Source organism: Ipomoea nil, unplaced genomic scaffold (assembly GCF_001879475.1).
Source record: "Ipomoea nil cultivar Tokyo-kokei standard unplaced genomic scaffold, Asagao_1.1 scaffold0715, whole genome shotgun sequence".
NCBI lineage: Eukaryota > Viridiplantae > Streptophyta > Magnoliopsida > Solanales > Convolvulaceae > Ipomoea > Ipomoea nil.
This window is the reverse complement of record NW_017617143.1, coordinates 716,170-788,258: the sequence shown is the minus strand read 5'-3', so window position 1 is coordinate 788,258 and position 72,089 is coordinate 716,170. Positions and strand designations below refer to the sequence as shown.

Genomic DNA, 72,089 nt, shown 5'->3' with positions numbered 1-72,089 from the left:
CAAGTTACCAACCCAACCTTTAAACCACTTAAACCAATTGTGTTTCTTGAACTTTATCCGTTTAAATTCCATTTAACCTATCATTTTCACTTTACCTAAAAGTCCACAAATTTAAAACCTTCTTTCTCCCAATTTGTCCCAAATTCCCCAAACACTTCATTATTTTTCCCTTCCACCCGTGAGCCACCGAGAAACCCCCTACCCACCGGTTCCTTCCTCCCGTCGCAGTCGGAACGCCGCCGCCACCACCTCTCGCCCGACGCTATCGCCGCCGCTGCTTCGCCATTGCCGGACGCTTGCCGTGCTGCCCAGCCGAGAACGAAGCCGAGGGAGAGGGAGAGAAAGAGAGAGAAGAAGAAGATAGGAAGAAGAAAAGAGTTTTGGTTCTACTTTAAGTCTTTGTGTCATCTCAGAATCATGCCCAGAAGGTCTAATTTGATGAGGAGAGTGGAATGGGTGGATGCCCACTACCTTGTGTTGGAAGGTAAAGCATTTGATCCTGATTCTTTTTCAAGTTCTTTGTTGGAAATGTTGAATTATCAAGGACTGTTAGATGGGTTTCTCGCCATCAGGGTCGAGACTTACCCAAGTTTGGTGAAAGAGTTCTACCGTCACATGACTGTGACTAAGGATGGTGGAAAGTTGGAGGTTACCTCTAAAGTGAGAGGTGTGAAGGTTGTGTTGACTGAGAAAAGGTTGGCTCAGCTTTTGAGTCTGACCACTACGGGAGTCTTGCAGTACAGTGGTGATCCTGGATTGGGACGGATAACATGGGTTATCGAGACTACTTGAGTTATCTCTTAGTTATGCTTGTTTTTGATTGTTTGCTGCCTAACAACAACAAGAGTCGTTTGTTGGGAAAGTTGGAGTGCACGTTTGCCTTTTGCTTGAAAAATATGGTGAAGTTCAACTTGCCTGCCTTAATGTTGCATCATATGGTCTTTTGCCGAGTTCATAACCGCAAGAGTCTACCGTATGGTATGGTTTTGAGCTGGATCTTCGCTAAAAAAGGAGTAAGTGTTGAAGGTTGTGTACCTAAGCCAGTGGGTAAAATGGTGTTGGATGCCACAAACCTCCGGAGTTGCAACCTGTTTCAGATTGATGACGGAGAGTATGTCACACTTGAAGAAGTCGCTAGAAAAGCCCCCGCTGAGAGAAGCGCGTTGGTTGCTGAGCTCGAGATCCCCGTTAGGAAGTTGAATCTCGCAGTTCAGAGCTTGGGAGGAGATGCGGGAAATGAAGGTGAAGAGGACCAAGAAGAGGAAATAGGTGTAGAAGAAGCTGAAGAGAGCAACTCTAATAGTGAAGAAAACCTAAGAAGGAAGGAAGCTAGAACCAAGAGGGAGCATGACGCCATGACACACGAGGAGCGTGTGGTCACCCTTCTTCGTCAACAAAACCGGATGATAGAGGAAGGCTTTGCTTACATGAAGACGCAGTTCGTCGCGGTCAACCAGAAGTTGGATCAGCTAGAGGCCGGTTCTAGCCGAGGTAGAGCCGATGAAGATTCAGACGTAGATGCCGAGGATTCAGAGGATGATTCCTTCTAGGCCGGAGTTTGGGGTAAGCTCGTTTCTTCCCTCGTTTGCTGTTACCGTTGAGTTGTTGCCACTTGTTGGTTGTGTTTTGTTGTTTGCCTCGTGTTATCTTTCTTGCTTGTTAGTTGTTGTTGGAGTAGTTAGTATTGTTGGGTTGTTTTACTAGAATCTAGTTGTTTGGAACTCTAGTGTTGTTTAGAAGGTTTTTGGTTGTCGTGTTTTGGCCTTAGTGTTTGTTGTGCTCAAGGAACTTCTTTGGTGATTTCTTTAAATCTTGCGATGCTTCAACTTCTTGGCAATTTTGCACCTTTTTGAATTCTTGAAGTTTTGGTCAAAAACTGCTCTTGTTTTCCTTTGTCACATTGTTGATTCATGTTGCCGTTTTGTTTGAACTCGTCGTACCCAAGCTTCGGGGACGAAGCTTATTGTAAGGGGGAGAGGATGTGACACCCCGTAAATCCAAACTCTAGTTAAGGATTAATTAGATAATTAATCCTAGTTTTATTGGTAATTTATTCCCAAAAATCCTGAAAGTTCAATAGTCGGAGGACTAGATTTTGACTAGTCAATCCAAGTCAAAGGGTTGTACCTTATGCCTCTTGAGTTGTTCCCTTGTCTCCTTATTCTTCCAACTTTAGTAAGGGCAAAGGAGTCTTTCTACCTAAAGTTTGTGCTCCAAGCTAACCTAGCATCATCCTTTCATTTCATCCACCAACACTCTAAACACAAAACCTCTACCTTCTCTCTAAGAATTTGGTAGCTTCTTCTCCAAGCCAAATTTTGGGCATCCTAATTCCTACAAGTTGGCTTCCAAGATTCATACTTTCCTAACCTTGAGCATAGGGGATGGTAAAATCCTTGATCTCTTGGTGTTTTTAGTATCTTTTTAGATGTCTTTTTCTAAAAATAGAATCTTTGTTGTCTTTTGGTGTGTGGTGTTGAAGAAGAGCTTTAGGAGAAGCTTTAAAGGGTGAGAAAAGTGAAGTGTTAGGCTACAAAGGTAACCCATGCTTTACAAAACCTATTTTCTTACTTATATGATGATTTCTTGGCTTCTACTTGTGATTCTTGTGTTGAAATATGAGATTTGATGCATTATCTTGTGGTGATGCATGTTTAGAGCTTGTTATTAGGGTTCTTGTATGCCATTGCTTGGCTATTTCTTGGGTTCAAGTCATATTTTTGTATTGTGTGAGATTTTGGGTGTTTTGGACTTGAATTTGGACTTGTTGTTGAAAATCCTTGAAGGGATTCTTTGAGGTACAGGTTGTACCCGCGGGCGGAACGGCAGGCAGAGCTCCACCCGCCGTGTAACACCCCGTGTTACGGCCTCTAACCCGGACTAATTGTTTAATTGTTTACCATAAATAATAATTAGAAAAGGGATCTGATTGGGTGAGGATCCCCTTAATTAATTGAGGGGGGCCCACTATGGATCATGGACCCTTATCCTTAAACCAAACCCTTAGTCCTATAAGGAATAGAATAAGTGAATCCTTACTATTCAGACCCTAGTTAGGACTCCTAAATATATATAAGGACTTAGGAGGCACCTAGAAATCCCACCACTATTGATTCTACCACACAAGATACTCTCAGGATTTCCCCTGTCACCAAACGTAAGAGAACCCACAGAGAGAAGATCTTAGAGAAAGAACCTTAGTAGCGAAGGATATTGATTAAGGCTAAGAGGTAACCCATGTCTCAACAAAACCTATTTTCCTCGCTATATCTTATTCATTGGCTCCTTTGATATATGATTCTGTGCTCGAGTCGTGATAAAGCTTTGCCTAAGGTTTATGTTGTGTTTATGAGATAATCTTGATGTTTATGTGTTAATCTTGATACTTATGTGATAATCTTGATGTTCTTGATTCTACGATAAATTATATAAACGATCTTGTGTTTCAATTATGTCTAGAGCCCTAGGGTAATAAACGTGGATTTCGTACTATGTGGTTTTGGTATGTTTGGGTGGGATTTTGCATGTTCGGGTGTTGAGTCTGGTATGTTTAGGAGTCGTGTTAAGATGTATTTGGTGTGGTTCTTGGTTTAAATCCGTTACTTGAATACGTGATGTCGTCGTTTGTGTTTGAACGTGTCTGGACATGGTTTCGGGTTCTACGAAGGATCCCGGGACCAAAATATTACATAGGAGTCAGTGGAGGGTAGGTGGGGGCAGGGGTGCCCGCCACCTACCCGCTGCCCCGTGCCCAACTCCCAGCGGGCAGCCGGCGGGCAAACAGCTGCCCGCCGGGCACCCGCTGGAATCTTGGTACAAGTCGTGATGTTTTCCCCCGTTCGATGTTTCCGCGTGTCCCGTTGTGTCCCGTTTGTCGTATGTGAGTCTAGTTTGATGTTTCGTGTGCCGTTCTTAGGATAAAAGAGTCTGGTGTATTTCATGCTAGTTGAATTGGTATCCCGTTGGCCTAGGAGGAAGGTGCATGATCCCTTAGGAGTATCACGAGTGGTTTAATATGGTTTGTTACGTATGAGTTATATTAGGATAAGTGTTCCCGATGATTCTCCCTCGTTATGTGTTAATGTGGGTTGCATGTTGTTTGGCTTCTATGTTATTTGTGCATGATACCCCAATTGGTTGCGATCAATTGGCTATAATGACTATCTGATGGGTTGAGAACCATCAGGTATTAACCCGACCGGTTGCGATCGGTTGGCTATAAAGGCAGTTGGATTGGTTGAGAACAATCGGCTGTTATATATATATGGCAGCGGCCCATAATCTGGTTGCGATCAGATACACATGATAATAAGGCTGCGGTCCACCGTTTGGTTGTGATCAAACGTTTATGATATAAATGAGTTGCGGTTCATTGATTAGTTGCGATCAATCTCCTTGTGTTGCGGTACAAGTAAAGTACTGCGGGGCCATGTCAGAGCTATATGCACTGGCCTTCATGTATGGGCATGTGAAGGGTCCTGCGGCACCACTATATGTGCATACATGTCTTATTGTTGATTGTGATAGTAATTGGATATTGATATGACTGACGTTGGATAGTCTTGTGACCTTAGGATGCGTACTAGAATCTTTATGTGTATGAGTAATTATATTGAATGTACCTGTCATTGCTTGATTGAGTCGGTCCTCGGTTTTAAATCAGAGTTTCATAAGTATATATGTATTCCGGCTTCAAAATGATTTTACTTATATCTATCTATATTGTACTTAACGCGTTGGAGTGGGTTACCAGCATTATTTGCTGAACGGATATATTTGGCTTTCAGGCACAGATGAGTAGCTCCGGAGCACGCTAGTCAGACCCAAGAACCTAGCTAGATAGTTCTGTTATCGGCCTGCGTGCCTTGAAGTTGTAATAGATATTGATTTGAGGATTTCTTATGCTTGGATAGTTTAGCCTGTACATCTGAGTTCTCCAGCTCAGATGTGGAATAGCACCCTGACAATTATGTTTAGTTTATGCTCTGTTTTGGATTTGATAATAGAATTGCCTTTATTTCATAAGCTTTAAAACTTTTAAAAATTAGGGTTGTTACACGCCGCCCCACCTGCGGGGTACATGTGGAGAGTGGGTTCGTACCGTGGGCGGAACCACGGGTGGAGGTCCACCCGTGGCCCCACCCGCGGGGTACACTGTTGATGCCGTTCGGGGATTTGTTCCCCGTGATTCTTTTGACTCGGTATTGATGATTTGACCTCCCGGTGGTGTTTTATTGGGCTATTTGAGTGTCTTCTTGATGTTTCGTATGTCTAGAACGGTACGTTAGGAATCCATGTAGGATTTAGGGTCTTGAATCGTGCTAAGTGTCCAACTTTGTGATTCGTTGGACTATGGTGAGTCTTGTATGTTCATTGGAACTATTTTGGTTTGCCCGTTTGATAAGCATGCTAGTTTGATGTTGAAATGCTAGTGTGTGCGGTTTGTTCTTTCCTATTGAGATTGGCAACTTGTGTTGACCATCGTTGTTGTCGGATTGTAATCCTTTATTGTTGAGTATTGTTTCATATCTTTGTTGTGATCCATTGATTGATTCCTGTGATGAAAACGTATGTACTTGTGGTACCTTGACCGCACGATTATGGTTATGGGGCCTTAATCTTCAAGGTACCGATGTGGTCCTCGTGTGGCCATGAATCAAATTGGTGGTGTGACCTGAGCGTAGGCTCATATGTTGGAGGTTGTGTGTTTGAAATGAAAAGTACCCTCGTGTACTCATGAATAGGTGGTACATTGGAGGCTATGTTGGAGGGGGGACGACGGTCCCTGCCGGTATAAGGTTGGACTCTGAAGTACAGGGTGGCACTAGGAGGAATGGTTGGAACTGAAATGAGGCCATGGGTAGCCATAAAGTTGGAACAGAGCATAAGGTTGGAACTTGGAATTGTGTTCTTGTGACATGTAGTTGTCACTGTGGCATGTAGTTGCCAATGTGTGTATGTGTTCTTTGCTAATGAGCATGTCGAGATATATTCTACTTTGTGATCAGTAGAATACACCTCGAGTTGTATTTGTTATAGTTTGTAATCTTGTCTTGCTGTTGTCTTGGGATGTTGATTTCCCTTTTTCCTTTGAGAGTGTGAATGAGTCTTTGCAGTTGACTTCTCTCTATGACTTTTGAAATGATATATACTGTATTCCGTTTCGAAAATGGTTTTGACTTATACTATCTATATATGCTATTTAACGCGTATTGATGGGTTACCAGCAATGTTCGTTGACCGGGTGTCATCCCCTTCTTTATGTTGCTTTACAGGTTTTGAGTAGCTTTCGGAGAGCGCGCTAGCTGTTTGGTAGATAGTGTTGCTCCCTAAGACTGTCTCCGTTAGACCTTTGGCCTGTGAGCCATGGTTTTGTATAAGCTTGATTTGGATATATGTTTAGACTTAGCCTGTGCACCTATAGATGTATAGGTGTGACATAACATCTCCCGTACTTAATTAAGTTGCTTCCGCTTTGTCTTATCTTAATGTGTAGTCTTTATCCTTTTCTTAAACTTTAAATTAAGTTTTAAAAGTTGTGAAAATCGGGGGTGTTACAAATAATATCTCAAATAATAATATCTCAAAGTTGTGAAAATCGGGGGTGTTACAAATAATATCTCAAATAATAATATCACTAATAGAGAGTTTTGATGATGTAGTATCAAGTAATTCAAATTTGCAAACATTTACTATTTCTGGCATTAATGAATCAACACTTGGAGCACATACTATTCATTTGCCATCCAAAATTTGGGAGCTGCAACATTTAAGGCATCTCAAACTTGGGGATATGTATATGATATATCCTCCAAACATGGTTAAAGAGCATTTGCAAACATTAGTTTGTGCAATGCCAATTCATTTCAAGAAAAAAGAAGTGTATTATTGCAAGTTTCCAAGCATAAGAAAATTGGAAGTTGGGTATAAAGACGTCTTAGTGCCCGGTTGCAGCGGTGGGCGATGTCGCAGAAATCCTATCATCATTTTGGAGAATTTTGAGGATTTATTGAGGTTGGAGACTCTAACGGTTATGGTTCCAGTTGGTAGTATAACCCTTTTAGAGCGAGTTGGTTTTCCTACAAAATTGAAGAAGTTGAGGTTGAGTGGGACTAATTTTCCGATGAAGGTTTTAATGGTAATTGGGCAATTACCAAAGCTTAAGGTGCTGAAACTAGAGAATGCTTTCTATGATAGAGTGTGGGAAGTGGTTGAAGGAAGATTCCCTGAATTAAAAGAGTTGGAGGTTGAATCCAGAAGTCTTGAGCGATGGGTGGCCAATACTTGTAATCATTTCCCAAAGCTCCAATTCATATTCTTAAAACGTTGTTATTCTCTAGAAGAGATCCCTCCTGTAAGTGCAATAAAGCACTGGTTGCTGTCAATTAAGTTGGAGTAATGTCCTCCTTTTGTTGCCACTTCTGCCAAGAGGTATCAAGAAGAGATGGGGCACAACAAATTTTGGGTAACTTGCATTATTGTTGACGGCAAGAATGTGTGGGTATGTTCTATCTATTTCTCTTTCATTTGATCTTTTGTTTATTTTCTTTGCATAATCTGTTTAGTATTCCTTTCTTCTTCTTTTTTTTTTTTTCACCTGCACCAATATACACTTGACAATAAATATTAGACTATAGGCAACTATTATTTGAGACAGAGTAGGAATTTTTGTAATATTGTAAACAACAATTAGCAACTGTTGTATGATCACAACGGTTGCTAAAAGTGCAATTCTAAAAAATCATAGCCTTTTAGCTACTGTTCTAAATACAACTCTAGCGAAAAGTACTTGAAATTATATTTGAAATCTATTGTCCAAATGAAATTTTTTTAAAAAAATGCAAATGCAATTGCAGGTTTTGCAATCTCCCTCGTCTCCACAAACCCTAGCATTAGGCGACTGCGAGACTCGGCGACCATCATCGGAGAGAGAAGCTTCGACGACGAACAGGGGAGGGGACGATGAAGGGCTTGAGCATCGGCGACGAAGAAGGAGTAACAGCGACGACAAGCCTAGAGGCGTGAGCAGACCGGTGGTGACCTCCAGCAGCTACGAACAGCGTCAACAGCGAGGATAGACGCCACATCTCCGGCAGCGTTCGTGTTCCCAAGTATAGTTCGTTTTTTATTTTTTACTTTTTATAATCTTGATTGAATGTTTACAGAGAAATGGAGAATTTCCGTAGTTGGTAACTCTTTTCTGGTTAGCCCTTGATTTCCTGTTTTTCCTATTGAAGGTTGTGTTCCATTATGCCTAAAACTCTAAACTAATCGTAGAATGTGAAGTGTTTGGTTTTAGTATGTTTTTCTCATTTTTTATCCTTGCGCTGGTGTTTAGATCTGCTAATCAATTGATTTCTTCGCATGTGTAATTAATTAATTATGAATCTTTGTTGGTTTAATTCTGAATCAGTTTTTCTTTTTCAAGGGATAAGATGGAATCTATGGACATAGTTGGTAAATCGAAAGAGGATGCTTCGCTTCCCAAAGGTTTTTATTTTTCCAGTTTTGTGTCTTGAATTCTCGATTCGTTGTTGTAGTTTTTGTTGGTGCTATTGTATTTGATTCATGGTTTTGCCACAAGGATTTTTATGGTTGAATTATTCTGCAAAGATGTTTTCTTTTCCTAATTTTTCCCAGCGAAGCTTCTTTTTGTTAAACTTTGATCGAGTTAATGGATGTTTTGAAAATTCAAGTACATGCTGGCTGATTTATGTTTATTTATTTTCTAATTGTTATTATTATCGGAAGTTCAATGAAGAGGAGCAGAGTTGGTGAGATGAAAGAAGAAGCGAAAGTTTCATTAGCTCTGAGAGGAGAAGAATACAAAGCATATATGCTATCAAGCCAACATGGCAAGAAACGGTTATAACAACCCTATACAAGGCAATTACAATAACACCCTTACTTTACCAATTTAACCAAGGGTGTTTATGTCTTCTCCAATACCCCCCCACCCACCCCGTAAGCTTGGCGTATACATGTCGTGTGTACCAAGCTTAGCCATGAAACCTTGAAACAGAGAAGTAGCCAAAGGCTTTGTAAAACATCTGCAGTTTGATTTATGGAGGACACAGATAAGAGTTTTATCTTCTCACGAACCACATGGCAATCAATCTCGATGTGCTTGGTGCATTCGTGGAAGACACAATTCTCAGCAATTGCGACTGCAGATCTGCTATCACAGAATAGAGTGGCTGGTCTATCTGATATAAGCTGTAGATCATGAAGTAAATACTCAAGCCATTGAACTTCACACACAGTAGCTGCAAGTGCCCGATACTCAGCTTCTGAGCTAGAATGAGACACAGTGACTTGTTTCTTCGATCGCCATGATATGAGGGATGCGCCAAGGAAGACGCAGTAACCGGTGATGGACTTGCGTGTCTCTGTGTATGCTGCCCAGTCCGAGTCCGAGAAAGCCTTGAGATGCATTTCTGTTTGTATAGGGTAGAATAATCTCTGGCCTGGTGCACCCTTAATGTATCTTAATATACGATGAGCCGCTGCCAAGTGAGTATTTGTGGGAATATCAACGAACTGGCTTAGCTGTTGTACTGCGTATGTGATATCAAGCCTAGTAGCCGTGAGGTACAATAGTCGTCCGATTAACCTTCTGTACAATCCGGGATCACTAATAGGGCTTCCTTCATTGTGAGCGAGCTTCGAGCCTGAAATCATGGGTGTACTAACAGGTTTACACTCCAGGAATCCATCTTCCTCCAAGATTTCTAGAGAGTATTTTCGTTGACATATGGTCAGGCCTGTTTTTCCCATGTGTGCCTCGATCCCTAGGAAGTAGCTTAGTGTTCCTAGATCTTTGATCTTGAATGTGGAATCCAGAAACTGTTTTAGGCTTTGAATTGGTTCCAGTTCTGCACTAGTGACAAGTATGTCATCGACATATACCAAAAGAGCAATAAAGTTGAGACCTTCACCTTTTGTAAACAAGGACGGATCAACTTTGGATTGTTTAAAACAAATATGAATGAGGGCTGCACTGAGTTTGGCATTCCACTGACGGCTCGCCTGCTTTAATCAATATAAAGACCTCAACAATTTGCATACAAGGTTCTGTTTTTCATTCTCAAATCCTGGGGGTAGCACCATATATACCTCCTCATTTAGATCGACATGTAAGAAGGCGTTGTTAACGTATAGCTGATGAATGTGCCATGATCTGGAAATGGTTGTGCACAGAAAAGTCCTGATCGTTGTTAGCCTAGCAACTGGTGAAAATGTCTCGAGGTAATCGATACCAAGCTGCTGCATATACCCTTTTGCTACGAGTCTCGCCTTGTACCTCTCGACTGTGCCATCAGCCTTCAATTTTACTTTGTATACCCACTTGCAGCCTATGGGGACCTTTCCCGGAGGTAGTTCAGTGAGTTGCCAAGTCTTGTTCTCTTGGAGTGCAGTAATTTCCGCGAGCATAGCTTCTCTCCAGCAAGCGTGTTTAACTTCTTGTGTGTAGGTTCTCGGCTCACTCGTTGAAGAGACTGACATAGCAAAACTTTTGTGAGACGGCTCAAGATTGTCATATGACACCACTTTTGATAGATGATGTGGTGAAGTCTTATTGTGGACAACATTATCACAATAATAGTCTTGTAGTCTGCTGGATGGCTGCCTCTGTCTACTAGAACGTCGAATCTGGACAGTATGGATTGGATTAGGACCACTCATGCTATCTTCAGTAGTATCTGCATGATCATTGGTGGTGCTTCCTTCAGAAGCTGAGATAGACTCATTGTGTTCACTGTGTTTAGAAGCTGAAGGCTGCTCATTGTATTCAACTCCATTATAGGATTGTGACATGTCTGCTGCTGCAGGTTTCTCATGTGGCTGCTGGTGTACCTGAGGACTAGAGTCCACATATTCAATTGTGGAAATGTTAGGCAAGGATGGAACCATGCTCTGCATGTTAGTATCATCTGTGTGATTGATCTAAGAGATAAGAGGAAACTTGTTCTCATAGAATACCACATCCCGAGAGATGAATATGGTTCTTTCAGCTATGTCATACACAATGTGGCCTTTCACTCCTGCAGGCACACCAATAAACACACATCTTCTGCTTCGTGGAGCCATCTTATGTCATGAGTTAGTGAGAGTAGCAGCATAGCATAAACACCCTAATACTCTTAAGGTGCTGAGATTAGAAGGCTTACCATACAACTTCCAATACGGACTCGACCAATCAAGAATTGCTGATGGTAGTCTGTTGATGAGGTATACTGCATGCATGACACACTAGCCCCAAAGTTCAAGAGGAAGGCCTGCCTGGAACCTTAGAGCTCGAGCTACTGCTAGGATGTGTTGGTGTTTTCTCTCAACCATGGCATTCTGTTGAGTACTAACGCATGACCTCTGGTGGATAGTACCATTTTTGTTGAAGAATTCCTTCAAATCAAACTCTAGACCATTATCACTTCTCACAATATTTATGATTACTCCAAATTGAGTATGCACCATCTTGAAAAAATCTTTTATCAATTCCCGAGTGTATGATTTGTGTCTTATGAGCTTCAACCACGTATGTCTAGAATGATCATCCACAATGGTTAGAAAATATATTTCCCCTCTTAGTGTTTCAACATGAAAAGGGCCCCATATCTCCATATGGACTAAATTAAATCAAGTCGTAGATGTAGTGGTACTTATGGGAAAAGGGAATCTCCTGTGTTTTGCATCTTGTGCATCTCGGGAAGAGGATCAAGAACAAGAACTCCAGATTTCAAGGAGTTGTAGTCATCCTTCAAGCCCTACAAAAATCTTATTATTTGATCAATCTCTCTGTCCTTCCTGATTTCATCTACAAGGTCACATGAGCAGCGTGGTACGCATTTGCAGATCGGAAGAGGTCGAAGAGCATTCATCTCTTCCCAAAGTGTTCGACAGTTGGTGTAGTAGTTGTTGACTGTCATGCTTCCCTATTTTAAGCCGTAGATTTCATTTTGCAGAGATGAGATGCGATGTGCATCTCATTGGGAAAATATTCTTCTCAGGTCATTCCAGATTTCCTTGGCCTCTTCCATGTACATCACACTCTGCGCTATTGATGTGTTGACAGATTTCAGGATCCATGACTTGACGATGAGATTACATCTCCTCCAAGCACCGTACTGGACGTGACTATTTTCTGGTGCGATGAAGCTTCCGTTAACCAGGACCAATTTATTCTTCATTTCAAGTGCAACGCGCATGGAGATACTCCACGATCCGTAATTTCCACTACCGGTGAGAGGCGAACTGACTAGAACAGCATTGGCGTTCTCATTGACGTTCAAATATAGCGGGTTGTCTATGTCTTCAATGATGTTGTTCCTCTACGGAACCTGTACTCTCTGCGCATTGGTTATTGGTGATGCGCGAACAGGAGATCTAGTGATCGGGGATGCCGGATGAACTCCCTGACTGGACTCGCCGGAACTAGTGACTGCTGCGGCGTAACTTGCTCGCCGCTGCTCTGATACCATATCGGAAGTTCAATGAGGAGGAGCAGAGTTGGTGAGATGAAAGAAGAAGTGAAAGTTTTATTAGCTCTAAGAGGAGAAGAATACAACGCATATATGCTATCAAGCCAACGAGGAAAGAAACGGTTATAACAACCCTATACAAGACAATTACAATAAAACCCTTTCTTTACCAATTTAGCCAAGGGTGTTTATGTCTTCTCCAATAATTATTGCAAGTAAAATCAACAATAGTGTTGGATGTTGATAGAGATACTCGACATGTATATATATATACTTTTGAAAGGAAATTTAGGTATTTAAAAAATCCTAGACAAAGGCGGAGTATGAAGGGGTGAAGCTTTTCCAATTCCAGTAGTTAATACATTTTGACCCATTACTTAAAACGATAGATGGAAGAGACTTATAATTGATGAAATGAGAAAATAAAGATGAGTTACCATAGATATATTTAGAGGCACCTAAATCAATAACATATGGTTCACTAAGGCAAGATTGGGATATAAGGGCAGTATGAATTCCTCCAGTGTGGGCTACGGGGGTGACACCGAAAGCCTTGGCATTGGCTTTAAATCGAAAAAACTTTTTATATTCAGTTGCGAAAATAGTTCAAGAACTTGGTTCTCCCGGTTGAGATTGAGCGACACTAACTTAAGTAACCATTAGTTTTCCATGAAGTTTCAAACATTGATCCCATGTGTGTCCAAATTTATTGCAATAATCACAATTTTTAGTGTTTTTTGTCCACCATGATCTCTAGTTCATCCACGACCTCCTTGCGTCACTAGAGCATATTGTTTGGAAGTAGATGTGTGAACAATTGGAGTGGAGGTTACCTGCAATTGGCGTTTGAACAACTCGACAATTCATGAGACAATGTCGCTTCCAAGGATTTGAATCCGAGTACTTTCACATTTTGAACTTAATTTGGTTAGGAAAAATACTACAATGAATTTCTATCATTGGGTAAGTTTCTCTACAGGTGCTCTTCCAATAAGCATGAGTGTACCAAACTCAGTTATCAAACTTTAAGCTTTACCTATAAATTTTCCATATCAATACCATCTTTCTTCATGTTAAGTCAATTATCAACAACATTGTAGAATTGAGAGATACCATTACTGTTTAGGTATTTAGCTTGATTCCATACCTCTACACATGTCTTAAAGGGCCTAAACAGAGGCAATTCCACAATTGTGGAGAAAAAGACTAAAGGAAGCTATATTGCTGAGCATCTAACATTTCCCAAATTTCCTTTTCATTTTTCGGTATCTTATCCACTCCATTTTGTAAGTGTTTAGCAACTCCTTGGTCTATAAACCATAACGAACTCAATGACTTCAGACCAGGATTGGTAATTTTGAGATTCACATAATTTTTTAAAAGTGAATGTAAACACAAAAAAAGTAAACTTTATATATATTCCACAAAATTCCTTGTACAGTGTATGTATAATTTAATATGCAGGTACAAAATCTCTGTGTAGTCCTCTGATTCTTCACTGACGTTATCTATGGAAGTGCCTCCGGGATTCAAATAGCGTAGCCTCCGGGATTTAAGTGGCGCGTGCCTCCGGGATTTAAGTGGCGTAGCTTCCGGGATTCAATTGGCGTGACTTCCAACAATGAGCGTCAACCCTGCAAAGTTTCAAAACACATGCAATGGACTCAAGCTGCCTTAAGGTCCTCAAATGTCTTCAAAAGACTTCAAGATCTTCGAGACAATCAATTCTGCAAAGCTCCAAAGTACATGCAATGGATTCAAATTGCTTGCAAAATCAACAAAAATGCCTTCAAATCTTCAAGCGTTCTTCAATGCCTTCAAGATCTTCAAATGCTCTCAATTCCTCAAGTCTTCAAGTTGCTCAATGCCTTCAAGCTCTCAAGTCTTCAAGTTTTTCAAGCTTTCAAGTGTGTTTTGGAATGAAAACGAAGACTCTATTTATACTAGAAGCCTAACCAACATTCCTCAACAAACTCCCACTTTAATTAATTAATTAATTAATTATTCTAGAAAATGAACCTTGCCCAGAATCAAGTCTAGGTTCATTATTGTATAATCTAATTCAAATTCAAATTAAATTATAATTATCCAATTCAACTATAATAAAATTAATACTATATTTAAATTATAATTATAATTTAAATTCAAATATAAAATGGGCTTGAGCCACTTAATTAATTAATTCAATAGCCCAAATCAAATTCTAATTGGGCTAATTAAATTAAATTAATTTATATGATCCAATTAATTAAATTGACCCAACATTTAATCTCAACGTCGGTCCACCGACCATTTATCAGTCCATTTGTTGGATTCAAATTTTCTGTGTCTACAGTGAACACTGGCCGCTTCTAGCTAAACAAATTAGGCACATAAGTAGAGCTCGATACAATATGCATATTACTAAACAATACCGAGATTATTAGAACTTTTGTCGGAGGACATTGTTACCAAAATGAAAATGGATGGCACAGATATAGTCGTGGAGGTCAAACAAGGATATTTGGAGATTTTTGCTGGAGAAACTCCTAGGTCAGGTTCACTCAATATCAGAGTGTCGGCGACATGGCGACACGTGATGATGGAGCTGGCTACGGGACTTGTTGGGTCAGGTTCACTCAATAGACAGACACAACTCTGATCCTTGTGTTTCAACATTCTTCTTGTTGACACGGAAATTTGAACCCGACAAATGGGCCGGTTAAAGTGTTATTGGGCCAATATTGAGATTGATGATTGGGCAAATTTAATTAATTGGACCATAGAAATTAATTTAATTTAATGAGTCCAATTAAATTTGATTTGGGCCATTGAATTAATTAATTAATTGGTCCAAGCCCACTTCATTTTTGAATTTAAATTATAATTATAATTTAAATATAATATTAATTTTATTATATTTGAATTAAATAATTATAATTTAATTTGAATTTGAATTCGATTATACAATAATGAACCTAGACTTGATTCTGTGCAAGGTTCATTTTCTAGAATAATTAATTAATTAATTAATTAATTAATTAATTAATTAAAGGGGGAGTTTGTTGAGGAATGTTGGTTAGACTTCTAGTATAAATAGAGCCTTCATTTTCATTCCAAAACACAATCTGAGGCTTGAGAGCTTGAAGGCATTGAGCAACTTGAAGACTTGAAGAGTTGAGAGCATTTGAAGAGCTTGAAGGCATTGAAGAACGCTTGAAGATTTGAAGGCATTTTTGTTGATTTTGCAGGCAATTTGAATCCATTGCAGGTACTTTGGAGCTTTGCAGAATCGATTGTCTTGAAGATCTTGAAGTCTTTTGAAAGCGTTTGAGGACATTAAGGCAGCTTGAATCCATTGCATGTGTTTTGAAACTTTGCAGGGTTGATTACTTCTAAATTCTTGACGCTCGTTGTTGGAAGTCACGCCAATTGAATCTCGGAAGCTACGCCACTTAAATCCCGGAGGCACGCGCCACTTAAATCCCGGAGGCTACGCTATTTGAATCCCGGAGGCACTTCCATAGATAACGTCAGTGAAGAATCAGAGGACTAGACAGAGATTTTGTACCTGCATATTAAATTATACATACACTGTACAACAGATTTTGTGAATATATACAAAGTTTACTTTTTTGTGTTTACGGATTTTGGCACGCCTAGTGGGACTACTCTGCCTCTTATCTCTTCACTATTGATTCACAAGCTCTACAAGGAAGGAATCCAAATGGCATCAAGAAATCCCTCCTCCAAGATGACCTATGCTCAAGCTACCCGCTCCAAGGCATCATCCGTGGCCGGTTCCGATGATAGCCAAAATGTGGAAGGAGCAATGACTCGGAGCCGATTGAGGAACCTAGGGGTGGTACTGAATGAGACCCAGAACATGGTTCGCAACATCATCCGAAGGATTGAAAGCAACTCCACCAAGTCATGGAAAGCTGCATATGACAAGGGTTCATCTTCGACGAGGGAAACTGTTGGTGACAAGAGTCATATGGGCCCTACTACCGCAAAAGGAACTCCTAGCAGCAAGAGTATGACTCCCCCAAAAGGAACCCCTGGCAGCGGTAGCTCGTGTCCTACATCTCCGTCATCACCTCTGCAGAAAGCATCGTCGGAATTGACTCACAGCTACACAGTCATGCCTGTTATGACGACGAACGCAACTTCGGTGGAGGAACAACTAGCAAATATCACCAAAGCTCTTGAGCGGATAACTGCGTTCATGCATAACCAAGAAAGGAGAATCCATGAGCTCAACGAAAAAGTTGAAAGCGGAAGAAACGATGAAACAAGTCTAGCTTCCGAGAAGCTGCCTCAAACCCAAGAAGATGAGATTGATGTCGAGTCACTGCGTCATCAAAGTAGGCCAAGAATGGAAGAGACAATCTCTCGTCCACCACCCACTGAGAAGAGTATTCCAATTTCTGAGGGCATGATACCTGTAGACCAGTTGAATGACTACATCATGGGAGCGATCAAAGGGAAGCTTGAGGGAGGACAATCTTCATACACTTACACTAATCCCTATACTCAGAGGATTGAAGAAATGAAGATGCCGTTGGGCTATCAATGTAACACCCCAGATTTTCGATACATTTAAAACTTATAAAATAAAGGTGAAATCTTATTAAATCCCAAGACATAATACAGGAGTTCGGGGTGCTATGCCACACCTGAGTTAGAGAACTCAGGTGCACAGGCTAACTAACTAATATCCTCAAAAACGTAAATGCATAAACGTGGCACGCAGGCCAAAAGGGGAGCATCTACTTCTACGCTCCAAGCTCTAGCGTGCTCCAGTGACTTAATCTTCTGTGCCTGAAAGCCAAATATATCTGTTCAGCGAGAGATGCTGGTAACCCACTCCAACGCGTTGAAATACAATACATATAGATATATACATAGATATACGAAAAGCCATTTTGAAGCATGGAGATATATCTTAAGAGACTCTAGCTTTCAAATCAGGGAACCGACTCGACAAATAGGGGTACACCCAATCAACAGTCATAATCAAGCATATACAATTCTCACATAGGGAACAGTTATAGATAAGCACAGCCAATATTCACAATTAAGCATTACTAGCAAGAGCCCTATGGTCACGTTTCCATAACAGTCATATCATCAATTCTTCTCATCTCATCATATAGCACACTTTGTTGGCGCCACAGGACCAATCGCATGCCCATACATGAGGGTCAACACATATAGCTCTGACACGGCCCCGCAGCACCCTGCCCCGTCTCACAGCACGGAGGGGTCGATCACAATCGACCGATGAACCGCAGCTCTATATAATATTTATATACCTGACCGGTCTTTACCAGCCTGGTTAACAGTTGGGATAGTTCTCAACCCATTCAACTGCCCGTATAGTGGACCTTTGTCCTATATAATATTTATATACCTGACCGGTCTCTACCAGCCTGGTTAACAGTTGGGATGGTTCTCAACCCATTCAACTGCCCGTATAGTGGACCTTAGTCCTATATAATATTTATATACCTGACCGGTCTTTACCAGCCTGGTTAACAGCCGGTATGGTTCTCAGCCCATCCGACTGCCAGTATAGCCCGATTGATCTCAACCAAATCGGGGTAACATGCACACATAACACATAGCAAACACATGCAACCCACATTAACACATTGGGAAGGGGGAAACGTATAACGAAACCTATGCGTGGTCATCCACAACTAAGAATACTCCTAAGGGGTTCATACTTCTTATACCTAGGTCAACGAGATACCAATTCAACTAGTATGCAATATACAAGACTCATTCGACCTACGAACGATATCCGAACATCAAACTAGACATAGGCACGATAGGAGGGGTCCGTTGGGACACCACGGGGGTCGGAGGAACATCAAACGGGGAAGCCGGAATCCCGGGTTGGGATACTTTCCAGCGGGTAGCCTGTGGGTGAGGGTTCACCCGCCGGCTGCCCGCTGCCGGAGCTGCCCTTTTTGGCCGCGGGTAGGTGGCGGGTCCCCTACCCCCCACTGACTCTTTTTCACCAAAAACGCCTCGAGAACCTTTGTGGAACCCGAAACCATGCTTAGACACTTTCAAACGCAATTGACTACAACACGTAGACAATTAACGGATCGAAATCAAGAAACATACGACACATATCTTATCATGCTTTTCTAAACATAATCAACACCCAAACATACGAATTCTCACCCAATATACCAAGAACAATACCATACGAGTTCCACGATACAACCTAGGGTTCTAATTACTTTTAAATCAACAAGAACACAATTCATCTTCTAATATCAAGATTTGGTAGGAATATCACATAAACATCAAGAGCATCATATAATCATCAAGAATATCAAGAACACCACATAATCATCAAGAACCTCTTATCATCAAGATCACCCATGGAATCATAACACCAATTATCAATATCATTATAACGAATCATCAACACACAAGAATATGGGGGAAGTCCTAAGAGGGGAATCATAGCTATGAAAATGGGTTACCACTTAGCCTTTATTAATTCCTTGGCTATGGAGGGTCTTTCTTTACGCTTTCTTGTTTTCTTGATTCTTCCTAAGGGAATTCTTGGAACTCTTTGGGTGGTGAGAGATTATTGTGGTGGGGGTTCTAGGTGCCTTCTAAGTTCCCTATTTATATATCTAAAAGTCTTACTTGGGGTCTATTCCTTCTAGGACTAGGGGTTGGGTGTAGAGATGAGGGCCCACGGACTATGGTAGGCCTTTTCCTAATTAATTTCTGTAATTTAATTCTTTCTTTTGGGTAATTGATTAAATGATTAATCGGTTTTAGGGGTCGTAACACGGGGTGTTACGCTCTCCCCCCCTTAACCGGAAGCTTCGTCCCCAAAGCTTGGTCCTTGCCGAGTGACTTCCTCTTAGTTACCTGGTGGGAAAAGTTCGGGGTAGCGTTCCCTCATTGTGTCTTTGAGCTCCCACGTTGCTTCCTCGGTCCCATGGTTGGTCCAGAGGACTTTCACCATTTCTTTGGCTCGGCGACGAGTGGTTCTTGTCTTGGTGTCCAGGATCCTCACGGGTCTTTCTTCGTATACTAGTGACTCGTCGAGGTCCACGACCTCGGGTTGAAGCACGTGGCTTGGGTCGTGTACGTATTTCTTTAGCTGGGATATGTGGAATACGTTGTGTACTCGTTCTAGTTCAACGGGTAGAGCGAGGCGATAGGCTAGGTTCCCAACTCTTTCTATGATTTCATAGGGGCCGATAAATCGAGGGCTGAGCTTCCCTTTCCTTCCGAATCTCATCACCCCTTGTGTGGGCGAGATTCTCAACCAGACCTTGTCCCCGGTGTTGAACTCGGCTTGTTTCCTCTTTAGGTCGGCATAGGACTTCTGGCGGTCCTGGGCAGCCTTGATCCTTTCCCGGATGTGCTTGACCTTGGTGATGTATCTTGTAGGTGTTGGGGCCCTAGTGCTATTGGGTCGACCATGTCTTCCCAACATAAGGGGGTTCTACACTTTTGTCCGTATAGAGCTTCGTAGGGCGCCATACGAATGCTCGCGTGGTAGCTGTTGTTGTATGAGAATTCAATAAGGTCTAGGTGTTCCTCCCATGTCTCTTGAAAGTCTAACACACAGGCTCTTAGCATGTCTTCGAGAGTCTGAATGGTTCTCTCGGTTTGGCCGTTCGTGGTGGGGTGGAAGGCAGTGCTTAGTTTTAGTTGTGTTCCCAAGGCTAATTGCAGTGATTTCCAGAATTGTGAGACGAACCTGGAGTCTCTATCGGACACGATGTTTCGGGGGACTCCGTGGTACTTCACTACTCGGCTCAAGTAGGCTTGGGCTAGTTGTGTCATTGTCCACGTTTCCTTCATGGCGATGAATCGCGCCGTTTTGGTTAGTCGGTCCACTATGACCCAAATCTTATCCTTGCCGGTCTTCGTTGGGGGTAATCCTCCGACGAAGTCCGTGGATATGGAATCCCACTTTCCTTGTGGTATCTCAAGGGGTTGTACGAGTCTCTTGGGTTTGCATCGTTCGGCCTTCACCCTTTGGCAATTCAGACACTTGGCCACGAAATCCGCGATTTCCTTTTTCATTTTGGGCTACCAAAACGACCTTTTTACATCTTGGTATAGTTTGTCACCCCCTGGGTGAACTGAGTATGGGGAGTTGTGTCCTTCCTCCAAGATTTGTTGTTTCAAGTGGGGGTGCGTTGAGGGCACGCACCACCTACCTTGGTAACGGAGACTATCGTCTTCGTGTATTTTGAAGGGTCCTTCCTTCCCCTGGGTTAGGTCGAGGCGGATCTTATCTAGTTCCGGATCCTGCTGTTGTCCTATTTTGATTTCCTCGAAAAGTGTAGGTATGACTTGTGTGTTGAACAAGTGGACGTCGGGTGGATTTGATCTTGCTTTATTATTTCCAAATTCAGTCTTTGGAAGTCCCTGTACAGCTGGTCCGGTAGGATCCAGGTGGTGTTGAGGGAGTGGTTAGCCTTCCTGCTTAGGGCATCCGCCACAACGTTAGCTTTTCCCTCATGGTATTGGATGTCCAGGTCGTAGTCCTTTATGAGTTCTAACCACCTCCGTTGTCTCATGTTTATGTCTTTCTGGGTGAAGATGTATTTTAGGCTCTTATGGTCCGTGTAAATCTTGCATTGCACCCCATATAAGTAATGCCTCCAAATTTTTAGTGCGAACACGATAGCGGCTAGTTCGAGGTCGTGGGTGGGATAGTTTTCTTCGTGGGTTTTGAGCTGCCTGGATGCGTAGGCTATTACTCGACCTTTTTGCATTAGCACGCACCCCAATCCCTTTTTGGATGCATCACTGAAGACCTCGAATCCTTCCTCCCCGGAGGGGATGGCGAGTACGGGTGCCGTGGTTAGCTTATCCTTCAATTCTTGAAAGGCCGAGATGCAGTCGTTGTCCCATCGGAAGGGGGTTTCCTTTTTCATGAGTTTGTTGAGGGGTTGGGCTATCCTGGTGAAGTCGGGTACAAACCTCCTGTAGTAGCCCGCCAAGCCTAGGAAGCTTCGGACTTCTGTGAGTGAGCTCGGTGTGGTCCATTCCTTAACGGCACGGATTTTGGCGGGGTCCACCTTAATTCCTTCCTTGGCTATCACGTGGCCCAGGAAGGCCACACTGTCTTTCCAGAATTCGCATTTAGAGAACTTGGCGTATAGTTGGTGCTTTCTTAGAGTTTGCAGAGTTATGCGGAGGTGTCTTTCATGTTCTTCCTTATTTCGGTAGTAGACTAGGATGTCGTCAATGAATACAATGACGAAGTCATCCAAGTGGGGTCGGAATACTCGGTTCATGAGGTCCATGAATATGGCAGGTGCGTTGGTGAGTCCGAAGGGCATTACTGTGAATTCATAGTGGCCGTAACGTGTCCGGAAAGCTGTTTTCTGAATGTCCGGTTTGGCCACTTGTATTTGGTGATACCCGGATCTTAGATCAATTTTCGAAAATACCCCTACCCCTTTAAGTTGGTCTAACAAGTCGTCGATTCAGGGAAGGGGGTACTTATTCTTTATTGTGACTTGGTTAACTTCCCTGTAGTCGATGCACAGGCGCATGCTTCCATCCTTCTTTTTAACAAACAACACTGGCGCTCCCCATGGGGAGGTGCTAGCGGATGTAGCCCTTGTCTAGCAATTCCTGTAGTTGCATTTTCAGTTCCTTCATTTCTTTTGGTGCCAACCGGTAGGGTGGTTTAGAAATCGGGGCAGCGCCCGGTACGAGATCTACGGTGAACTCGACTTCTCTGGCTGGGGGTGCCCCGGGGATTTCGTCCGGAAAGACGTCGGTGAATTCGTTTACCACTGGAATGGTTTGTGGTTCGGGGGTTTTGGTGTTGAGGTCCTCGACCGAACATACGAAGGCCTCGCTTCCCTTGTAACACCCCAGATTTTCAAGATATTTAAAACTTATAAAATAAAGGTGAAATCTCATTAAATCCCAAAACATAATACAAGAGTGCGGGGTGCTATGCCACACCTGAGCTAGAGAACTCAGGTGCACAGGCTAACTATCTAATATCCTTAGCAATGTAAATGCATAAACATGGCACGCAGGCCGGAAGGGACACTATCTACTTCTACGCTCCAAGTTCTAGCGCGCTCCAGTTACTTATGCTTCTATGCCTGAAAGCCAAATATATCTGTTCAGCGAGAGAAGCTGGTAACCCACTCCAACGCGTTGAAATACAATACATATAGAGATATATATAGATATACGAAAACCATTTTGAAGCATGAAGATATATCCTACGAGACTCTAGCTTTTAAAACCGGGAATGACTCGACAGATAAGGCCAGACACAAGCAACAGTTATAATCAAGCGTATACAATCCACAACAGGCAAGACAGATAAAGCCGATCACGAATAATAATCATAACCCATCATACACAATCCCTAGCATAAATCCCATAGTCAAATCCCCCAGTATACTCATAAACACAACTCATCCATATCTCATCAAATAGCACACTTTGTTGGCGCCACAGGACCAATCGCATGCCCATACATGAGGGTCAGCGCATATAGCTCTGACACGGCCCCGCAGCACCCTGCCCCGTCTCACATTACGGAGGAGCCGATCGCAACCGGCTGATGGACCTTCGTCCTACATAATATTTATATACCTGACCGGTCTTTACCAGCCTGGTTAACAGTTGAGATGGTTCTCAGCCCATTCAACTGCCCGTATAGTGGACCTTTGTCCTAAATAATATTTATATACCTGACCGGTCTCTACCAGCCTGGTTAACAGCCGGTATGGTTCTCAGCCCATCCGACTGCCCGTATAGTGGAACTTAGTCCTATATAATATTTATATACCTGACCGGTCTCTACCAGCCTGGTTAACAGCCGGTATGGTTCTCAGCCCACCCGACAGCCCGTATAGCCCGATTGATCTTAACCAACTCGGGGTTACATGCACACATAACACATAGCAAGTACATGCAGCCCACATTGACACATTGGGAAGGGGGAGAAAACGTATAACAAAACCTATGCGTGATCCATCACATACTAAGAATGGTCCTAAGGGGTTCATACTTCTTCCACCTAGGTCAACGGGATACCAATTCAACTAGCATGCAATACAGTAGACTCATAAACCTACGAACGGTACCCAAAATATCAAACTAGACACATGCACGATAAACGGAGTCCGTTGGGACACCTCGGGGGTCGGGGAAACATCAAATGGGGGAGCCAAAATCCCCAATTGGGGTGCAAACCAGCGGGTAGCCGGTGGGTGAGGGATCACCCGCCGGCTGCCCGCCGGCGGTAACAAGACCGGGCAGCGGGTGCCCGGCGGGCAGCTGCCCGCCCGCCGGCTACCCGCTGCCGGCGTTGCCCAAGGAGGCCGCGGGTAGGTGGCGGGTCCCCTACCCCCACCTACCCCCCACTGACTCTTTTCATCCAAAAACGCCCCGGGAACCTTTGTGGAACCCGAAACCATGCTTGGACACTTTCAAACGCAATTGATAACACACGTAGACAATTAACGGATCAGAATCAGGAAACGATCGGCACATAACCTATCATGTTTTTCTAAACATAATAAAAACCCAATCATGCGAATTCCCACCCAATATACCAAGAATAATTCCATACGTTACAATCTAGAGCTCTAATCACTTTTATGCCAACAAGAATACGATTCGTCTTCTAATTACAAGATTCGGTACAAATAACATATAAGTATCAGGAACGCCATATAATTATCAAGAACAACATATAATTATCAAGAACTCCACGTAATCGTTAAGAACACCATAATTATCAAGAATCTCCCAATAACAAGATTATCAAGATCCCCCATGGGATCATCACATCAAACATCAATAATAATCATCACAAATCATAAACATACAATAATATGGGGAAACCCTAAGGGGGAATCATAACTATGAAAATAGGTTTTGTTGAGACATGGGTTACCTCTTAGCCTCAATTAATTCCTTGGCTATGAAGGGTCTTTCTTCAAGCTTTCTTGCTTTCTTGATTTCTTCTAGGGGGATTCTTGGAGCTCTTTGGGGAGGTGGGGCGTTATTCTTGTGGGGGGGTTTCTAGGTGCCTCTTAAGTCCCCTATTTATATATTTAGGAGTCCTAGTTAGGAACTAATATTATGGGCTTGCTAGTTCTATTTCTTTTGGGACTAAGGATTGGGTTTAGGGATAAGGGCCCGTGGACTATGGTGGGCCTTCCTAATTAATTATTGTGATTTAATTCTTTCTTTTTGGTAATTGATTAAATGATTTAATTGATCTTAGGGGTCGTAACACGGGGTGTTACACTCTCCTCCCCTTATGAGGGGCTTCGTCCCCGAAGCCCGGGGTGTTAATCCACTCTTTCACCCCCAGGCATCCCGCGTCTTGGCCTCCCGGCTGGGAATGTGGCCCCACGTTTTGCCTTAGCTGGGGTAGACTGGATTTCTGGTGGGGTTGTGATAGAAGGGTTTTAGGTCTACCTCGGTCTCCTGCTCCTGAGCTGGACGCCCCGCGAGAGCCCAAGGTGGCCTCGATGGCTGCCACCCTCTGATCTAGTGCGCGTGTCGTACGGATCAGGGACGAGAACCCTTCCTCCATGATTTGGTTTTGCCGGTTGAGCTGTGCGAGTATGCGTTCATTGATTGAGCCTTTGTTTTGCTCCCTTGGGTTCCCTCTTAATCGTGGTTGCACCGATGGGTTGGGTTCGTCTTCCTCCTCCTGGTCCTCATGTCCTTCCGAACCCCCGCAGTCTTGCATGGCTCGTTTGAGCTTTTTGTTAGAGATGTCCAACCGGTCGACCAATTCCCTTCGCTCTTCCTTGGGTTTTTTGGCAAATTTCTTCGAGGGTGAGGTAATGTCCCTCTTCGGTGTAGTAGATGTCGTTGCGGCGGAGGTTCTGGGCGTTAAAAACCATGCCATTTGCGGTCTTGACCTCGGTGTGGCTTAGGTCCACCCCCTTTTTCTCCATGATCCAACTTAGGATCATCCCGTAGGGTAGGCTAAGTCGGTTGCTTGATTTGCAAAACTCCATGTGTTTTAGCATGAGGGACGGCAGGTTGAACTTGATTTTGTGTTTCAAGAAGTAGGCAAAGGTGCACTCCAAACTCCCCACGTCCTTGCTTTTATTGTTCGTGGGCAAGAGGCTATCGTTTACGATCATAACCAATATCTTTTGTTCCGCCGATAGCCACTTCCTATTTGGCCGTGTGGCCGCGGTGAATCCGTCTTCTTTCCCGAGTAGGTACCCGAGATAGTCCTTGTACCCCGTGTTTTGGGTATCGATCCACCCTTTCCGGTCATAGTTTGACACACCCGTGGTGGTCAATTTCAAAAGCTTGGCCAAACGGCCTTCGGAAAGTATGATTTCCTTGCCGCGGACCTTGGTGGTGATTTCTAGCTTATCGCCCCGTTTGGTGGCTACAAGGTGTTGATAGAATTCCTTCACCAATTCGGGGTACGTATCACCCTTGATGGCGAGATATGTATCTAAAAGCCCTTGGTGTCTAAGCATATCAACCAATTCCGGAGAAAATTGGTCGGGTTCAAGGGCTTTACCTTCGATCACGGTGTAATCGGCGTTGCTCCACTCCGGGGTGCGGGTTCCGAGGGGCTTCTTCGGCATTGTGGAGCTTCTCTTGGTGGAAATTTATCCGGCAAACTTTTCCGGTGGCTTTCCGGCGAGTCGACGGCGGCACGTTTTCCGGCGAGGTTCCCGGTGGCGCGGTGTTTTGCGAGGGAGACGGCGGCTAGGCGGGTTCCGGGCGGCGAGGGAGCGATGGCGAGGTGGCGACGTCGAGCAGTGGTGGCAGCGGGTTGCAGCTGGGTGCAGCGCGGGCGACGGTGGGGCGGTCGGCTTGGGCGGCGGCGCGGTGGCGCGGGCGGACGGGTGGCGGCGTTTGGCTGCTCGTGGTTTTGGTGGTTGGCGGTGGTGATTCGTAGGGGTGGTCGGGCGAGCGGGAGAGGGAGGAAGGGAGGAGGGAGAGAGAGAGAGGGTGTGGAAGAAGGAGAGGAAGGGTTTTTGATTTGGGGATTTTGTGGGTTTTAGGGATTGTAGGGGCTTTAACAAGGGAGTGTTCCCTTAATGTTTCAAGAAACACCTTTAGTCTAGTGGTCAAGACCTTGGTCTTGTAAGTGGGAGGTCAGGAGTTCAATTCTCATTGGTAACACTAGGCTCTTTGATGATGGGGCCCTTGTCTTTTTCCTTATTTCGGCTTCTAGTGGTGAGGTTTGGCTAGTTTGCAAATAGAACCGAATTATGAACTAATCCTTTATTTATAATATTCCCAAGTAATTAAGCTAAGTAAGTAATTCTACCACGAAGGTGATTACAAGATATTGCCAACCTAACCTAGGCAGAATTCGTCTTCTTGGCTTTCTCCCACGGGGTTTGCGTGGTCCTCGTCTTCTGGGCTTAGGTTCCCTTCCTCGAGATCGCCCTCGTTCCCGAGGTCGGCTTGAGTGCGGCCCATGACGAATATTTTTCCGGGAGTGCCGTAGTTTCCTTGATGAGTGGTGACCCCATGTTGTCCCATGGTGGTAGTGCGTGGCCTTTGGGGTTGGGTGCAAAGGAAGGCCTTGTGTCCTTCTTCTCCGCAGTTGAAGCATCGCAAGGGTTTGCCCATGCAATCCTTGCCTCTATGGTTCTTGTTGCACTTCGGGCACGGAAAGCCCCTGGCGCTAGCGTCGTTGTTCTCCCGAGGTGGCCTTTGGTTGGTCGGGTTGCCGGGTCTCGTGTTGGTGTCGATTCTTGTTCTTTTTACTGGTGGCGCCCCTCCTCCGGGGTTCCTCTTCCGTATTTGCTCCTGAACCCCGCGTTGGAGTAGTTGGATTCGGTAGAGATTGGCGGCACTGGAGTAAGCCTCGTTGAGAGTCCGAGGTCTGCTTACCACTAGTGCTTTTCGGGCTTCAAAGTTGAGGCCCGATACGAATCTCTCTATTTTGGTTACCTCGGTGGGGACAAGTTCGGGTGCGAAGCGTGCTAGTTCAAGGAATCATTTGTGGTATTCCATAACGGTGGCTGTCCCTTGTTTCAGATGGAGAAACTCCTCGTACATGGACGCTCTCACGTGTGTTGGGTAGAACCTCTCTCGTAGTCGTGTTTTGAGTTGTTCCCAGCTGAATCCCGGTTCTTGTTGGTAAGTGGGACCCTCGTGGATCCACCAGAGATCGGCCTCGTGTCCGAAGTAGAACGAGGCTATCTCCACGCGGCGTTCTTCTGGGCATTCCACTAACCCGAGGATTTTGTCAAGGGTTCGGATCCATTCTTCCAGAATTGCGGGATCTTCCTCTCCTGAGAATGTGGGCGGTCGGTGGTTAGAGACTTGTTGGGCGAAGTCGGTGTTCGCGTTCGACGGAGGTGGTGGGGGCCTGTCTCTGCGGAGGGCTACGTTGCTTAGTGCTTGGGCGACTTGTGTTAGTTGTTGTAGTGTTTGGGTTAGGGGGTCGTGCGCGGCGGGTTCTGGAGTCCTTGATTGTCTTCTGTTGGGTGCCATGATGTCGTCTTCCTGGGTCAATGTTTATAAGAACGTTAAATTGGGGCTTGGTGTCCTTCTTTGTGATAATGGGGGAAAGTTTTCTCCAGGTAAGGGAGTTTATGTGTAGGTTTCACAATCTCACCGCGTGTCCTAAGTTTCCTGAATCTTATGTTCCTAGATACTTAGAGTTCGAGCCTATTGTCCTAAAGTCCGGTCTTAAGGGTCTTATCCTAGGGTCAAACTTAGGCTCTGATACCAACTGTAACACCCCAGATTTTCAAGATATTTAAAACTTATAAAATAAAGGTGAAATCTCATTAAATCCCAAAACATAATACAAGAGTGCGGGGTGCTATGCCACACCTGAGCTAGAGAACTCAGGTGCACAGGCTAACTATCTAATATCCTTAGCAATGTAAATGCATAAACATGGCACGCAGGCCGGAAGGGACACTATCTACTTCTACGCTCCAAGTTCTAGCGCGCTCCAGTGACTTATGCTTCTGTGCCTGAAAGCCAAATATATCTGTTCAGCGAGAGATGCTGGTAACCCACTCCAACGCGTTGAAATACAATACATATAGAGATATATATAGATATACGAAAACCATTTTGAAGCATGAAGATATATCCTACGAGACTCTAGCTTTTAAAACCGGGAATGACTCGACAGATAAGGCTAGACACAAGCAACAGTTATAATCAAGCGTATACAATCCACAACAGGCAAGACAGATAAAGCTGATCACGAATAATAATCATAACCCATCATACACAATCCCTAGCATAAATCCCATAGTCAAATCCCCCAGTATACTCATAAACACAACTCATCCATATCTCATCAAATAGCACACTTTGTTGGCGCCACAGGACCAATCGCATGCCCATACATGAGGGTCAGCGCATATAGCTCTGACATAGCCCCGCAGCACCCTGCCCCGTCTCACATTACGGAGGAGCCGATCGCAACCGGCTGATGGACCTTCGTCCTACATAATATTTATATACCTGACCGGTTTTTACCAGTCTGGTTAACAGTTGAGATGGTTCTCAGCCCATTCAACTGCCCGTATAGTGGACCTTTGTCCTAAATAATATTTATATACCTGACCGGTCTCTACAAGCCTGGTTAACAGCCGGTATGGTTCTCAGCCCATCCGACTGCCCGTATAGTGGAACTTAGTCCTATATAATATTTATATACCTGACCGGTCTCTACCAGCCTGGTTAACAGCCGGTATGGTTCTCAGCCCACCCGACTGCCCGTATAGCCCGATTGATCTTAACCAACTCGGGGTTACATGCACACATAACACATAGCAAGTACATGCAGCCCACATTGACACATTGGGAAGGGGGAGAAAACGTATAACAAAACCTATGCGTGATCCATCACATACTAAGAATGGTCCTAAGGGGTTCATACTTCTTCCACCTAGGTCAACGGGATACCAATTCAACTAGCATGCAATACAGTAGACTCATAAACCTACGAACGGTACCCGAAATATCAAACTAGACACAGGCACGATAAACGGAGTCCGTTGGGACACCTCGGGGGTCGGGGAACCATCAAATGGGGGAGCCAAAATCCCCAATTGGGGTGCAAACCAGCGGGTAGCCGGTGGGTGAGGGATCACCCGCCGGCTGCCCGCCGGCGGTAACAAGACCGGGCAGCGGGTGCCCGGCGGGCAGCTGCCCGCCCGCCGGCTGCCCGCTGCCGGCGTTGCCCAAGGAGGCCGCGGGTAGGTGGCGGGTCCCCTACCCCCCACTGACTCTTTTCATCCAGAAACGCCCCGGGAACCTTTGTGGAACCCGAAACCATGCTTGGACACTTTCAAACGCAATTGATAACACACGTAGACAATTAACGGATCAGAATCAGGAAACGATCGGCACATAACCTATCATGCTTTTCTAAACATAATAAACACCCAATCATGCGAATTCCCACCCAATATACCAAGAATAATTCCATACGTTACAACCTAGAGCTCTAATCACTTTTATGCCAACAAGAATACGATTCGTCTTCTAATTACAAGATTCGGTACAAATAACATATAAGTATCAGGAACGCCATATAATTATCAAGAACAACATATAATTATCAAGAACTCCACGTAATCATTTAGAACACCATAATTATCAAGAATCTCCCAATAACAAGATTATCAAGATCCCCCATGGGATCATCACATCAAACATCAATAATAATCATCACAAATCATAAACATACAATAATATGGGGAAACCCTAAGGGGGAATCATAACTATGAAAATAGGTTTTGTTGAGACATGGGTTACCTCTTAGCCTCAATTAATTCCTTGGCTATGAAGGGTCTTTCTTCAAGCTTTCTTGCTTTCTTGATTTCTTCTAGGGGGATTCTTGGAGCTCTTTGGGGAGGTGGGGCGTTATTCTTGTGGGGGGGTTTCTAGGTGCCTCTTAAGTCCCCTATTTATATATTTAGGAGTCCTAGTTAGGAACTAATATTATGGGCTTGCTAGTTCTATTTCTTTTGGGACTAAGGATTGGGTTTAGGGATAAGGGCCCGTGGACTATGGTGGGCCTTCCTAATTAATTATTGTGATTTAATTCTTTCTTTTGGGTAATTGATTATATGATTTAATTGATCTTAGGGGTCGTAACACGGGGTGTTACACTCCCCTCCCCTTATGTGGGGCTTCGTCCCCGAAGCCCGCGGTGTTAATCCACTCTTTCACCCCCAGGCATCCCGCGTCTTGGCCTCCCGGCTGGGAATGTGGCCCCACGTTTTGCCTTAGCTGGGGTAGACTGGATTTCTGGTGGGGTTGTGATAGAAGGGTTTTAGGTCTACCTTGGTCTCCTGCTCCTGAGCTGGACGCCCCGCGAGAGCCCAAGGTGGCCTCGATGGCTGCCACCCTCTGATGGAGGAATTCTTCGTATATGGTGGCTCTTAGATGATTGGGATAGAATCGTTCTCGTAGTCGTGTTTTTAGGGATTCCCAGTTGAATCCATGGTTATGTTCACATGTGGGTCCCTCGTGAGCCCACCAGGTATCGGCCTCGTGCTTGAAGTAGAAGGAGGTTATTATTACTTGGTGGTTCTCGGGACATTTGGTTGTCCTGAATATCTTGTCGAAAGTCCCGATCCATTCCTCGAGGGTTGTGGGGTCTTCGTTCCCTGAGAAGGTGGGTGGTTGATGTGCCGAGACTTGGTGGTGGATTTCCAAGTTCTCGTTTGTTGATAAAGGTAGGGGAACGGTTGTCCTTAGTGCCTGGGCAATTTGGGCCAGGTGTTGTAGATTTTGAGTCAGGAATTCCTGAGTAGGGAGTTCTGGTGTTCCAACCTGTCTTCTTTTCGGTGCCATCCTGGTGTTCATAGGTCGATGTTATTTTGCATTCTTACTTTGATGCAATAAGCGGAGGAATAAAGTGAGGGAAGGTTACGTGTAGGTCTCACAATCTCACCGCGTGTCCTAAGATTCCTGAATCCTATGTTCCTAAATACCTAGAGTTCAAGCCGAATGTTCTAAAGTCCGGTCTTAAGAGTCTTATCCTAGAGTCAAACTTAGGCTCTGATACCAACTGTAACACCCCAGATTTTCGATACATTTAAAACATATAAAATAAAGGTGAAATCTTATTAAATCCCAAGACATAATACAGGAGTTCGGGGTGCTATGCCACACCTGAGCTAGAGAACTCAGGTGCACAGGCTAACTAACTAATATCCTCAAACACGTAAATGCATAAACGTGGCACGCAGGCCAAAAGGGGAGCTATCTACTTCTACGCACCAGAGCGCGCTCCAGTGACTTAATCTTCTGTGCCTGAAAGCCAAATATATCTGTTCAGCGAGAGATGCTGGTAACCCACTCCAACGCGTTGAAATACAATACATATAGATATATACATAGATATACGAAAAGCCATTTCGAAGCATGAAGATATATCTTAAGAGACTCTAGCTTTCAAATCAGGGAACCGACTCGACAAATAGGGGTACACCCAATCAACAGTCATAATCAAGCATATACAATTCTCACATAGGGAACAGTTACAGATAAGCACATTCAATAATCACAATTAAGCATTACTAGCAAGAGCCCTATGGTCACGTTTCCATAACAGTCATATCATCAATTCTTCTCATCTCATCATATAGCACACTTTGTTGGCGCCACAGGACCAATCGCATGCCCATACATGAGGGTCAACGCATATAGCTCTGACACGGCCCAGCAGCAACCTGCCCCGTCTCACAGCATGGAGGGGTCGATCGCAACCGACCGATGAACCGCAGCTCTATATAATATTTATATACCTGACCGGTCTTTACCAGCATGGTTAACAGTTGGGATGGTTCTCAACCCATTCAACTGCCCGTATAGTGGACCTTTGTCCTATATAATATTTATATACCTGACCGGTCTCTACCAGCCTGGTTAACAGTTGGGATGGTTCTCAACCCATTCAACAGCCCGTATAGTGGACCTCAGTCCTATATAATATTTATATACCTGACCGGTCTTTACCAGCCTGGTTAATAGCCAGTATGGTTCTAAGCCCATCCGACCGCCCGTATAGCCCGATTGATCTCAACCAAATCGGGGTAACATGCACACATAACACATAGCAAACACATGCAACCCACATTAACACATTGGGAAGGGGGAAACGTATAACGAAACCTATGCGTGGTCATCCACAACTAAGAATACTCCTAAGGGGTTCATACTTCTTATACCTAGGTCAACGGGATACCAATTCAACTAGTATGCAATATACAAGACTCATTCGACTTACGAACGTATCCGAACATCAAACTAGACATAGGCACGATAGGAGGGGTCCGTTGGGACACCACGGGGGTCGGGGGAACATCAAACGGGGAAGCCGGAATCCCGAGTTGGGATACTTTCCAGCGGGTGGCCGGTGGGTGAGGGTTCACCCGCCGGCTGCCCGCCGGCGTTACTTTTCCGGGCAGCGGGTGCCCGTCGGGCAGCTGCCCGCCCGCCGGCTGCCCGCTGCCGGAGCTGCCCTTTTTGGCCGCGGGTAGGTGGCGGGTCCCCTACCCCCACCTACCCCCCACTGACTCTTTATCACCAAAAACGCCCCGGGAACCTTTGTGGAACCCGAAACCATGCTTAGACACTTTCAAACACAATTGACAACAACACGTAGACAATTAACGGATCGAAATCAAGAAACATACGGCACATATCCTATCATGCTTTTCTAAACATAATCAACACCCAAACATACGAATTCCCACCCAATATAGCAAGAACAATACCATACGAGTTCCACGATACAACCTAGGGTTCTAATTACTTTTAAATCAACAAGAACACAATTCATCTTCTAATATCAAGATTTGGTAAGAATATCACATAAACATCAAGAGCATCATATAATCATCAAGAATATCAAGAACACCACATAATCATCAAGAACCTCTTATCATCAAGATCACCCATGGAATCATAACACCAATTATCAATATCATTATAACGAATCATCAACACACAAGAATATGGGGAAAGTCCTAAGATGGGAATCATAGCTATGAAAATAGGTTTTGTTGAGACATGGGTTACCTCTTAGCCTTAATTAATTCCTTGGCTATGAAGGGTCTTTCTTTACGCTTTCTTGCTTTCTTGATTCTTCCTAAGGGAATTCTTGGAACTCTTTGGGTGGTGAGAGATTATTGTGGTGGGGGTTCTAGGTGCCTTCTAAGTTCCCTATTTATATATCTAAGAGTCTTAGTTGGGGTCTATTCCTTCTAGGACTAGGGGTTGGGTTTAGAGATGAGGGCCCACGGACTATGGTGGGCCTTTTCCTAATTAATTTCTGTAATTTAATTCTTTCTTTTGGGTAATTGATTAAACGATTAATCGGTTTTAGGGGTCGTAATACGGGGTGTTACAATCAACCTCCCAAGTTCCAACAGTTTGATGGAAAAGACAACCCAAGGCAGCACATCGCCCACTTCATTGAAACCTGTAATGATGCAGGAACATACGGCGATCTCCTCGTCAAGCAGTTCGTCCACTCTCTGAAGGGCACTGCCTTTGATTGGTACACCGACCTGGATCATGGTTGCATTGATAGCTGGAATGATATGGAGCGCGAGTTCCTGACCCGCTTCTACAGCACAAGGAGGACTGTCAGTTTTTTGGAACTCACTACTACCCACCAATGGAAGGGTGAGCGTGCAGGCGCCTTCATCGAGAGATGGAGGGAGTTGTGTCTCAACTGTAAAGTGAGGATATCACAAAGCTCTGCAATTGAAATGTGCATACAAGGCATGCACTTTGAGCTCTCTTACATCTTGCAGGGAATCAAGCCCAGGACATTTGAAGAACTATCCAGTCGTGCTCATGACATGGAATTGAGTATTAAAGCCAATGAGGGACTAAGCATGTCAAGTATGCCCAGCTCATCAAAGGCACCTACAAACCAAGATGTCAACAAATGGAGTAAGTTCTTTCCAAAGCAAGAGAAGAAAGAGACGATGAACGTGATGACAGGACCAATGCGGGTTTTCACCAAAGTGGATGAGAATCCCAAGCAAAGATCATTCCCTGGCCCATCAAGGGGAGCTAGAAAAACAATTGTTGAAGAGTGGTAGGAGAAACAATATCCATTCTTGGATTTTGACGTTTCTCCTATGTTTGACGAGTTGCTGAAACTCAAATTAATTGAGTTTCCTGAGATGAAGCGCCCCGAAGAAGCTTCTAGGGTGGATGACCTCAACTATTGCAAGTATCATCGTCTCCTCGGACACCCGATTGAAAAATGCTTCGTCTTTAAGGATAAAGTGATGGGGCTTGCTCGTGATGGAAAGATAGAGCTTGCGGATGCTAGCGCAAGCACAAACCAAATTTCATGTGGGAGGTTTGCTCCATTACTTATAGAAGATGAGGATAATAATGGGGCCAAGCAACATAAATGCACACTTCCATTTAGAGTAAAGCATGCTGACGTGCAGTCCTTAAAACCATCACAAGTTGATCTTACTAGTCATATTAGACCATTAAAGAAGATGACAAAGCAATGGGTTAAGAAGAAGTCGGCAAGGGACCCCGTCCATGACTTGAAGAAGAAAGGACGTCCCAACAAGCCACGGGCACCAGTTACCCTAGCTCGATACATGCCAAAGGGGTTTCGCCTGAGTAGAACAGACATTCTTGGAACTTGTTTGAATACCAATGAAGAACATGTTGAAGTGGGAGAATCTTCATTCCCCTTGATTTAAGGAAGCAACGAAGTCCAAACTCGCAAAGCCGCATCTTATACCGCCGAGATAACTTTTAAAGATGAAGATCTATTGCTTGGTATTACACCACATAACCGTCCGTTGTTTGTTGAAGGTTATGCCCGCGAGCAAAAGATTAAAAGGATTTTGATTTATCAAGGGTCGGCTATGAACATTCTGTCACTCTGGGCTATGAAGGAACTTGACATCTCCACCGATGAGCTCTCTCAAAGCCGCTTAATGATTCAAAGATTTAATCAAGGCGGACAAAGAGCACTTGGTACCATCAGACTCGACCTCAGGATCGAAACACTAAACTCAAGTACACTATGCTATGTGATAGATGCAATGACGTCTTACAATTTGTTGCTAGGCCGACCTTGGATACATGAGAATGGAGTAGTCCCCTCATCCTGGCACCAATACCTCATGTTTGAAAAAGGCGGTGTGATAGAAAAGGTAGTCGCCGATGAAACTCCCTTCATCGAAGCAGAGTCGTACTTTGCAGACGCAAAATTTTACTTGAAGAAACAAGTTGTAGAGGAGGCTGACCAAAGCGATGTTGACACACCTCCCGATCCAAAGTGGAAAGGCAAACAAGTCGTAGACCAACCTCATTGCCATAAGGAACTTGTTTTCCCGCTTACAAGAATTGAACCATTGAAAGCTCCCCCAGCCAAACCGCTTGGAGAAGAAACCCGAGATAACGATGCTCGGGATGGAATAGATGAAATGTTGCCTGTTAAGCGCACTAATGGCTTCGACCCCAATGCTTATAAACTTCTAGCTAAAGCTGGCTACAATCCCAAGGAGCCTCAGAAGTTGGGGAAGCTCATCCCAGAAGCCGGCGGTAAAGGCAAGTCAAATCAGCAGGGACCGCATGAACGTAAAGGATTAGGATATGGGCTCCCTAAACCAGTGCAGATCTTCATAAACAGAGCCACAATTAATTGCATCACGTCTACCGATGAGGAGGAACAACACAAGAGGCAATCAGTCTTTGATAGGATTGGCGAGGTAGAACCACGACGGTCAGCCTTTCATAGGCTTGGGTCAAATCCCAAACCTGCTAAGAGGAAGTCCATACATGACAGACTCGGAGCTTCTCGAGTTTTAAAAGAACACACCAGCACTTCTATTGAAATAGAGTCTTCAAAAAGGCTTAGAAGTATAGTTCCATCTCGTATGAGACGAGAAGTTGATGTTCATGTTTCATGTAACGAAGTCTTGAAGGTCCAGCCAAAGACCATTATATACACCCGTCTGCAAGAAAGAAAAGAAGAAGACCTTGATTCAAGTTATGGAGCGACACCAACCCAAGATGAGGTGGCGTCTTCATTCCACATTAATTGACATCCCGGTTGCGGGGGACATGTACAACTTGTTGATGAAAATGATGCACAAGTTGGCCCTATTAAGTAAACGAGACTACTTAATGATATCCACCAAAAATGCAGTACGTGGTTAAACTGCTAATGCATCTCGCTTTGTCCATGGGTGGGCCCAAATCATAGAGGCTCCTGGCCCGCATGAGTCTAAACTGTGAACGGCTCTCCTTTAAAAAAAAAACAAATCATTGAACTACGTTTGACTTGATCTCCTTCGTGGGAGTACGTAGGCAGCTTAGAAATTTTATTGTCCAAGTCTTGTCATAACAAAATTTTTATATTTTCGTCCAAGATAGTGGTTCTATTCAAGCACACGTTAATTATTGGCATGGGAAGGAGGGGAACAAGTCTAGGAAGCATTGCGAGTCTTGGAATGGAAGAAAATTGTCAAAGCATGCATTCCCGCAGCAATCGGTCACTGTTCGGTATTTTTGGTCATATCTCGGTCTATTATAGTCCGATTGAGGTGATCTGGGTATCGTTGGAAAGCTAACTTATAGAGCTACGATTTTCATGCATATCTAAGCTTGAATATGACTTTTGAAGGGTCAAAATTCGAGGGGAAATGAAGTCACGAATCTGTCCAGAATTTCCTACGTTCATATCTCATTTAAATCGTTCAAGGAGAAGGTTTATGGGTAGTTTTCATGGTTCCTTTTAATGTTCAGGAATATTAAAATGCAAGAGAAGTATGCTTTAACATTCCAATAAAGGAACGAACTAAAGTGAAGCGATAATACAAATTCAAAACTACAATGGAAGAGCATGGGTAAAAAGAGCTTCAACTGTTGGTCATGAATTTCTTTGAACTTCTCTTTCATACTCAGGGGTCCAATTGTTAGGGGCGGTAGAGTGATTGCTATGATTATTGTATAGCACCATGGTCTGTTGCCCGTTAAGTCGTTGATCTTGAAAGTGCACCATCTTGAATGTGTTGAAGATTGATGAAGTCACTACAAAAATAAACAAAATGCAATAATGATGATATATTATTTACGCGCTTATACATATGTCATATAACACAAGACCAAATTAGTGAATTAGATATATTTTACGTCATATATACATGCATAGTCACATGGTCAGTAAATGAGGGTGCACATATTAATATTATAATATACGGAGTATCATATACATGTATACACAATATTATTGTTACTATTATTATTATTATGATCATTATTATTATTATTATTATTATTATTATTATTATTATTATTAGAATATTGAAAAAACAAAAAAAAAATGTTAGAAAAGGAAGCTGAAAAAAAAAACAAGTAAAAGAAAATAAAAGAAAAAACAATGAAAAAGGAAAAGTTGGAGCATGGATATTTTATAGGTGCATATATATTTATGTGTGATGTAGAGTAAAAGATGGCAGGTGGGGCCTAATGAAATTAATGGTGTCTGTCATTTCCCATAAAACTAGCAGTAGCAATGTAGCATTCACATGAAGATCTCGAACAGATGAATGTTTCAGACTCTGAGCTTCATCTTTGCACCGTCGACATTATCACATTAGTTTCTCCAAGAACAAGAGTCCACCATCCTACTTGCGGTACACATTAGATTGGTAGGCCTCCATCTTCTAGCAGGACTACAACAGAGGAGAAAACCAGCATATATCCAGCGACGTCCACCCACGGAGGGGAATAGAGCTAGGCGATCTTCTCCTTCAAGGACTCCGGTGACCTCTGAAAAAAAACGAAAAGCAAAATGGGCATTTGAGCCATGGAGCTTTCTCCGATCGTAGTATGACGGCGACAAACAAACTTCAGCAAGGAGCTTCGGAGATTTCAGCATCAGAACAAACTCCAGCAACTTCAAAAAAAAAGAAAAAAAAAAAAAAGAAGAAGAAAAGTTCCGCCGAAAGGCTCAACAATCGGCAAGTCCAGTAGCATCGAAATCCAAGCAGTAGAGAAGCAGAGATGAACAGAGGGCATCGACTTCTAAAAGTTCGGCGACCTTCAACAACTCCGACGGCCTCCAGCGATTTCTGCAAACACAAAATTTTCCGGTGATGCGACCTGCAATGGTAAAGAACTCCGGCGACATCCAGCGGAGAACTCTGTCAGTGACATGACTTGGGCACTGCAAGTGGAAACTCACGCTCCGGCTGTAACACGGTGGTTCCCGCGATCATGATTGTTCCACGGGATGGCGAGGAATTCCAACAGACCCAGCATTGAATCGCGTAGGGACAGCTCCAGGCTCCAGTACATACTGTTGACAAAAAAAAAAAAAAAAAAAAAAAGAAGACTCCAGCGGCGCGTCAGAGCGAACTCCGGCGGTCGACGATTGAGCAGCAGGCTCTGGTCTCCGTCTGGACGTGAGCTTCCATCCTGTAAAGCAAGAAGACATCACGAGCAGCAACGAGGAGCCTTTGACAGACGGCAAAGCTCCGGCGATCCATTCACGTTGCTCATTGTTCCTTAAGGTTGGCAAAATTCTTCCTACAACAAAAAATCAAGCGCTCCCAGAATTGCTTCCTACATTTATGCTTGCTCCCAGCTCCCTCTTGTTTTATCTTATGCAGCCGTATGTACTTCCATCCCTGAAAATAAAAATGTATATGGGAAAAGAAAGATACAAAGTTGAGTATATGGGAAAAGAAAGATACAAAGTTGAGAAATTTACCTGGTTGAGAAGCAGAGCTGTTCTTCCTTGGTCTCTATTTCGTTGATTGCTGAGGGTTTAGGGGTGATTGTAACAGTATTTATAGTGTACTGCGAGGAGGTGTTAAGATTGGATTACACTCCTAATGCTATCCTGATTGAATGAAGTTGTTGGATAATTAGAGTTGATTATGTGCTGAAATTACGTACGAGAAGAGCATCCACACCAAAGCATAATAGGGAGATAATAGTACACTAATATGCACTTCAATAGATGGGAAGCAATGATAATACAAAAATAATCCTCCTGCAAATGTCAAGATAATGGCAGAAAAAAAAAAAAATTAAAGGACAAGCGCTACTAAGAGCATCTACATCTGTGGTTTATTTGGAGTTAATGTCAGAACAATTATGTTGGGTGGGGTTAATAAAAAATGTGGGGTGAGGTTATTTGTGGAGATATTTGTCTTGCAAAACACAAAATAATGTCAGAAAAAAGAAAAAAAGAAAGAAATAAACAAGCAGATGTTGTGCGCGTTTGCGCACAACACTGCACGCGCCCGTGTGGCGCGTCAGGCGCGCTGACAAGTCTTTTAATTAATTTTTTTTTAAAAAACAGTTTTATCTTTTTTTTTCTTTTTTTTCTCTCCCCTCCCACATTCTCTTTCCTAATCACTCTTACATTATCCCCATTCTCCCCAACTGATGTGAATGCTCTAAGCGCGTTTCACGCAGAAAGAGTTCAAAGCCGGGCGCGTGCAACACGCGTCAGGCGTGCTAGGGCTGTGCATCGGACGGTTCGAGCGGGTTCGGTTTTCGGGAATGGAAATCAGATCGGTTTTCAGATTATAGCTATTAAACCCTATCCGTGTATTTTCTAAATGTAAACTTACCGGATATATGAATATCGGATTTCGGACGGTTTGCATCGGATTACGGACTAAATCGGATATGTATTAAAAATTCATAAAAACTACAAATTAACTACTGAATAAGTAAATCAACACTAAATAAGTTGTAACTTGTTAATTTCTAAGTAGTAAGTATTAACTACTACTAGTAGTTAACAATTTACAACTTCAAAATCACAAGTTCACAAATCACAACTAAAAAGTTAGCCCTATTCGGCTATGCCTAATGCCCCTATAAGGCTAACAGCTAACAAGTAACTTGTTACAAGTTAATGAAGCTAACAACTTTACAGCTTACAACTTACAAGTTACAATTCAAAAATAAAAACACAGTTTATAGATTCAAATTCTCAAAAAATAAGCTGTTAAGGCACCATTCAAAAACCAAATGCAGCAACAGCAACTCAGCATTCCTCATCTTCCTACTTAAGGTGCAAATTTAAATAACAAATAACAAATAACAAAAAGAAAAAAAAAAACTGAAAAGAATAACAATTTAACATTTTATGCTCAAAAATCCAAAATAGGCTCAGATTGCTGTTGTTTCATATCATTAAGATTTGAGGGAAATTGCTTCTAGAGTTTTGGAACTAAATCCAAAACTTGAGCAACATACCAACCCCAAGTCCTTTGATTCAGACAAAGGTGGAAGCATCGTCATAGCCCATACTACTACACATACCTGTCAAGCTGTAACCTGATGTTCAAATGTTCAATCAAGTGGAACTGTGGAAGGGGCTGGGGCACTAAAATGCACTTACATAATTGAATTCATAAGTCATAACTAAAAACAGAATGATAATCTAATTTTCTAAGAGAACACAATAACAACTAAATATAAAACCGAGAGCAGAATGAATGAACATTACTGCAATGGTTGGTAGGGAAGTTCCAGCAGTCCTAACCCCAGTTGGCAACTCTGCAAATAAAAAACACATATTAATTATCATACAAAGAAATACATAATAATAAGTATCATAAAATAAATACATAATAATGAAAGTATTTAAGTAAACTACTATTACCTTTCTCAAGCCTTTCACAATCATCAATATTTTCTTCAATTTGAATAGGTTGATTTGGTAATCTCAACCAATCCTGTGTACAAATTAAAGCTTCCACAATCTTAGGAGTTAAGGAACTCCTAAATGGATCCAACACTCTACCACTGGTTGAAAAAAGCACTTTCAGAAGTCACAGTGGATATTGGAACTGCAAGAATATCCCTTGCCATTTTAGAGAGAATTGGCAGTCTTTCAGAGTTCACCTTCCACCATTTTAGAATATCAAAATCAACCTTATCTTCCACAATGGCCTCACTCAAATATATTTGCAGGTCAGTCTGTTTAAGGCTTCCACCACTCTCCATCCTTTGCCTTTTCAATTGAGATTTCAACTTACCTTGTGGCCTACCAACAGTTACAGCACTAGGCTGCACACTCACAGAGACAGTTTGAGAAGGTTGGGCAACCGCAGCTGGTTCAGTGTTCACATCCACAGAGTAAGTGGCAGCATAATCATTGTACAGCTCAAGAAGTGCAGATTGGACCTTCTCAAAACAGGCTTTGCCTTTCTCATCACCATAAAGTTGAGTTAACTAGGCAGGCATGTACTCAACCTTATCTCTAGGATTCAAAATAGTGCCAAAGAAGATCACACAGTTCATTTTTTCAGGGTCCCCCCAATATTTCAGGAACTTAGTTTTCATTTGGGTGCCCATTACCTGTAAAAAAAAAAAAAAAAAAAAAAAAAAGCAAATAATTAACATTAGTTAATATACAGATTTGTTAAACAGTAAACATTTCAGTTAAGGAATGGAATTTACCTTTTCAGATTCAGATTCAGATTCACTACCAGTCATGTCATCTAACATGCAACTAAGATCACAGATCTCACTAAAGAAAGTGTTAGATGTAACATAAAGAGAACCAGAAATTCTCACAGCCATGTCATAGAAAGTTTTTAGCAGAGTTACCAAACTGTTCACATTAAACCAATCCATAAAAGTAGGCACAGAGGTACCAAGGTCATCAGAAAATGAGGGATCATTTCCCAAATAGGCATCAAAGACTGCCTAGTACTGGATTGCAGTGTTCAACATCATATATGTGCTATTCCATCTTGTAGGAACATCCAACTGCAAAACTGATTTGGCTTCCACCCCAATAAGTTCAGCAAGATCTCTAAATTTTTTTAGCCTTGCAGGGGAGTTCCTAACCCATCTAACTGCTTCCCTAACCCTCTTAACTGAAGTATCAGCAAACTTCAACCCATCTTGCACCACCAGATTCAGAATGTGGGCTATACACCTCATGTGCATGTACTTAGACCTTACAGAAGTGGTACCCCAAGACATCAATTTACTCTTAAAAAATCCCATGGCAGTATCATTGGAAGAGGCATTGTCAACTGTGACAGTAAAAACATTCTTAATACCCCACTGAACCAGACAAGTCTCCAAGGCCTTGGCTATATACTCTCCCCTATGAGATGAAACAGGGACAAAGGCTATGATTTTTTTGTTGAGCTTCCACTGATCATCAATGAAATGTGCAGTAATGCACATATAGTTTATCCTCTGTACAGAGGTCCATGTGTCAGTGGTTAAGCTGACTCTTTGGGAGCAACCCTTAAAAATTTGTTTAAGGACTGATCTCTCATCTAGGTATATTTGGAAAATATCCTTTGAAACTGTCCACCTAGAAGGGATTTGGAACCTTGGGCAGGCAACTAGAATAAATCTCCTAAACCCTATCCCATCAACAAACCTAAAGGGCAACTCATCTATTATAATCATCTCACACAAAGCCCTCCTAATGGTTTCCTGATTAAACACCCATGTGCCTAATTCCCCCATTACCCCTTCAGAACACCCTGGTGCAGAGGATGAAACAGCATTGAAAGTCAGAAGTGACTGCCTTGTATCCTTCGAGTGAGGATTTTTAAGACAGGCCACCATATGATTTCTTAAAGATGAAGTGCCATGTTTTTTTGGCTGACAACAAAAGATCTTAGAACAATATATGCACCTCCCCTCAATCAGATTGTTCTCTTTATCATATATCTTTACAAAGTGCTCCCACACCCTGGATCTGGACTCAACCTCTTTTCTCTTTTTCTGTGGAACAACAGGAGTCACCTGAGGCTGCTGAGGTATCTCAGTGCCTTGGGGTTGTCCTTGTCCCTCCTGAGTTGAAGGTTGTGGTCCAGAACTAGGTTGACTGATGCTCTCCATCTAAAAAGATGGGCATCAACATTCAGATTTCAAACAATTGTTTGTCATACAGAATAACAGATCAAGCATTCAAGCATACGAACAATTGAAAGAAATCCAGATTCAGACACTTGTTTGTGTCATCATCTATCAAGATTTCATAATATTACATTTACATATTTACATTATGCACAAACAGTTTAGAACATTTAAGGGTCATACATCCATAAACATATTCACAAAGAAATCCAGATTCAGAAACTTTATCCAGTTCATCATTATCTGGATTTTAGTTAAGGGCTTCCACCATTTCACATTTAAGCCTTAAATTTTTAAGGGACATCACAATTCAGATTTCAGAATAGATCACATAACAATATAACATCAGTACATTACAAAACATCAGATAATCACAACACTTTTCAGTTAAGGGCTTCCACCATCAAAAGATTCAAAACATCAGATAATCAGAATATATCAGTATATCACAACTCACAGTTTAGGGCTTCCACCATTAAAATATAACATATTCTGATATTCAAAATACAACACAAACAAATCAACATTCAATTAGCCAATGACTAAAATCAACAAATCATACATTAAAAAAAAAACTAGGGTTTGCGATTACAACAGCTTCCAAAAAAAAAAATATATAACATATTCACAATACAACACAAACAACTCAACATGCAGTGAATAAAATCAACAAATCATAAATATAAAAACTAGGGTTTCAGCTTTACTTGATTTCCCCTGAATATTCCCCGGAGAACAAGGGTCTCTACTCTGTAATCACCAAGAGAAGGGCTTCCACCACCGTCCACCGGAGTACTGGACAATCGGACTATCATAGTCTCGGAGATGTCTGAGATTCGAGAGATTCAGACTTTAGAACTAGGGTTCTAAAGTAACAGAGACTCAGAGAGAGACTAACGGAGAACAAGAGAGGAGAAGAGATCAAACTCTGAGTTAGAGTCTCATAAACAGAGAGAATCAGAGAACTAAGAAGTAAGAAGTGAGAAGATTAGACCAGAGAACTCAGAGTCTCAGAGAAGAGACGAAGAGTCTAGAGAGTAGAGAGTAGAGAAGCTGAGGTCTCAGGTCTGCGACTGCGCAAATGAAGAGCTAGGGTAAATGAGTTGATCAACATACACTTATATACTTAGCTATAGCTAATACGACGTCGTGTAGTACTAGAGGTGTGCAAACCCTAATATATTTCGGATAGTTCGGGCGGGTCGGATGCGATTTTACACTACCCTATCCGAACCCTCTAATCCGATGTCGTTTAAGCCTTCGGTTTGGATAACGCTTCTTCGGATACGGATCGGGTCGGATGTTGTGTTGCGGGCTTCGGACCGGGCGGGTTTGTTGGATTCCTTCGGTTATGCACAGCCCTAGGCGCGCCTGACGCGTCTGTTTACAGCATTTTTTTATTTTAAAAATTTTAATTTTTTTTTTGTTTTTTCTCTCCCCCCACATTCTCTTTCCTAATCACTCTTACATTATCCCTCAATTCTCCCCAACTGATGCGGATGCTTAGATTACTAATGGCTAAGTGTTAGTTCCGTTATTCCCTCGCATGATTACTAATGGCAGAGAAGAGTTGACGCAGAATTTTCGCTGGTGCAGTCCCAACATAGTGGAATATGTTATTAACATAAGTTCATGGAATATGTCATTAACATAATGCTACGGAGAGCATGTCATTAACATAATTTTGGTCTCATGGAATGTTCAAGTGTATAATTGAGCTTGTGAAACTAGAATATATTGTGCCAATTTAATCTTTTGATTTGGGCTCGCGAAATGTACAGTCCTACATTTGGGTTCATGGAACTTTACGATGAACTCAAGAAATATTTAAAATTTCGAGACTCCTTCGCTCCAAGCACATTAAACGGCATGTCCCGACAAGTCTCGATGGGGCAATTTGTAGACACGGAAAATTTGAACCCGACAAATGGGCCGATTAAAGTGTTATTGGACCAATATTGAGATTGATGATTGGGCCAATTTAATTAATTAGATCATAGAAATTAATTTAATTTAATTTAATGAGTCCAATTAAATTTGATTTGGGCCATTGAATTAATTAATTAATTGGTTCAAGCCCACTTCATATTTGAATTTAAATTATAATTATAATTTAAATATAATATTAATTTTATTATATTTGAATTAGATAATTATAATTTAATTTAAATTTGAATTAGATTATACAATAATGAACCTACACTTGATTCTGGGCAAGGTTCATTTTCTAGAATAATTAATTAATTAATTAATTAATTAAAGGGGGAGTTTGTTGAGGAATGTTGGTTAGGCTTCTAGTATAAATAGAGCCTTCATTTTCATTCCAAAACACAACTTGAGGCTTGAGAGCTTGAAGGCATTGAGCAACTTGAAGACTTGAGAAGTTGAGAGCATTTGAAGAGCTTGAAGGCATTGAAGAACGCTTGAATATTTGAAGGCATTTTTGTTGATTTTGCAGGCAATTTGAATCCATTGCAGGTACTTTGGAGCTTTGCAAAATCGATTGTCTTGAAGATCTTGAAGTCTTTTGAAAGCGTTTGAGGACCTTAAGGCAGCTTGAATCCATTGCATGTGTTTTGAAACTTTGTAGGGTTGATTACTTCTAAATTCTTGACGCTCGTTGTTGGAAGTCACGCCAATTGAATCCCGGAAGCTACGCCACTTAAATCCCGGAGGCACGCGCCACTTAAATCCCGGAAGCACTTCAATAGATAACGTCAGTGAAGAATCCGAGGACTAGACAGAGATTTTGTACCTGCATATTAAATTATACATACACTGTACAACAGATTTTGTGAATATATACAAAGATTACTTTTTTTTTGTGTTTACACTTCTCTCATTCCCTTGTATTTACTATACATATTTTAGTTAAAATGAATCATAACCAAATAGTAAGAGAGGAATAAATAGATTGGATATAGCAGAATCATAATTCTGTTCATTTAGTTAGAGCCATATGATAAATGTTATGCTGCCAATGCTCACAAATCTAGAATAACATAGAGCCTTGGTTAGTTACAATTGTTTTCCTTTTCTATTCCTCTATATTTTACTACATGCATGGTATTAGAGCCTTGGTTACAACTTGTTAGAAGCGCTTACAACTTATGCCAAACACTATAGCTAGTAGCGAAGACATAACTTATTTCCTTATAAACCGCCATCACATTGTTTGAGATAGGCTGGGTGCTGGACTTGGTCTTTAGGGGCTTTACCCAATAGTTATTGCATGGACTGTAGTCCACACAGCTGTGTGGACAACGGGTCCAAAAACGACGTCGTTTTGCTTAATTTTATTTTTTTGTGCGCCCAACTGCAATATACGTTTTTATAACTCATAATGTACATTATTCTAAAACATAATGTACACTATTCTAAAGCATAATGTACATTATTCTAAAACATAATGAACATTATATTAACCCAAAAGTTTCATTATTCTAACACGTAATGTACATTACTTTAACACATAATGTACATTATTCTAACACATAATGTACATTATTTTAACACATAATGTACATTATTCTAACACATAATATTCAATGACGTAGTTTTGGACCGTGGTCCACATAACGGTCGACACAATAATTTGCCCTATTTGATAGTTCCTTTAAAATTTGCCCTATTGAAAGGAAATTTAGGTATTTAAAAAATCCTAGACAATGGCGGAGTATGAAGGGGTGAAGCTTTTCCAATTCCAGTAGTTAATACTTTTTGACCCATTACTTAAAACGATAGATGGAAGAGACTTATAATTGATGAAATGAGAAAATAAAGATGAGTTACCATAGATATATTTAGAGGCACCTAAATCAATAACATATGGTTCACTAAGGCTAGATTGGGATATAAGGGCAGTATGAATTCCTCCAGTGTGGGCTACGGGGGTGACACCGAAAGCCTTGGCATTGGCTTTAAATCGAACAAACTTTTTATATTCAGTTGCGAAAATAGTTCAAGAACTTGGTTCTCCCGGTTGAGATTGAGCGACACTAACTTAAGTAACCATTAGTTTTCCATGAAGTTTCAAACATTGATCCCATGTGTGTCCAAATTTATTGCAATAATCACAATTTTTAGTGTTTTTTTTGTCCACCATGATCTCTAGTTCGTCCACGACCTCCTTGCGTCACTAGAGCATATTGTTTGGAAGTAGATGTGTGAACAATTGGCGTGGAGGTTACCTGCAATTGGCGTTTGAACAACTCGACGATTCATGAGACAATGTTGCTTCCAAGGATTTGAATCCGAGTACTTTCACATTTTGAACTTAATTTGGTTAGGAAAAATACTACAATGAATTTCTATCACTGGGTAAGTTGCTCTACAGGTGCTCTTCCAATAAGCATGAGTGTACCAAACTCAGTTATCAAACTTTAAGCTTTGCCTATAAATTTTCCATATCAATACCATCTTTCTTCATGTTAAGTCAATTATCAACAACATTGTAGAATTGAGTGATACATTACTGTTTAGGTATTTAGCTTGATTCCATACCTCTAAACATGTCTTAAAGGGCCTAAACAGAGGCAATTCCACAATTGTGGAGAAAAAGACTAAAGGAGGCTATATTGCTGAGCATCTAACATTTCCCAAATTTCATTTTCATTTTTCGGTATCTTATCCACTCCATTTTGTAAGTGTTTAGCAACTCCTTGGTCTATAAACCATAACGGACTCAATGACTTCAGACCAGGATTGGTAATTTTGAGATTCACATAATTTTTTAAAAGTGAATGTAAACACAAAAAAAAGTAAACTTTGTATATATTCCACAAAATTCCTTGTATAGTGTATGTATAATTTAATATGCAGGTACAAAATCTCTGTCTAGTCCTCTGATTCTTCACTGACGTTATCTATGGAAGTGCCTCCGGGATTCAAATAGCGTAGCCTCCGGGATTTAAGTGGCGCGTGCCTCCGGGATTTAAGTGGCGTAGCTTTCGGGATTCAATTGGCGTGACTTCCAACAACGAGCGTCAGCCCTGCAAAGTTTCAAAACACATGCAATGGACTCAAACTGCCTTAAGGTCCTCAATTGCCTTCAAAAGACTTCAAGATCTTCGAGACAATCAATTCTGCAAAGCTCCAAAGTACCTGCAATGGATTCAAATTGCCTGTAAAATCAACAAAAATGCCTTCAAATCTTCAAGCGTTCTTCAATGCCTTCAAGATCTTCAAATGCTCTCAATTCCTCAAGTCTTCAAGTTACTCAATGCCTTCAAGCTCTCAAGTCTTCAAGTTTTTCAAGCTTTCAAGCTTTCAAGTGTGTTTTGCAATGAAAAGGAAGGCTCTATTTATACTAGAAACCTAACCAACATTCCTCAACAAACTCCCCCTTTAATTAATTAATTATTCTAGAAAAAGAACCTTGCCCAGAATCAAGTCTAGGTTCATTATTGTATAATCTAATTCAAATTCAAATTAAATTATAATTATCCAATTCAACTATAATAAAATTAATACTATATTTAAATTATAATTATAATTTAAATTCAAATATGAAATGGGCTTGGGCCAATTAATTAATTCAGTAGCTCAAATCAAATTCTAATTGGGCTAATTAAATTAAATTAATTTATATGATCCAATTAATTAAATTGACCCAACATTTAACCTCAACGTCGGTCTACCGACCATTTATCAGTACATTTGTTGGATTCAAATTTTCTGTGTCTACAGTGAACACTGGCCGCTTCTAGCTAAACAAATTAGGCACATAAGTAGAGCTCGATACAATATGCATATTACTAAACAATACCGAGATTATTAGAATTTTTGTCGGAGGACATTATTACCAAAATGAAAATGGATGGCACAGATATAGTCGTGGAGGTCAAACAAGGATATCTGGAGATTTTTGCTGGAGAAACTCCTAGGTCAGGTTCACTCAATATCAGAGTGTCGGCGACATGGCGACACGTGATGATGGAGCCGACTATGGGACTTGTTGGGTCAGGTTAACTCAATAGACAGACACAACTCTGATCCTTGTGTTTCAACATTCTGCTCTCATTCCCTTGTACTTACTATACATATTTTAGTTAAAATGAATCATAACCAAATAGTAAGAGAGGAATAAATAGATTGGATATAGCAGATTTTCAAAAAAAAAAAAAAAAAAGATTGGATATAGCAGAATCATAATTCCGTTCATTTAGTTAGAGCCATATGATAAATGTTATGCTGCCAATGCTCACAAATCTAGAATAACATAGAGCCTTGGTTAGTTGCAATTGTTTTCCTTTTCTATTCCTCAATATTTTACTACATGCATGGTATTAGAGCCTTGGTTAGAACTTGTTAGAAGCTCTTACAACTTATGCCAAAAACTATAGCTAGTAGCAAAGACATAACTTATTTCCTTATAAACCGCCATCACATTGTTTGAGACAGGTTGGGTGCTGGACTTGGTCTTTAGGGGCTTTACCCAATAGTTATTGCATGGACTGTGGTCCACACAGCTGTATGGACAACGAGACCAAAAACGATGTCGTTTTGCTTAATTTTATTTTTTTGTGCGCCCAACTGCAATATACATTTTTATAACTCATAATGTACATTATTCTAAAGCATAATGTACATTATTCTAAAACATAATGTACATTATATTAACCCAAAAGTTTCATTATTCTAACACGTAATGTACATTACTTTAACACATAATGTACATTATTCTAACACATAATGTATATTATTTTAACACGTAATGTACATTATTCTAACACATAATATTCAATGACGTAGTTTTGGACCGTGGTCCACATAACGGTGGACACAATAATTTGCCCAATTTGATAGTTCCTTTAAAATTTCCATTCATAAGTTGAATTGAAAAAAATTAATTATATATCTTGATGAGTAGTCTCAATTCGTACGTGTGATTGGATTGCCACTTGCGAATTATATTGATGGCAAATTAATTAAAGGAAAACTTGGCTGCTATTTCCAACTCTAATGGCTCCTGGATATATATTAGATTCATGTTCCAACTTATAGTATTTAATTTAATATAATAGTTTTTTGAAATTTGTGTTGGGATCATTATCTTATATTGTAAATTTGTAATGCAATGCAATGGCTTCTCTGATTTTCAATTCTCAAGTTTCTGTATTGAACAGTGGTGTACTTAATTACTTTTTATATCTGATTTGTTGAATGCCACCTTTTTGCATACTATTAAAAAACAGGAAATAATTTCTTCAATGGCCCAGTACATGCCAGCTATTATAGCAAATTATGCTGTGCAACCGCATGGTACACACGGTTGTAAAACGACACCGTTTACTATGATGGAGTAACCGTGACATTAGTGGCACCGTTTAACTCCACCACTCAAATAATTTTTTTATTTTTATTTTTTTACAAAAACTCAAATTGAAGTGTAATTATGAATATATAGGTATGCAAGTCTGAATATATAATTATGAAGTTATGTATATATAGTTATGAAGTTATGGATATATATAGTTATGAAGTTATGGATATATAGTTATGAAGTTATGGATATATAGTTTTGAAATTATGGATGTGTAGTTTTGAAATTATGGATGTGTAGTTATGCAATTATGGATATGGTTCTCTGTGAACTAGCACTTTAAGAATTCTGAATATGGAGTTATGTAATTATGAATGTCTAGTTGTGAAATTATGAATATATGGATATGAAATTATGAATGTGTAGTTATTATTTCTGAATGTACTATTGTCAAATTATGAATATATAGTTATGAAATTTTGGTCATATAGTTATGTAATTCTGGATATATAATTATGAAATTGTGTATATATAGTTATGAAATTATGAATATATCCTACTGTTTGAATACAAAAGGAAACCGCCTAACGCCATTAACGACGATCTGAACGAAATTATTATTTTTTAAATAAAACGGCGTTGTTTTGCAACCGTGTGCACGATGCATGGTGCACACGGCTGCACAACATAACGATTGAGCTATTATCATCAATTCATCAATACTCAATCACTAATAAAAACAAAATGATCAAAACCCATTAAGCATCAAGCATGCATATATATAGATGATTAGTACCTAGCTGCATGCTTTAATTTCTACCAGCATGAGTGAGAACACCGCCATATTTAAGCTAGGATCATTAAAAAAAAAAAACAAAAACAAAATGCCCAAGCATTCTTCCTTATGATCTCCGACATGGTCAATGTGGATGACTAAATGTACTAAATATAATAAAAGCAATCAGAACAAATGAGGAGATTAACATCAACAAAGGGCATTTGGTCTAGTGGTATGATTCTCGCTTAGGGTGCGAGAGGTCCTGAGTTCAATTCTCGGAATGCCCCAAATAAATTTTTTTTATATCGTAAATACTCTACCAACTATACCAAATCGCCTGAAGATGATATGATGCAGGTGATTTTCCTGGGGAGAGTGAAGATGGTTAAATTCTGCCAACACCTTCTTTTGTCACACATGGTCTTCTACTATGATTTATCTTTTCTCTTTACAAGATATACTATAGAATAACACGAAAATAGCGACGGGCCGTTTCCGTCGCTAAACTGGTGAAATCCGTCGCTAGAATTTAGTGACACAATTTATTTCCGTAGCTAAACAAAAACATTCCGTCTCTATATTTCTCACGGCGACGGTTTTGACGTCGAAATTTGGAAAAGAATAACGACGGAAATTTCCGTCATCCGTCGCTAAACCAACAAAATATCCGTCGCTATATTCCTACCACGGCGATTTGGTGACGAACTTTGCAAGGGAATAGCGACGCATTATTCCGTCGCTACGTTTAGCGTTAAAAATTTCCGTCACTATCGTCTGGAAATTGTCGTCGCTAATTTGTATTTATTATTTGAATTTCATGCCATTTAGCTACAGTTTAGTGACGGAAATATCCATCGCTAAATTTAACTATCGATTTTTTCGTCGTTATTTCGTTGCCCTTCTTTATTTTATTAGATACATACTTAGCTACGGTTTTACTACAATATTTATCTGTCGTTAAATTTTAAAAATTAAAAAGAAATCTTCCTGCTAATTAATATCACATACCTGCATTAAACCTATAATATAATACTTGAATAATATAATTGTAAAATATATTATATTAAAACATTCATACTCAATAACAATAACAAAAGTAAAGCGTTGTGTAATGTTACATCGTTATAAACAGTACCAAATATATTAATAAACATAATCTAATCATCTCCTAAGATTTCATCATTTGAATTAGCTGAATGTTCAGCTTGAGTAGTTAGAGGTGGTGGCATAGAACTGGATAACATCCCATTGCGACGCAACTCATCTATCAAACTTGTAATCTGAGCCTGCATTTGTTGAAGTTGTGAAGTAGCAGATGAACCACCGCTATTCTTGTTGATAAACGAGGATGCCTTAGTCCCTAAGCCATAAATACGTTATTTTTTTACCCCGCCAACAACATCCACATACAGCTGTGACATGTTTATACTTGATGGCTCAGTTGACCCTTCAGCTTCTTGTGTTGCAGTAGCATGTCGTGATTCTATTTCTTCCTACAATTAAAAACATATACAAAATAAAAGAAGTATACAAAGGCATATAAGAATTTTATCTATTTAACAATATATGATTGTTACATTATACTTACAGCGATTCTCTTTGACCTCTCATCAACAAACATATCATTCTTCTTTTTGTACATTTTCTCAAAGCACTCAAGAAATAATACTTAACTTGTAAAATATATACAAATAATAAATTTGTAAGTTAAATGTATTACCAATTTGTGATAATGCTCAATAGCTTATCTAGATCCCCCAGTATGTCGAGAACATCTCGTACCGGGTCCTTCCACCTTACTCATTCTATTCTTGCGTTGTTGTTCAGATTTAGCTTTCACGTCAGGCCTATCCTAATATGCCTCCCAAATGCGCCATGTTTCTTCAGCTACACAAGCTGGCCTCCTAGCTGAAGTTCGTTTCACGTTGAATTTGGAGACCATATCTGTATAGCGTATGCTTGCTAGCTTAGTGCTAAAAATGTTTTGTGAACTTGTCTGTCAATGCATTGGGCAAGGTTACTGACAAAAATTAAATAACATTCTAGCTTCAAGAATTAACAACAATATTTTCAAAACCATATCGCGAATTTACCTTAAATTCCTAAAAGTATGACTCCTTGTACTCATTAGATACATTCTTCCAAGTATATTTGTGAGCTTAGACTCCTCATACCAAAGACTTGTGGGATACATATTGACATGCATATCTTTTGCGTATGAGAAGCTAAAAAAGAAGGCCTTTTATGTGCAGCAAATACTAAACAGTGTATTGGATGGTCATTAGACATACTCGCAAAATCATGTCGTTGGTTAAGTTTACGCTCATATACTTTAGACTATCATGTGTTGTTTAGTTCAAATATCCCTCGCTCGCTTTTCGTCTTTTAGGGACGATTTGAAAGAATTTTATATTTGAGTGAATCTCTAATACTCAAAAAAGTGTCATTATTGCCCTTAAGGAATTTAATTTTTTAAAGATATCTTTCAATACCACATTGGTTTGAGAGGATGAGAGATACATTGCGGCAGGAGAGCCACCATTCGCAAGGATGAACTCCTGTGCTTGCAAAAAATTGGATAATTGCGTGATCGAGACCGGATTCCCCGAGGCCGTGAGCGACACAGCCATTTGTCTATATTTCGGCCGAAGCCCCCGGATTACGAACAAGTTCTGTTCTTCTAATGAAACCGGGTGACCAGCCAATGAGAGGTCTTCGATCAGTAGTTGCGCACGTCCCAGAAATTTTGTCGGAGAGCTGTTAACTTGCCGGGGGGTTTAGAACTGCCCAAGAAAGTTTAGGCACCGGGCGCGAGTGGAGGACCCGAGCGTCGTGGTGATGGATTGCCATACTTCACGAGATGTATTCTGGCCACTTGCCAATTATGTTGATGGCAAATTAAAGGAAAACTTGGCTGCTATTTCCAACTCTAATGGCTCCTGGATATATATTAGATTCATGTTCCAACTTATAGTATTTTTTTTTTTTTTGAAAGGAGCCGTCATGGCATTTATTCAAAATACTGCGAAATAGCATGAGGCGGGACAGAGTCCCAATACATAGTAGCTGGCTGATTTGGAATAGGTAAAGCTAACGTATGAGCTAAATAATTCTCTGATCTAGGAATGTAAGTAACTGAACAAAAATTAAAAGTAACGATACGCGCCCTGCAGGCATCTATTGCATAGCCAACATACGACCTAAGAGAGGTCGCTGAGTGTGAGAGGTATTGCTGTAGTGTCAAGCAATCCGTGAATAATTGTATAGAGTGATCTCCACGAGCCCATAACCATGATAGTACTTCCTTACACGCAAGTGCTTCGGCCATAAGTGGGGACTGACAATCTGGTAATCGTATAGTGCAAGCCGATACATACTCTCCTCCTCCAGTCAACTTATAGTATTTAATTTAGTATAATTTGAAATTTGTGTTCGGATCATTATCTTCGTTATGATCTCCGACATGGTCAATGTGGATGACTAAATGTACTAAATATAATAAAAGCATTAATCAAAACACATGAGGAGATTAACATTAACAGAGGGCATTTAGTCTAGTGGTATGATTCTTGCTTAAGGTGTGAGAGGTTTTGAGTTCAATTCTCGGAATGCCCCAAAATATTTTAGATGATATGATGCAGAGGTTTTTTTTTTTTTTCTTGTGGGTTAAATACAGATACCAAATAAAATAAAATAAAAATTCGGCCAACACCTTCTTTTGTCAGTCAAAGTACCTATAAAGTCCATATACTATAGTGTTTTGTTCAATTTAGTTCTTGTACCTTTATTCTGTTCAATTTAATTAGTCCATCTACTTTAGAAAGTGATTAAACTAAGGACAATTGTCCAAATATTATTAGGAAAATGGTTGTAATTATTTATTTTGGGCATACTAATTTAATATATTAGTGGTAAAAATAATTAATTTTTAATATTTGTAAAGTAATATATGAGTAGGAATATAAATATCGGCAACGCCACGTAACCTACCCTAAACTAACGGTAATATTAACACTGTTAACTATTGTCCTTAATCGCACCACTTTTGAAAGTACAAGGACTAAATTGAACAAAATAAAGGTATAAGGACTAAATTGAACAAAACTCTATTGTACAAGGACCCTGTAAGTACTTTGACCTCTTTTGTCACACATGGTCTTGTAATGTGATTATTTATCTTCTCTCTTTACAATATATATATATATATATATATATATATATATAAATATATATATATATATATATATATATATATATATATATATATATATATATATATATATATATATATATATTACATAGAAGTGGGATTTACCCTTAGATAATGATTTCAAAGTTCTTTCATAATCTAAAAATAAAATAAAAATTCTAATATAATATGTACAATTCTAATAAGAGTCAATAATATTACGTCCTTAACTGGAACAAAAAAATGTCGGTAGTATTGTTTCTTAAAATGAATGGTTCACATTATTTTGATTTTAGTATTTTTTTAAAATAATTTTCCTTATTTACCCTCTATTATATTATTTTCTTCCCTTAAAAACCTAAATTCCGTACCGTTAGTATAAACATTAGTAACGGAACATTCCGTTAACTATTTATTATTTTTACCTTATTAATTTCTATAAGAGAGGTTTTAGGTTCGAACCTCATCCCGATTAGAGTTGGCATAATTGCTAAACATATACTACGAATATGTTAAAATATATTTTAAAAAATATATAATATAAAATTTAACATAAACTTTGTTCAAATAATTAGTCCGGCTAAATACATAACATTCAAAGTTACGCATCAAAGATTAAAATCAAGAACTTTAAAAATCATTTGATTTTTATGAATTAAAAAATAAATTATAATGGTACAATTGTACATTACTTATATTTGATATTTCAATTATACTTTTGGATTATTGCCATGATTTAAGTCGTTATGGTATTAATATTTTTGTATGTATTTTTATAATGATACAATTGTACATTACTTTACAAATATTATACTATTATTTTTAATTAATTGGACACAATTGTTCTTACATCATTGTCAGGCCTGCGCGACCTAACCACAAAGTTGTTGATCATAAATACAATTACACCTGGACTCTAAAACGGTAGGACCATTTTCTAACGGATTGATAATGTTGACATCCCACTGGCTCCAATTGAACAAGTTTACACATCAGAATTTTATCAATGCATGAAAACTTCTAAAGAAATTTGTAATTTAATTTTTACTATATCATTATAACAATATCTATTGTAACTATATATTTTGAATTATTTATTATCATCCTCTATTGACAGGAATTGTTACAATTGTCATTGACAAACTCTCAAAATAATTTGTCTCAACAACGAATGTAAATTAAAAAAAAAATCAATGATTTCATTATTGTTGATTAAAAGTATGTACATCACTTTATTATACTCTTATTAAATTAAATAAAGTAGTAGCTATAACAATAAATAATGTTGGTCCCGGTAGGGTCGAAAGGAGAGTCTAGAGGGGGGGGGGGGGTGAATAGACTCAATTCATTTTTCACGAAAATAACTCCTTTCGGGGTAATTACGCAACGGATATGTGATGTAAGTTTTAAGTTTCTTTGCACTGTTTGATCTTTTAGAAGACTTTCGGTTAGAGTCATATGATATGCGATGCACGAAAGTAAAGTGCTGAAATGTAAAGAGATAGAGACAAGAGATTTTTATAGTGGTTCGGCCAACTGTGCCTATTCCACTCTTCTTTCACAACTTGTGAAAGGTTTGCACTATCACTCCTAGTACAAATTACACCAAGATAGCTTCCTTGATCACTAAGCCGGACAGCTACTTGAAGGTTTTTCAACTCCTAGAGTTTACTCCGCCTCTATCAACGTCTTCTTCAGAGTTGAGGGTTGGATGTGAATAATCTTCGAGTTTCTCCAACACGGTGAAGTCTCGACTGGCTGGTAACTTGATGAATAATCAGCATGTACAAAGTTGCAAGACTTCTTAAAGGTTGTGTGAATGAAATCAGATATGCCTTCTTCAAATATCACACCTTGAATAACTGGATTTCAAAAGCTTGACAGATTGTTCTTAGTATAAGGAGCTTTTGAGAATAAGTGTTCGATTGTTCTAAAAACCAGCAACTTCTATCATGAAGAAGATGGGTATTTATAGGTGAGAAGAAATCCATCCGTTGGAGGGAGATGACATTTCAAACCTATGATCCAGTGGTTAATAACCGGAGAGCCTTGTGCATTTATTGCTTCATTAAATGCAGTTGTACTATATAGACGTGGGAGATAAGCACTTTTGCTTATTTTGACTTCTAGCTCTGAAAAGTAGTACTGTGGCATTTAATGCACCTTGATAAGTGTGCTCTCATTCCTAGGATGATCTTCAGATGAGACATATTGACAACATTCTTCTTGAGTTGAGAGAAGATGAGTTGTCTTGACATCCAAAAAAGGTCTCTAGATCAGGAGGCTTCTTTCGGCTTCTGCTTTCTATTGTAGAAGATCATCTTATCTTTCGTTGTCTAGTAGAGATGAGACTGTGCTTCATCGAACTGCTCTTCTTTCGTTGAGAGAGACCAAACTAAAAAAAATCTTAACTCGTTTTCGTGTGTTTGTCTAGCTTAACACGAATTACATAGTGAGTTAAGGTACCTTTCGTCTAAAACGAAGGTAGCAAAACAGGTGACAAAAAGTTAGGGGTCTACTTCTAAGTTACATTGGTATCATCAAAATCCTAATACATATGTTCCTAACAATTTCCCCCTTTTTGATGATGCCAAAACTTATACTCTCCTTATAAGGCTGATAATAATCTCATAAAGGGTTTTTCATTTCACAACAGCCATACAGAAGAGTTTACATATGGTTTTTAATAAATGTAGGACAATACAAGTAATCAAAGCTGATAACTTAGATAAAGACACGATAGATTGAGATAAATGAGACTTTTATAGAGATCAAAACACTTACAAAATAATGTCACTGGAACTGTCGAAAAGAAACTTTTACATTTCTAAAAGTTCCGCCTTCTGCATCTGAGCTTCTTCTCTTTCCTTGTCATCGCTCTCTTTCTGTTTCTTGAGCATCCTCTTCATGTCGATGTCTCGGTTGATATGCTCTCTGTATTTTTGGATTGAGCTTTCTTTGACAATATCTTCATATTCTCCTTTGATGTTGCTGCTCACGTAATTGTTGTATGCTTCGAGGATGTTTTCTCCTTCAATTATGCCGAGATTCCACCATGCAATAAGTTCAAATGAGTGCATTCCTTCGGTGTAGCTCTTTCCAGATTCTTTGTGAATTTTGAAGGCAGCATTATATTTGACTCCAGGCTCAGCATTTTTCTTGACTTTCGTGACATCCCTTATCTCTTCTTTGATTCTTTCTCTTTCGGCCAGTTCCTTTTCTCTAGCAAGTCTCGCTTCTTCTTGCTTGTTCCAAAGTTCACGATTTGCTTTCTTGATCTCTTCATTCCTTTGAGTCTGATGAACTTGCCTGAAGTAATTGTCTCTTTTCTTAGCTTCATCCACACTGGTATGTTGTACCCTTCAAAACGCTTTCCACTCCCTTCTTCATATGGTTGGTACGTGTGGAAATTTCCTACTGCATCCATGGTGACATTTTCCTTATGCATGAGCTTTTGGTAAAGGTTCCTTTTCTTCTGTTCGTTTTTCCGGAAAATGAGAATTCAGAGTTGGATCCGAAGGATTGTCAGGGTTTCACCGAATGTTGTTGTCTGGATTTGGAGGGATATTGTTGTCGAGATCTGGATCCTGGAGGTAGTGATCTCGTGCTCCTTGGAGGGGGGTTTCTTCTCTCTTCATGTCTCGTAGAGGGTTCATTGATTCTTCTAGATTCATCACCACGTGGTGGTGATCTACTCCTGTCTTCATCATTGTCATCATCCTTTCTCGACTTTTCCCCCTTTTTGGCATCATCACACGGGGTGTCAAAAAATCTGGTCAGACTTTGAACTGCAATAAGAACATCCTTGATGTACTCAAGCATAGTGAGTTAATATTCAGCCATTTGAAACATGTTGTCATGCCCGAGATCTATCTTTGTACAAGCAAGATCCACTCGTTCTTTGAGACCGAAGTGAGTAAGTTTGAGAGCATGTTGTTCGTTAGCAATTTTGTCAAGGATTGCCCGTTGTTGACTGAGTTCGTGTGCAAGCTTATCTTGAGTATCCGGAATGGAGGTGCTGGGTTGTGGACGAGACATTGTTTGCATCATGCGGTCCACTTTTGCAGATAGATATGCTATGTTTTGGCTGTCTTTTTCTCAGTGATGCAGATATTGCTTATGAATGAGTTCAGCATTAAAGACTGCATTAAGCATTTGGTGCATGATGTGCTCGGGACTAAGATAGTCCATGCCAGGCTCTTGGTCAGGTGCTTGAGGTGATGCTTCCCGATTTTCATCACGCGGTGATGCATCCATGTTGTCATCACGAGCTGTATCTGGGAGAGGAGGTAGTATGGCGAGAGGTAACTCACAAGTTGGGTCTTCCTTTGGTGGGGATGAGCTAGGGATAGGTGATCGTTCAGGTATATCTTCGGTGTTGCCTATGATAGGAGATTCATTATCATAGTCTGAATCGCCATCATCATTATCATCGTCATCTGAATCATCATCACCAAGATTATTGTTATTAGTTTTTCCTTTATCATCATCATCATCTCCATCATGGCCATGAGAGTCATCCTGCTCATCACCTGATTTCTCATTATCATCTTCATCATCTTCTTCATTTTCAGGATTTTCATCAGTACCTTTGTCTTCATCAGCATTTTCATCCAAATCAGAGTTCGCTTCTCTTCTCTCGTTTTCGGAGGATCTTTCGTCTTCATGTTCAATCTCCTTTCCTTCGTCATCTTTTAGTCCGCTGACATTGCATGCTGGATTGTTCTGATGAGTTCGTTCTAACTCTGTCTTGACTTTTGACAAGAGGAGAGCATATCGAAATTCTTTCATTTCTTCAACGAATGCTGGATCCAATGGCGGCTTGTTTAGCTCAATGCAAATGGGCGCTTTTTCTTTCCCCAGAGTGCGATGGGTCACTTTGTAGGAGTACACACGTTTGATGGTTTCAAGATGCAACGCTTCATAAATGTCTTTGGTGCCGATCCACTCTAGAGCAAACTCTTCTTCATCCTTCATCTCTTCAAACATTTCAAGAAAAGTTTGTAATGAAGAAGTTCGCCATTTCTGCCATTGCATGACCCAGTTGAAGTCGTTCTCAATGGATTCTCGAAGCAGTTGATCTTTTGATGGGGGAATTGGGACAGCTTCGGGTACAGATACAATCGCTTGAGAGTTCTCGGGTATGACCGATTCTTGTAAGACTTCAGGCTCGGGTAGAGCTTCTTTCGGATTGGATTCAATCGGAGGAGTCACTTCTCTCGCCTCAGCTGGCTGGCCAGGTTCTTGTGGGAGACTTAAGTGACTCGAAAGATGTGGTGCAATTTCATCCTCGTCTACCCTGACAGGTTCTTGTGTTAGAATGGGAGCCATCTGCTCTGTTCGGGTAGGTTCTTGTGGGAGGGTTGTTTCAACAGTCGGTTTAGTGACCACTTCTCTCGTCTCTTCTGGCACGCCAGGTTCTTGTGGGAGAGTTAAGTGGTCGTCCAGAGCTTGAGATCCTTGAGCATCCTTCTCCATCGCAGCAGGTTCTTGTGTTAAGCTCGTGTTGAGTTGCTCTGCCTGGATGGGTTCTTGTAGTAAGGAGGATTTCCTCAAAGTTTCGGAGCTCTTTGATCTCTTCTTTCTCTTTTTGGAGTCCTTTCTTTTCATTTCTTCCCCCTGAGAAGATGCAAGCTTCTTCTTCAGTTTAGATGGTAATATTGACTTAGGAGGAGGAGCCAGTTTCGTCATGATTTCATTTGCTTTGGCAATGGTAGGCCGAAAGTGGCTTTTTGAGGTCTTCACATGACTATAGAAGGCAACGTCTTCTTCTTCGAAGGAATCAACAATTATGACGGGTTCAGTTGATGAAATTTGTGGAGTCTTTTGAGAGACTTCTTTCGTGATTGCTTACGGTTCTGTGGGTGTAGAGACAGGTTGAATTGACGAGGGGGATTTCATCTCAAGGATGGGCTCAGCTGTGTCAGTAACTTTCGGCAATACTTCGGGTTGAGCAGTAGATGGTTCTTCTGTTTCGAGTGCAGAAGAACTTTTGTCCTTTCTTGATTTCTTGGCCTTGGGCACATCATCATCTGTTTCTTTAGTTCGTTTGGACTTTCTCACCTTTTTCACTGAGTCCAACGGCAAGCCAAGCTCCAATGCTTTCTGTTTGTCATAGCCAGTGGGTTTTGATTTCATGTGACACACTTTTCGCCCAGGCGAAACTCCTGCTCGTAGAGGGATTTTCTTCATGGCGAGAAGATGACTAACTAGAAAGCCAAAACCTATCTTCTTGGTAATATCCCCTGGTGAGGAACGACCATACGTTATGAAGTGGCGAAGTTGATTGAATACAATCTTCGACCAATCCACTTTGTATCCCCCGAGAAATGCATGCAGCATGTTGAATTTGTCCTTTGTGACATCATCGGTTCCCGAGGTCTTGTGTTTGACTATTTTGTTGAAAATATCAACTGTAAACTCATAGTCCATTCGTAACCACTTCTTCTTTATAGGCCAGGAAATCTCGGTTGGTCCTTGCTTGTTCTTTATCTTCTCATAGAAGGCATTCTGCTCGTAGTAGTAGCCAGAGAAATCGGATGGTAGGTTTTGTCTCGGTCTGGAAAGGAAAAGGCTTTCTTCAAGTCGTCGACGGTTAGGGCCATGGCGATGCGATTTACCTCAGAGGTAATTTCCGATCCATCGGCAGAAACACTTGCGTTCAGGTAAAACTGAGTGACATCTACTAGAAACCAGTATGTATATAAATGAGTAACAAAAGTATACAAGCCACTTTCCTTGAGAAGATTGATCACTTTTTCTACAAAAGAGCGGTCAAGAACATATTCCAGAAACCCATGAGCATCCCACATGCTGCCACCAATGATGAATGGTACTCTAGATTCTATGAAGTTAATGTCGGATGTCGAGAAGCTTGGTACCACCATTGTAGAGGGTGTTTCCTGTTCAGCATCGGAGGTTGGTATCTTGGATGATTTTGCCATGACTTTAGAGATATGAATATGAGTAAACTGGGTTTCAATGCTTGGGAAGAGGGTTCCTGAGAGGTTTTGAAACTTGGAGAATTTCTGAGAGATTTTCAAACTTGAAGTGTTGAGGAAATTTTGGAAAAGTAGGAGGGAAGATGATGATTTAGGTTTTTATAGGAATGGATGTTACAAAAGTTTTCTAATGAACCAAGAAATTCTAATGGTTAACCCGGCCATTTTTCTTGAAGTTGAATAGGTTGGTCTTCTCTTATTCGACCAATCAGGAAAACTGATACGGCAGGTATATCTGATAAGCCCAGTATTAGATCAATTTTGATCATTCCGCATTAAATAGGAGAGAGAAAGGTACTCGAGTACAAAACATCTCCATTAAATGCGCATCGCATCAACTGACATAGGAGCATTGGTTAGTGGACCGAGATTTGTGGCCACACGATCACCATTATCAATTTAATCTAACGGTTAGGGTGAAATTCCTCAATCCCAAGTAACCGCCAAGATGTGTGATCTGATTTGAATTCATATTGTGACCAACTTACTTAACTCTCGGGTGAGAGATAGTTTCGAGATGCCGAAATTTATAACCATAGATGCATTAAAAAACAAAGAGGCACACACGGTACAGAGAGATGGGTTATTACACAGATGAACATGGATGATGAATATTACATTTATCTCTCGGTTTACACAAGATAGAGATACCCTTAAGTTCTTTTCACCCTCTTCCTCAGCTGGTCCTCGAGCTCTTGGATCTGTTCCTCACAGAAGTTCTTCCAAATTAAATAAGATGGATCATCTTTGAAAGCATTCATCGTAGGGATGGATGAACCAAGTGGAGGCGACACATTCTGGAGAAGATTCGAAGGGAGCTTCTTAGAAACCGAACCATGGGAGCTTTCTCCATGTTCAGATGATAAACTGAGAGATTTGAACATCTCTTGGACTTCTTTCAAGTCCTTTTTCGGCAAGGAGACAGTAGAGGAAACCTTTTTCTTTCCTTTATCCATTGTGAGGAACTTGAATGACCATGGCAACATAAGAAGTGTCTATTTATAGCCATAATGAGTGTTCATACCGAGGTATGAGACATATTCCATATGAGAGACTAAACACAATAAGACGTCAAGTTCCAATGTTTAGAAAGATTCCTGACGAAAGAGGATAGATATGACATTGCATGCCTTGAAAGATAAAGTGAATCAAATAAAGATCTACTTCTCTCGTGTTGTCATTGTGACTTTCATCGTGTTGTCATTCGTGTTGAGATAATAAGAAACAAGTGAAGTTTCGTTATTGCTTAATAAAAGATGTTTATTTCTGGTGGACATGAGGAAACATCAGAAAAGGGGTACACAGAAATATTCATTTCTTTCCTTTTCCCTTGGCATCCTTGCTTGTCATGCCCTTCATTGACATCATTTTTCCCAGCTCTTTGCGAAACCATTTCGCAGTTTTGACTATCTTAGATCCAAAAAGAGCGGTTGCTGTGTTAGCTTCACTATCAGATTCAGATTCACTAGCATTAGTGCTCAAGTACATGAGATAATCATGATCAGTAAGCGGATTTTTCCAATCTTCAGAAGTGGGAAAATCTCTTCCTCCTTCGATAGGTGGTGGAGCTTCATGAAGATCAGCAATGGGATTCTCTTCATCTTCAGAGATGAGAGGCGCAACATCTTTTTCAGACTGATCATCATCAGAGGAGAGATCTAGAGGAGCATGCTCACTGTTTCCTGGATAGAGATCTCCTTGTTCTTCTCTCAGCTTTTGAGCTGCTTCTCTCTCCAGTTTGGTCATGGATCGAGTGAATGGCCTGTGAGATGTCATGATCCTTCTAGTTGTGAGATGTAGAGACTGTGTGAGTGTGAATTCGGAGTGCTCACACCCATCCTTTTTATAGTAGAAAATGAATGATTCTCTTCATTGAGTGTAGTGAGCATTGAGTGATCATTCAATTGCTTTTGCGTTATTTTTCGAGCCACTCATTTCGGCTTTGACTAACTAATGCATATTGAGAATATATTCCATGGAGAATTGTGCATCTTTCGTTAGCCATAGCAACACAACCAATGATTTATTTTATTCATAATAACCACTTGAAGATAGAAAGCCATTAACCATACATGATAAAACATAGATAAATTATAGCAAAGAAATGGCTATTTCTTCTCTTTTCCCTTCTGCTTCTTACTGGTCATTAGTTATTTGTTTAAAGAAAACGATAAGGCATGTGAAGCTCCAGACGAGTCGACTCATCAGTCACATCAGGCATGGTAGCCATTTTCGCATATTCGTCCAATTCCTCTAGAGAGAGGGTAGGCTCAGGCGATTTGCTTGATGGCTGAGAGTGAACATGAGAAAAATCTTCATAAGATTTTTTATTCTTTGGAGGAACTTCAGGAATGGGATACCAACGAAAGGTGGGTAGATTAGGTGAGTCTTCATGTTCACTTTTCAGAATCATTATCCTTTCCTGTGCCAACTTTCTGGCTTGCTCCTGATGGAAGGCTCTCTTGGCATGGGATTCCATGACAATGTTGTCTAGAATTTCTTTGTCTTTCTTGTTAGCTGAGCTTGGCATAGAGTATGTGACATTCACCCTTTCACCATCCTCTTCTAGTTTTATGATTGTGGCATTAGTGAGTTTTCTTGCCTTCATGAGATGGTGGTCTCGCCGAGTTGCCCGCTTTTTAGCTTCGTCCATCTTTCCTTTGCCTTTGTCTCTATTCATACCTGCAAACAACGCTTACTAGAACACTGAGATATGTTAAAAGGTTAGTGTGAGTAGTTTTTGTTGAAGAGATACCAAATGATTTATAGGTGCAAAGGTTGCGTGTAGATGTGTTCAAGAGATTTTGGACGAAAGTCCAAATCTCTCTTTTCAAGAATCTTTCAGAACCTTTGTGGCACATCTTTTCATATGAAGTAGATATTAAATGTTATTGAACACGAACAACAAGAAATTTTATTCATGGCATTTGTAAATAGCACACATCTTAATATCATGACCTAAGATGTTCGATTAGGTCTTTTTCTTCTTGCTGCTAGCTGTTGATTTAAGCGGAGAGGGCATTTTTGGAGGAGTGCTTGATGGTGAGTAGCCGAAACTATCACTCCTTTCCAGCACGCTGTCCACATCAGCATAACCTACTGGATTGCCAACTGAATGAAATGATTCATGTGACTCGTGTTCCGTTGGATCACGAAGGAGATTTTGCAAGTATTGCGAGTTTTCTATCACTTTATTCAGGGCACCCTCATTTTCTTCCTTTTCGAGAGGGTTATGAAAGATTTCGGTTTCATCTTGTTCCTCATTTTTTGTGATTGTCTTCTTCTCTTCGTGTTCTGTACTCATACATGTAGACAAAGATTGCTTAAACAAAATTTACTTGAATAAAGGGTTAGTACGAGCTCACTGAACCACAAATTTGTCCTTTTATAGCCCAAAAGTATGTCCTCTTGCGTGCTATTGTGTATAAACCACTTCCTTTTTGATTTCCCAAGGTCTGCTTTATAGAATCGTCTCAGGAATCTCTGGGTCATGATCCCGTTAAAACGCCAACATGTTATGTCAATTGAATCATTCCAATTTCGTGGCGAAGTGTAGCAAATCTATTCTCACATAGTGGTTTAGTGAGAATATCTGCTAATTGATCATCGGTATTAACATATTCAAGAGATATGTTCTTTCTTTCAACATGATCACGAATAAAGTGATACTTGATATCAATATGCTTTGTGCGAGAGTGCAAAACAGGGTTGTGCGTAATGGCAATTGCACTTGTATTGTCACACTTTATTTGCACCTCTCGAGCTACTACACCATAATCTTTTAATTGGTGAGTCATCCACAAGATTTGTGCACAACAACTGCCAGCCGCACTGTATTCGGCTTCAGCTGTGCTAGTTGCAATTGAATTTTGTTTTTTGCTAAACAAAGATACGAGTCTTCCCCCTAGGAACTGGCAGGTTCCTGAGGTGCTCTTGCGATCAATTCTACAGCCAGCAATGTCAGCATCTGAATAGCCAACAAGATCAAAAGAGTTTCCTTTCGGGTACCAAAGTCCTTCACTTTGGGCCCCCTTTAATAGGAACCAGCACACATGGAATCCAATAAGGGTCTATAGTGGGCTCATCACAAGGCCAAAAAGTACATCCTTAAAGCATCATTGGTGGAAAAATCAAGGAATTCCAATAATAATTCCATTCAATAGAGGAAAGTATTATAGTGGCCCGTTTCAAGTGATGTCACGGATCGAAGACAATGTTTATAAGATTCGAGGTCGAATCATTTTTCAAGAAGGGGAGGATGATGCGGCCCAACATAATGAAGATCCATTAAGATTACAAATTGGGCCAATCACAAGATCCGAGGCCCAAATCAGCTTTATTATTTGTGGTCATCATTTATTTTAAATTGTTTAGAATTAAAGAGAAAACACTAGTTGTATTTAGAAAGGATTCCTTAAATCCTTTTCTAAATAAAACTCTATTTACTTGTTTTCTAGATTAGGTTTAGGACTCTTTTTCCCATTGTATTTAGATTACAATGCTGCCCTATACCTATAAATAGGGCACATCCATATAAGTTTTGAGGAGACTTTAATTCAATAAAATTCTTAAGTTTTTCTTTACACATGTGTAAGAAACCTTATAGCTAATTGTGGACTCAATTAGTGGCTAGTCGTGGACTCGACTAGCAAATTGATTCGTGGACTCGAATCAATCTTCCTTTCTTCAACCTTAGATTTAGATTCGTGGACTCGTTCATGAATCGAAGGAAACTAGATCCGACTCTAGTTGATTGAAGATTGCAACATCAAGGTACTTGAAGCTTCATGGGATTCTTCCAAGTCTTTGAGGATTCGAGACAAAGGGTTTCTCGTGAGGTTTAAGGTATTTTGATCCATCTCTATCTTTACTTTGAGAGCATTCTTGGGACAATATTCCATTTTATTTGAACCTTGGATTAGGTTCATATCAATTTGGTATTCAGAGCCTAGGTTTGTCTCATTATCATTGGAAATTTGGTTTCTTTGGTTTCCTAGGTTTATCTCATTCTTATCTTACATATTACTTTTTTCGTGTCTTTTTCATTAAAAAAACCCCAAAAAAAAAAATTTTCTTTTGCATTCTTGATTGTGTTCTTGAATCTTGATACATGTTCTCCAGTTTCTTGAAAAACAATCCCGAAAGTGTTTTTCCCTTTTTCCCGTCCAATATCAACGAGACCTCACACCTCCTAAGCACCATATTACCACATATTCTATCAAGAAAACAACCCGATCTCACCCTTACCTATATCCAAAGCGTATTTACGCGCAATCACGTCTCAATCACACTCTGTCCAGATTTCCGCGAGCTGTGACCAGTTTCAAAGAATTACCTATATCTCGAGATCCACTGTTTAGTTTTATCTGAGTTTTGGATATGTTGTAGATCTCCTCTGGGGCGTTCTTTTGATATATTATACACTGTCTAATTCCTTCTGGTTAGTGAGATATTGATCTTCAAAGTCAGGGCATTGTTTCTGTTTTTCTAGGCGATTCTTGAAATTCTTGATTCTGTTTTGAAGGGGTTGTGTGGATCCTCTTGGTCCGAAATTTTTGTTGATATTTACAGTAGTTATTTGGAGGTTACTTATCAAAAAAAAAAAGCAAAAAAAAAAAAAAAAGAGAAAGCAAAAGAAGAAGAAGAAGAATAAGGTTGGGGAAAGAATAAGGTTGGTAGGAGAATCTTGGTGGGAAAAGGAAGGGGAAAAGTATAAGGTTGGAAGGAGTTCTTGATAGATTCCTATTTAGTTGTGGAATACTTGAACCCTTCTTACATTCTATTTGTCTCTATCTGTTGATATTGGTCTTGCATATCTTTCTGCCATACTTCCTTCTTTGGTTTCCTTTTTCTTTCAAATATTGCTTAGTTTCTTTGCTTGTATTGTCCTTTTTTTCTTTGCTTCTTGCTCTCAATTTTATTACCTACCTCGCGATACATCCTTACTCTCAAAGGCTTGTGAAGTTTTCCAAGGTACGTTTTTCTTGAACTTTGAGGTTGAATCCATATCAACTTGAGTTCCGGACTAGAAATTTTCCTTTTTGGAAAAAGGCTTGTGAGAGTATTTGCCACCTGGAGTGATACATGAGTGGAGTGTGTGTTTGTAAGAGTGTGTAGTGAACCCCCAGAGCTATATGATCCATCTCTTACCCGTGAGCTGAGAATAGTGAGGGAGCGAGCCAACTTTATGGTTTCACTAACATGAATACTCACATATCTTCTTGTTTTTAGATTTTGTTTCTCATCTGCAGATGGCTGAAGAGGTTCCAAACACACGTAAGAGATTAGAACAAAAATAGACAGGTTACTCAAACGAGTGACTAGTTTGGAGCAACACTCACAGCAAGTGCAACCACCACACAATGATGAGTGGCACCTGCCACCAGCAAGAAGAGTGGATCCTAGATGTCAAAGGATCCAGCAGCGTAATGCGGAGTTAGGAAACATTAAACTTGAAATTCCTAACTTCACCGGTGAGAAAGGACCTACCGAATACATAGAAAGGGAGAATGCTGTTGAAACTCTTTTTTATTTAAAGCACTATTCTAATGTTACAAAAGTTAGGCTAGTTGCTACATCTTTTAAGGGGTATGCATTGTCTTGGTGGCGAAAAAGAAATAGAGATAGAGTTGCTAATTTTATTCCCTATGAATCTTGGGTTCAAGTGACGGAAGATATGCGCCTAACCTTTCGTCCTAAATCATTTTTGTATGATCTTGAAAGAAAATTGCAGGGAACGGTGCAAGGAACAATGTCAGTTGATGAGTACCACCAAACTATAAATATTTTGCTTGAACAGGGCAACATACATGAAGAAGAGGCAAAAACTATTGCTCGTTTCGTACATGGATTGAACTTAGAAATTCGATGTGGAATGAGTATTCAGAGATATGACACTCTTTATGATGCCTTATATGCTGCACGTGAATCTGAGGCAAAAATCAAAGAGATGAAAATGTACAAGGCCAACAATGGTGCATCAAAATGGAACAACACTTGTTCCACCTCTCAAAGGCGTGATGAACGTCCTCTTCCAAGAGATGATTCACGAGACAAAGGTAAAGAAAAGGTAAGTGAGGCAGTGAAGCCTCAACGTGATAGAGAATTGATTTGTTATAGATGTAATGGGAGATGCCACATAGCTCGTGATTGCCCTAACAAGAGGGTAGTTAAGATAACAACACAATCTGAAAATTTTACTTCTTGTCTTGAATATAAATCTGAGGATGAGGTTTGTGACCATTTTGAAACCCCCAATGAACATGTTGAGAGAGAACAATTCATACCTTTAGATTCTGATTCTAAATATGTTGATAGTGAGTCTTGTCATACTGTTGTTGTTAAGAAGGTTTTGAATGTTCACCCTTTAAAAGAATATGAGTCTCAAAGAGAAAATATATTTTGTGCTAAATGGTCAATTAAAGAGAATGCTTGTGCTATGGTAATAGATTCTAGAAGTTGCACAAATGTGGCTAGTGCAGCTATGGTTAAATTTCCCCAGTTACCTTTGTTTAATCATCCAAATCCTTATTGCTTGCAATGGTTAACTGATGTAGGAGAAGCTAGAGTAACCAAACAGGATCTTATTCCTTTATCTATTAACAGTTACTCTGATGAAATCTTGTGTGATAATATCCCAATGCAGGCTGCTCATATCTTGTTAGGTAGACCATTGCAATTTGACAGAAAAATAAGTTCTGATGGAATGAGGAACACTTATGTGTTTCACATGAATGGAGTTACATATTTCTTGTCTTGTTTGTATCCTAAACAAGTAGAAGAAATTCAATTGACATTGATGCAAGCTCTCAAACCAGCCTCAAAGAAGGAAGAAATCATAGAGAGAAAAGTGGAACCTCCATGTTTGGAATTGTAATCACCACTCCAATCCTCTAACTCAGTTTGTAGCCAAACAAAGGGACCACAATCAGTGATACAGTGGAAAGGACCAGCCCAAGGTGTCAAAGTGCAACATCTCTTGGTAACTAAAAAGGATAGTATGCAAGAGAAAGGAAGGGGAGTCACTTTATACTCACTTTTATTCCAAAAGCATGCATTATTATTCTCTAGATTTCTTTGCCATGTTTCTATTAACGACGTACTTGCTAGATGTGTTAGAAATTTGTTTGCCTCCATACATCCAAGATTCCTTAATTTTGATTTTACTAAAACTTTGTTTGATAGAGATAAGGAATCATTGGAAAGTTATAAGGCACATTTGAAAACTTCTTATGTGAAACACTACTTGCTCAAGGGGTTTTGGTTCAAAGTCAATGGGATTGGCACTTTTTGCTTTGTTTTGGGCAATGGTTTAATTGTTGATTCACATAAAGGACACTTTGGTTTTCCAAAGAGTGATGATGTTTTGCATGGATATTTTCATTGGCCAAAGAAGAAAAAAGATGTAGAATCTTATGTTCATAATTGTGCTACTTACCACCACAATACATCTAAAACATTACTTGATATTTCCATGGATTTTGTGTTTGGTTTAGCCTTAAGCTCTAGAAGGAAAGATGTTGTGCTTGTTAAAAATTCAAACAAGATGGCTAAATTTAATATGTCTCCTTTTGCTGATCTATTACTATCCAGAATGTTTAAATTCCATGATGTGTCATTAGACTTAATTGCCTTACTTGTTGATTGTAGGATGATGATTGGAGCGACTCGTGTCAAGCACCCCAAGAAAAAGTTCCATGAGCGTGATAAAACAGAAAGTGAGCTTGCTACTTTGTCTTTCATTGAAGATTTGGATTCGAGGACGAATCCTTTTCAAGAATGGGAGAATAATAGGAACCAGCACACATGGAATCCAATAAGGGTCTATAGTGGGCTCATCACAAGGCCAAAAAGTACATCCTTAAAGCATCATTGGTGGAAAAATCAAGGAATTCCAATAATAATTCCATTCGATAGAGGAAAGTATTATAGTGGCTCGTTTCAAGTGATGTCACGGATCGAAGACAATGTTTATAAGATTCGAGGTCGAATCATTTCTCAAGAAGGGGAGGATGATGCGACCCAACATAATGAAGATCCATTAAGATTACAAATTGGGCCAATCACTAGATCCGAGGCCCAAATCAGCTTTATTATTTGTGGTCATCATTTATTTTAAATTATTTAGAATTAAAGAGAAAACACTAGTTGTATTTAGAAATGATTCCTTAAATCCTTTTCTAAATAAAACTCTATTTACTTGTTTTCTAGATTAGGTTTAGGACTCTTTTTCCCATTGTATTTAGATTACAATGCTGCCCTATACCTATAAATAGGGCACATCCATATCAGTTTTGAGGAGACTTTAATTCAATAAAATTCTTAAGTTTTTCTTTACACATGTGTAAGAAACCTTATAGCTAATTGTGGACTCAATTAGTGGCTAGTCGTAGACTCTACTAGCAAATTTATTTTTGGACTCGAATCAATCTTCCTTTCTTCAACCTTAGATTTAGGTTCGTGGACTCGTTCATGAATCGAATGAAACTAGATCCGACTCTAGTTGATTGAAGATTGCAACATC

General features: G+C 40.5%; 2 protein-coding genes, 1 long non-coding RNA gene and 1 other non-coding gene across 5 annotated transcripts; 2 read left to right on the top strand and 2 right to left on the bottom strand.

Moving 5' to 3' along the window:
• The first annotated feature begins 7,834 nt into the window (after nt 1–7,834).
• LOC109176612 lies at nt 7,835–8,626 on the top strand. 2 transcript variants are annotated; one of them, XR_002053426.1, is made up of 3 exons: nt 7,835–8,111; nt 8,238–8,298; nt 8,414–8,626. It is a non-coding gene; the product is annotated as an uncharacterized LOC109176612 (long non-coding RNA). The 2 variants fall into 2 exon arrangements; XR_002053425.1 differs by having other exon boundaries at nt 8,238–8,626.
• A 29,804-nt stretch (nt 8,627–38,430) lies between these two features.
• On the bottom strand, nt 38,431–44,149 carry LOC109176604 (zinc finger BED domain-containing protein RICESLEEPER 4-like). The gene is made up of 10 exons (XM_019326058.1): nt 44,042–44,149; nt 42,163–43,316; nt 41,907–42,060; nt 41,280–41,678; nt 41,107–41,179; nt 40,926–41,000; nt 40,764–40,827; nt 39,102–39,109; nt 38,816–39,008; nt 38,431–38,623 (listed from the first exon to the last, which is right to left on the bottom strand). The coding sequence occupies exons 1-10, from the start codon at nt 44,147–44,149 to the stop codon at nt 38,431–38,433; spliced, it is 2,421 nt and encodes an 806-aa protein (XP_019181603.1).
• Nucleotides 44,150–51,591: 7,442 nt separating this feature from the next.
• Nucleotides 51,592–51,663, top strand: TRNAP-AGG. The gene has a single exon. It is a non-coding gene; the product is annotated as a tRNA-Pro (tRNA).
• Nucleotides 51,664–59,663: 8,000 nt separating this feature from the next.
• LOC109176603 (surface protein-like) lies at nt 59,664–61,256 on the bottom strand. The gene has a single exon (XM_019326057.1). It carries the CDS (start codon nt 61,254–61,256, stop codon nt 59,664–59,666), a length of 1,593 nt encoding a protein of 530 aa, XP_019181602.1.
• Between the last annotated feature and the right edge of the window lie 10,833 nt (nt 61,257–72,089).

Bases quoted from the DNA above. Each gene is read 5' to 3' on its own strand.
- LOC109176604 (XM_019326058.1), bottom strand. From the start codon at position 44,149: ATGATAGTCCGATTGTCCAGTACTCCGGTGGACGGTGGTGGAAGCCCT. The intron at 41,180-41,279 runs GTGACTTCTGAA...ATTTGTACACAG, and splicing joins TTGCAGTTCCAATATCCACT to GATTGGTTGAGATTACCAAA. The intron at 41,001-41,106 runs GTAATAGTAGTT...TTTTATTTGCAG, and splicing joins TTGTGAAAGGCTTGAGAAAG to AGTTGCCAACTGGGGTTAGG.
- LOC109176603 (XM_019326057.1), bottom strand. From the start codon at position 61,256: ATGACGAAACTGGCTCCTCCTCCTAAGTCAATATTACCATCTAAACTG.